We start from the raw sequence: 72089 nt of genomic DNA, 5'->3' as shown, positions 1-72089 counted from the left end.
GGTCCTTCTTTTTATTACATCTGTATCTTTGGGGTAAATACCCAGTAGTGAAATTGCAGGGTCATAGGGAAGCTCTATTTTTAATTGCTTGAGGAATCTCCACACTGTTCTCCAAAGTGACTGCACCAACTTGCATTCCCCTTTCTCCACATCCTCTACAGCACACATTGTTTACTGTCTTGTTGACTTTGGCCATTCTAACTGGTGTTAGGTGGTATCTCAGTGTGGTTTTGATTTAAATCTCCCTGATGGCTAGTGATGATGAACATTTTTTCACGTGTCTGATAGCCATTTGAATGTCTTCATTGGACAAGTGTCTGTTCATATCTTCTGCCCATTTTTTTGATGTGATTATCTGTTTTGTGTGTGTTGAGTTTGAGGAGTTCTTTTTAGATTTTGGATATCAGCCCTTTGTCTATGCTGTCATTTGAAAATATTTTCTCCAATTCCATGGGTTGCCTCTTTGTTTCATTGACAGTTTCCTTTGCTGTGCAGAAGCTTTAGTCTTGATGACGTCCCCAAAATTCATTTTCACTTGTTTCTTCGCCTTTGCAGCTATATCTTGAAAGAAATTGCTGTGGCTGATGTCGAAGAGATTATTGCCTATGTTATCCTCTAGGATTTTGATAGATTCCTGTGTCAAGTTGAGGTCTTTTATCTATTTTGAGTTTATATTTGTGTACGGTGTAAGAGAATGGTCGAGTTTCATTCTTCTACTCATAGCTGTCCAATTTCCGCAGCAGTGTTTATTGAAGAGACTGTCTTTTTTCCAATGTATATTTTCCCCTGTTTTGTCAAGGATTATTTGACCATAGAGATGAGGATCCAATCCTGGGCTATCTATTTTGTTCGACTGGTCTATGCTTCTGTTTCTGTGCAGTACCATGATATCCCGGTAATCACAGCTCTGTAGTGAAGCTTGAAACCATGCAACATGATGCTCCCATCTTTGTTTTTATTTTTCAACATTTCCTTGGCAATTTGGCGTCCTTTCTGGTTCCATACAAATTTTAGGACTGTTTGTTCCAACACTTTGAAAAATGCTGTGGAATTATGATTGGGATGGTATTGAACATGTAGACTGTTCTGGGCAGTACAGACATTTTCACAATGTTTATTCTTCCAATCCATGTGCATGGAATGAAGAAGACACATCTTTTTGTGTCTTCTTCAATTTCTTTCTTGAGTTTTCTGTAGTTTCTCAAGTAGAGATCCTTTACCACTTTGGTTAGGTTTATTTCCAGGTATCTTATGGTTCTTGGTACTATAGTAAATGGAATCAATTCTCTAATTTCCCTTTCTGTATTTTCATTGTTAGTGTATAAGAAAGGACCTGATTTCTGTACATTGATTTCATTTCTTACCACATTATTGAATTGCTGTATGAGTTCTAGTAGTTTAGGGCTAGAGTCTTTCTAATTTTCCACATAAAGTATCATGTCTTCCATGAACAGAGAGAGTCTGATTTCTTCTTTGCTGATTTGAATACCTTTTCTTTCTTTTTTTGTTTTCTGATTGCTGTTTCTAGGACTTCTAATACTATATTGAACAACGTGGAGAGTGTGGGCATCCTTGCCATGTTCCTGATCTGAAATGGAAAGCTGTCAGGTTATCCCACTGAGAATGGTATGTGCTGTGCCTTTTTCATAGATAGATTTTATGAAGTTCAGGAATGTTCCCTCTATCTCTACACTTTGAAGCGTTTTAATCAGGAACAGATGCTGTATTTTGTCAATTTTTTTTCAGCCACAATTGAGAGGACCATGTGGTTCTTATCTCTTCTCTTATTGATTTGTTCTATCACATTAATTAATTTGCGAATGTTGAACCACTCTTGCATCCAGGGATGAATTCTACCTATAACCGTCCCTCAGAACAATGTATTACTTAAAATATAACCCGTGAGAAATTATGCTAGTTACCAAGTGTGTCTAGGTATACCCTTAAGAAAAACATACTGGCAACAGGCCTCTGGGAGAGAGGACAATATATGTCCTTGAAGCTGAGCAGTCAGGGATGCCAGGTTTGCTCAGGGTGGAATTTTGCTTGATTCATGGAGGCTGAGGTGCTGGGAAAGCCCAGCCCACTCAGGGCAGAACACCACCTGCTTCATTTTCCCATTATCTCCCCTTCCTTGAAGAGCACCTGTGGCTAATTAGATGATCCCTTTGAATGTGCTTGCTCAACTATAAACTATGTACTGCTTGATTAGATATATTTTGAGTTCCTTCTTGTTTATCTACAAAGCATATGAGTAATGTGTAGCCTTTTTTGGCTCCTTTGTTGATTACTGTCTATATCTAATAAAAATGGGACTGAGGAGGAGTTGTTCGGGGCAACAGTCTTTTCTACTGATGTCTCCTGCTCCCTCGCTCTTGCAGCTGACTTGTTTGTGTCTCATTCTTCTCCCATGCACTGTCAGGGAGCGGCACCTACCTGGTTGTATTGGATAATCTTTTTTTTTTAACCCATTATGATTTATTCTCTACAATACTTCGTTAAAGAGTTCAATGATTTGCACTCAGAAGTTATATAGCCAAGAGGCAACCAAGTGTAATACAAAGAATTGGTCTGAAGTCTTTTGCTGAAGGCCATACAAAGTCTCTTGCTTCAGGGAAGTAAGAATGAAAATAAACTTAATCTTTTTAATGCACTTTGGATCCTATCAGCGAGGATCAGGTTGAGAATCTTGGCATCCATATTCCACAGGGATATACTTCTGAAATTTTACTTTTTGGTGGGGTCTTTGCCTGGATTGGGGAACAGGGCAATGCTGGCTTCATAGAAAGAGTATGGAAGTTTTCATTCTGTTTTTATTTTTTGAAACCGCTTCAGGAGGATAGGTATTATTTCTTCCTTGAATCTGGTTACTAGATATTGCTCTATTCAGGTTATCAGTTTCTTCCTGTTTCAATTTTGGAAGTTTATAGGTTTCCATGAATGTATCCATTTCTTCTAGGTTGCTTTACCTATTGGTATATAGCTATTGATAATAATTTCTGATGATTGTTTCTATTTCCTTGGTTTTGGTCGTGATCTATCCCTTTTCATTCATAATTTTGTTACTTTGGGTCCTCTTTCTCTTCTTTTGGATTGGTTTGGCCAATGGTATACTGACCTTATTAATTTTTCGACAATCCAGCTTCTAGTTTCTTTGATGTATCCTACTGTATGTCTATTTTCTAACTCATTGATCGCTACTCTAATCTTGTGCATGGGATTGGCTTAATTTGTTGTTGATTCTCCAGTTCTTTAAGGTGTAAAGAGAGCTCGTGTATTCTGGATTTTTCTTTTTTTCTTTCTTTTCTTTTTTTTTTTTTTTTTTTTGAGTAAGGGTTTGATGGTTATGTATTTCTCTCTTAGGACTGCCTTTGCTGTATCCCATAGGTTTTGGACTGAAGTGTCTTCATTCTCATTGGTTTCTATGAATTATGTAAGTTCTTCTTTCATTTCCTGGATGATCCAAACATTCTTGAGCTGGATGGTCTTTAGCTTCCAAGTGTTTGAATTCCTTCCAAACATTTATCTTGTGGTTGAGCTCCAGTTTCAAGGCATAGTGTTGTGAGAATATACAGAGAATAATCTCAATCTTTTGGGTATTGGTTGAGTCCTAATTTGTGACACAGTATGTGGTCTATTCTGTAGAAGGTTCCATGTGCACTTGAGAAGAATGAGTATTCTGTTGTTTTAGGGTGGAATGTTCTGTATATATCTATTAGGTCCATTGGCTCTAATGTATCATTTAAATCTCTTGTTTCTTTATTGATTACCTGTTTGGATGATCTGTCTATTACTAAGAGTAGCTGTGTTAAGATTGTATGCAATCAATATATTCATATCAGTATGGCTCTTTATTTTTATTAACATATGGTTTATGTCGTTGACTGCTCCCATGTGGGTGGCATAAATATTTAAATTTGTTAGATCTCCTTGGTGGATAGACACTTTAAGAATTATGTAGTGTCCTTCTGTATTTGTAACTACAGTCTTTAGTTTAAAATCTAATTTATCTGATATGAGAGTCTCTAAACCAGCTTTCTTTTGAGGTCCATTGGCATGGAAGATGCTTCTCTATGCCCTTCATTTTCAGTCTTGATGTATCTTTAGGTTCCAAATAAGTTTATTGTACAAGCATATAGACGGGTCTGTTATTTTATCCAGTCTGCAACCCTGTGCCATTTTTATGGAGCATTTAGGCCTTTCAGATTGAGAGTGATTATTGAGAGGTATGATTTTATTGACATCATGTTGCCTGAGAAGTCCTTGTTTCTATATTGTCTCTGTAAATTTCTGGTCTATTTCATTCTTGGGTTCTTTCTTCTTTTATAGAACACCCCTTAATATTTCTTGTACTGCCAACTTGGTGGTCACATAGTTTTTTAAACATTGCCAGTATTGGAAGCTCTTTATCTCTCCATCCTTTTTGAATGTCAGCCTTGCTGGATAAAGTATTCTTGGCTGCATGTTCTTCTCATTTAGTGTCCTGAATACATCTTGCCAGCACTTTCTGGCTTGCTAGGTTTCTGTGGACAGGTCTGACTTTATTCTGATGGACCGTCCTCTGTACATAAAGAATTTCTTCCCCCTGTCTGCCCTTAAAAACTTCTGTCTAAAATTATGATTCATGAATCTCACAATTAACTATCTGGAGATCTTTCTAGACTTGTAGATGTTGAGAGGTATCCTTTCTGCCTCTAGGACATGAAAACGTGTCCTATTCCCTAGGTCAGGGAAATTTTCATCCAGAATTTGTTCAACTGTATATTCTAGTCTTTTCCCTTTCTCCACCCCCTCAGGGATCCCAAGAATTCTGATGTTGGAACATTTCATGGCATCATTTATTTCCCAAATTCTGTTTTCATGGCTTCTAAGCTGTTTGTTCCAGGCATTCTCCTGATCCTTCTTCTCCATAAGTTTGTCTTCTAGATCACTAATTCAATCTTCTGCCTCAGTTATGCTAGCTGTAGATTATTTAGATTAGATTAGATTTCATTGGTAGCATTTTTTAGTATTGCCAGCTCAGCCCTCACTTCTGTCCTTAGAGTTTCTATGCTGCCAATAATGGTCTTCTCCAACCTAGCCATTGCCTGGATAATTGTTATCCTGAATTCCAATTCTGACATTTGGTTATGTCCATATCCAATAGTTCTGTGGCAGAGGCACAGTCTATGAATTTTTCCTCTGTTGAGTATTCCTTCTCCTAGTCATTTTGGTGATAGGTGGTTGAGGAGATCTATTGATCTTGGCAAGGTACACTCTGGAAAGTTTCAGAGTAATGGAGGTCATGACCAAAAAGAAAGAAAAATAAAAGAGAGAGAGAAAAAGAGAAAGAGAAAAAAAAGAGAGAATATCCAGCCAAAATAGCCTGAAAAGTAAGATTTATAAGCTACATAAACAAAAACGAGCAAACAAAAAGACTGACAAAAGTAAAAGACAAGGAGAAAAAAGAAAAACCCGGACAAAATGAACCCCAAGAATAAGATTTAAGGAGTACAAAAACAAAAAACAAATACACCAAAACACTAACAGAAGAATAATTTGCTCTGGTGGTTTTAAACCCTCCATGTGGTCAAGGAAGTTTACTTTGGTTCTCCCTGGGTGAATATTATTATCTTTGTTAAAGGACTCAACTTTCCAGAGATACAAGGAAATTAAAAGTGGTTTATATAGAGATGTTGTATTTAATAGGGAAAAGAGATTACCTTGAAGATTATATCTATATGAATCAAAAATATAAGAAAAGAAAAAGAAACACAGGTATATGTATGATAAAGTTCAAATTAAAATGTTATTATGGAATATGTTATTTTTTTAAAGATCTTATTTATTTATTTGACAGAGAGAGATCACAAGTAGGTAAAGAGATGAGGAAGTGGGCTCCCTGCTGAGCAGAGAGCCCAATGCAGGACTTGATCCAAGGAACTTGATGTCATAACCTGAGCCAAAGGAAGAGGCTTAACCCACTGAGCCACCCAGGTGCCCTGAAATATGTTATATTACACATTTATTTGTAATGGCAAGTAGGCTGAAAAAAATTAAAAGAACAAGAATTGTGAGAATAAATTTTAAAATAGAAAGAAAGGATAAAGAAAGAAAAAAGAAAAGTTGTATCTATGAAATATACAGGTTTGGGGGCAATACCAGGAGCTTAATTATTGTTTTCCCCTAATGTTGGGGTTTTACAGTTTTATGAGGACCTTGTGGTGATTTTCCTCTTGTTCTTTTGTCTTGTCTTCTAGGGAAGGAGCCTGTTGCCTTGTTTATCATCAGTCCTGCTTGGGCTGAGTTGCGCTGCCCCCATGAAGGGGCTTGGCTCTGTGGAAACTGGTTTTTCAGGATTTTGTTCTCTGGAACAGAACTCCACTTCAGAGAAGCTTCAGTCTGTCCTGATTTTCGTGGTCCAGTACATACAGACTCTGCCTCTGCAATCTTCCCAACATTGCATCATACTACAGGTGGTGCACATGACCAGCTACAGTGCCATTGGTCGCCCAAGACCCCTGCTTATCTCTGCCCCCACCCTGTGCCACTAAAACTGTGAGTGATATATTGTCTGGGTGAGCCCAAACCCAGATGACTGCCATTGCTGAGACTGCTGTCTGGGGTCCACACCCACACGAGGTACTCGCACACCCAGCAGAGGCACAGGTCATGGAAGGCTATGGGTGGAGGGAACCTGACAAGAGTTCACCCCAGTAAAAGATAAAATAAAAGAGAAAGCACAACTCAAATGGGTCCAAAGGTAAGATTTATGAAGTATACAAACAAAAACAGACAAACAAAACGACCAACAAAAGTAGATGAAAGGTAGCTTCTACTTGGTGGCTCAGTGAGTTCGGCCTCTGCCTTTGGCTCTGGTCATGGTGTCAGGGTCGTGGGATTGAGACCCACATTGGGCTCTAAGCCCAGTGGGGAGCCTGCTCCCCACTCTCTCTGCCTCTCTGCCTGCTTGTGATCTCTCTCTCAAATAAAAAATTAAATTCCGAAAAAAAAGTAGATGACAAGAAAGAAAAACAAATTTAAAAGATCCTCATCAAAAAGAACCCCACAGACTGAGTCATGATGGCGGAGAAGTAGGAGGAGGCACCATTTCAACCTGTACCCTAAAGTGAGCTGATTATCTACCAAAGAACTCCGACCACACATGAAATCAGCCTGAGATCAGAATTATACACGTCTGGATCTCTACAGGATCAGAAGACGCCAGTGGCAGGTAAAGCGGACTGGGAGCTTCGGACTGATAACGGAAGAGAAACAAAAGGGGGAGGGAGCCACCAGAGGTGACCAACTGGAAAGAAATACCCCAATACCAGAGTGCTCTGCATCTGGGGACCAGCATTAACTTGGAGTCTGGTTGAAAGCACTCAAAAAACAAAGAGCAAAGGATTGCGGGGGGTAATAGTGGGAACCTGGGTGGTTAGGGTCAGAGACCTAAGTCCCCGGACCCAGGACAGCCTCCCCTGGTGCTGAGCCAGAGAGAGTGCGGCGGAGAAATCAGGTCTCCGTCCCTGAGCTGCAAGTGCACCTGAACGCCAGCGCGCCCCAGAATGAGTCGGGTCTGGCTCCCGTGAGGGGCTGGGAACCTGGCCAGACGGCAATCCTGAAACGCACGCTTCCCACACCCTCCCTTGAGATAGGTGCTCATAGGCGCTAGCCTGGAGCTCTGGCATCCGGAAAAACCAGACATTCCCAGCCCGGGACAGCGGGAAAATCTCAGTGTGCGATCTCTGCTCGGAACCTCTCTGGCGGTCTGGAGCTGCCTAGACAGCCAACACTGCCCTGGTTTTGGGTACAACGAGGAGCTCCTGCATCCCCAGGGACAGTGACTCAGAACCGACTCTGCAAGCAGCTTTTGCAAAACATTCTGAGGCTTCTCTCTGAGAGGGAGGTCGGGGTGCAGTTTGCTCTCCTCTAAACCTTCAAACACCATCAAAAGCTGTCAAGGCGAGAGAAAGCAGATGAAAGAACATAAAAACCCCCAGAGAACAAAAGGCTGAAAAAAAACAGTTTCCTTAGATCTCACCCCCTTGAGGGGAGCTGGAGGACTAAACTCAGGGAACATCATTGTCTGAAAATCCACATGGCAGGCCCCTCCCCCAGGAAACCAACCAGGAAGGAAGAAAAAAAAAATACAAGAGAACAACCACCACTACTTCATAAATACAACTTTTATTTTTAACTCTTTACCAATATTCTGGATCTTTTTTTTATACACACAGATAATTTTTAACCTATTTACCATCACACTGAGATGTTCAACACATCAAATTCTTTTTTTTTTTTTTTTGCTTTCTGAACTTTTTTTTAAATTTTTATTTGTTTATTTACAGCATAACAGTGTTCATTGTTTTGGCATCACACCCAGTGCTCCCTGCAGTACATGCCCTCCCTATTATCCACCACCTGGTTCCTCAACCTCCCACCCCCCCCACCCCCCTGCCGCCCCTTCATAACCCTCTGGTTCTTTTTCAGAGTCCATAGTCTCTCATGATTCATCTCCCCTTCCAGTTTCCCTCAACTCCCTCTCCTCTCCATCTCCCCATGTCCTCCATGTTATTTGTTATGCTCCACAAATAAGTGAGACCATATGATACTTGACTCTCTCTGCTTGACTCAAATTCTTTAATAACCTTCTAACCTGAACTTTTTGAAACATACACCCGTGTTTTTCTTTTGCTTTTCTATTTTTTAATTCTTTTTTAATTTTAACTTAGTTTAGTCTAGTTTATTCTTTTTTAAATTTTTATTTTCTACTATACATATAGAGATAAACTTCAAGGTAATCCCCTTTCCCCAATCAATGCTACCCCTATAGGCAAACCAGTTTCTAATTCCCCTGTAACTTAGGAAAGTTGAATCCCTTAACAAAAACATCAAGATACCTTCAGGGAGAATCAAAATAAACTTCCTCACCCACACTGAGAATCTATAACCATTCTCCCAATTTTTCCTTCTGTCAGTGTTTCTGTGAATTTGTGTTTGTCCTGATAATATATAAATCTTATACTTGGGGTTCGTTCTGGTGAGGTTCTTCCCTTTTTTTTTTTTTTGCTTATATATACATATTTTTTTCTCTTGTCATATACTTTTATCAGTCTTTTTGTTTGTCTGTTTTTGTTTGTATACTTCACAAATCTTACCTTGTAGCCTATTTGGGCTGAGCCTTCTCTTTTATCTTCCCTTTTTTTCCTGACACTCTCTCTCTTTTCTTTCTTTTTTCTTTCCCCCTTTTTTTCTTTCTTCTTCTCTATTTCTTTTTCTTTTATTTTTTCTCTCATTTGGGTGGGGAATCCTGATTGCACAGAAGCGTTCCAGGGTGCACATTGACTGCACCACAATCGATATGTCCAGCTGCATCTGTTCAGTCATCTCTTTCCAAAATGACTAGGAGGAGGAATACCCAACAGAAGAAAAATACAGAGGATGGGCCTTCTGCAACAGAGCTAATGGCTATCGACATAGACAATATGTCAGAAAAGGAATTCAGACTAACAATTATCCAGGCAATAGCTAGGTTGGAGAAAGCCATGGATGACCAAACAGAATTGATTAGGGCAGAACAGAAAGCTACCAGGGTTGATGTTCACAATGTTAGGGCAGAACTGAAAGCCACCAGGGATGATGTTCAAAATGCTCTCAATGAGTTCCAATCTAACCTAAATTCTCTAAAATCTAGGGTAACTGAGACAGAAGATAGAATTAGTGATCTGGAGGACAAACAGATAGAGAGAAAGGATCAGGAGGAAGCCTGGAACAAACAGCTCAGAAGCCACGAAAACAGAATCAGGGAAATAAACGATGCCATGAAACGTTCCAACATCAGAATTATTGGAATCCCTGAAGGGGAGGAAAAAGAAAGAAGTCTAGAAGATATAGTGGAAGAAGTTGTCTATGAAAATTTTCCCAATCTCACGAATGGAAACAACGTTCATGTCCTAGAGGCAGAGAGATTTCCTCCCAAGAATTTAAATTCTCGAAAATCCTCAGGACACCTTATAGTTAGAATGAGGAATTAAGTTTCAAGAGAGACCCTCTTAAAAGCAGCTAGGACAAAAAAGCTCCTTACCTACAGAGGAAAGCCCATTAGAATAACGCCAGACCTTTCCACAGAGACCTGGCAAGCCAGGAAGGGCTGGCAAAATATATTCAGAGTACTAAAGAGAAGAACATGCAATCAAGAATACTCTATCCAGCAAGACTGAAATTTAAAATGGATGGAGAGATAAAGAGTTTCCAAGACCGGCAAGGCTTAAAAGACTATGCAACCACCAAGCCGACACTGCAGGAAATATTAAGGGGGTTCCTATAAAAGAGGAAAAATCCTAAGAATATCATTGAATAGAAATATAGAAACAATCTACAGACAGAAAGACTTCAAAGGCAACACGATGTCAATAAAAACCTATCTCTCAATAATCACTCTCAATGTGAATGGCCGAAATGCGCCCATAAAACGACACAGGGTTGCAGATTGGATAAAACGACATGACCCATCCATGTGTTGTCTTCAAGAGACCCATTTTGAACCTAAGGATACACCCAGACTGAAAGTGAAGGGATGGAGAAACATCTTTCATGCCAATGGGCCTCAAAAGAAGGCTGGGGTAGCGATTCTCATATCAGATAAATTAGATTTTAAACTAAAGACTGTAGTCAGAGATACAGAAGGACACTACATAATTCTTAAAGGGACTATCCGCCAAGATGATCTAACAATTGTGAATATCTATGCCCCCAATATGGGAGCACCCAATTACATAAGAAAACTATTAATCAAGATAAAGAGTCATATTGATATGAATACAATAATAGTAGGAGATTTTAATACGCCTCTCTCAGAAATAGACAGATCATCAAAGCAGAAAATTAATAAAGAAATAAGAGCATTGAATGAAACATTGGACCAGATGGACCTCATAGACATATACAGAACATTCCATCCTAAAACAACAGAATATTCATTCTTCTCAAGTGCCCATGGAACCTTCTCCAGAATAGACCACATCCTGTGTCACAAAGCAGGGCTCAACCGATACCAAAAGACTGACATTATTCCCTGTATATTCTCTGATCACAATGCTTTGAAACTGGAACTCAATCACAAGGAAAAGTTCGGAAGGAACTCAAACACCTGGAAGCTAAAGACCACATTGCTTAAGAATGCTTGGATCAACTAGGAGATCAAAGATGAACTTAACAATTCATGGAAACCAATGAGAATGAAGACACTTTGGTCCAAAATCTGTGGGATACAGCAAAGGCGGTTCTAAGGGGGAAAATATATAGCCATCCAAGCCTCCCTCAAGAACATTGAAAAATCCAGAAGAGACCCTGAATTGTTAAGGAAATTTTGAAAAACAAAAACAAAACTGGCGGCATCACGTTACCCGATTTCAAGCTTTACTACAAAGCTGTGATCACCAAGACAGAGTGGTACTGGCATAAAAAACAGACACATAGACCAGTGGAACGGAGTGGAGAGCCCAGATATGAACCCTCAACTCTACGGTGAAATAATCTTTGACAAAACAGGAAAAAACATTCAATGGAAAAAAGACAGTCTCTTCAATAAATGGTGCTGGGCAACTGGACAGCGATATGTAGAAGATTGAAACTCAACCATTCTCTTACACTGTACACAAAGATATCAGCCACAGCAACTTCTTTCAAGATATGTCTCCAAAGGCCAACAAAACAGTCAACAAAACAAAAGGGCAACCCACGGAAATGGAGAAGATATTTGCAAATGACAGTACAGACAAAAGGTTGATATCCAGGATCTTAAAGAACTCCTCAAACTCAATACACAGAAAACAGATAATCCTATCAAAAAATGGGCAGAATTGCTGTATGAGTTCTAGTAGTTTGGGTGTGGAGTCTTTGGGGTTTTCCATATAAAGAATCATGTCATCTGTGAAGAGAGAGAGTTTGACTTCTTCCTGCCAATTTGGATACCTTTTATTTCTCTTTGTTGTCTGATTGCTGTTGCTAGAACTTCTTTTTTTTTTATTTGTTTATTTATAGCATAACAGTGTTCATTGTTTTGGCATCACACCCCGTGCTCCATGCAGTACGTGCCCTCCCTATTACCTACCACCTGGTTCCTCAACCTCCCCCGCCCCCGCCGCCCCTTCATAACCCTCTGGTTGTTTTTCAGAGTCCATAGTCTCTCATAGTCTCTCATAGACTCTCAGAGTCTCTTTCCACAGTTTGGCGACCGTAGCCATTGTTGCAATAAACATTGGGATACAGATGGCCCTTCTTTTCAGACAAAAGGTCTTTGTACAGACAAAAGGTTGATATCCAGGATCTATAAAGAACTTCTCAAACTCAACACACACAAAACAGATAACCATATCGAAAAATGGGCAGAAGATATGAACAGACACTTCTCCAACGAAGACATACAAATGGCTATCAGACACATGAAAAAATGTTCATCATCACTAGCCATCAGGGAGATTCAAATTAAAACCACATTGAGATACCACCTGACACCAGTTAGAATGGCCAAAATTAGCAAGACAGGAAACAACGTGTGTTGGAGAGGATGTGGAGAAAGGGGAACCCTCTTACACTATTGGTGGGAATGCAAGTTAGCGCAGCCACTTTGGAGAACAGTGTGGAGACTCCTGAAGAAATTAAGAATAGAGCTTCCCTATGACCCTGCAATTGCACTGCTGGGTATTTATCCCAAAGATACAGATGTAGTGAAAAGAAGGGCCTTCTGTAGCCCAATGTTTATTGCAGCAATGTCCACGGTCGCCAAACTTGGAAAGAACCAAGATGCCCTTCAATGGACGAATGGATAAGGAAGATGTGGTCCATATACACAATGGAGTATTGTGCCTCCATCAGAAAGGATGAATACCCAAATTTTGTAGCAACATGGACGGGACTGGAAGAGATTATGCTTCACAAAATAAGTCAAGCAGAGAGATTCAAGTATCATATGGTCTCACTTATTTGTGGAGCATAACAAATAACATGGAGGACATGGGGAGATGGAGAGGAGAGGGAGTTGAGGGAAACTGGAAGGGGAGATGAACCATGAGAGACTATGGACTCTGAAAAACAACCAGAGGGTTTTGAAGGGGCGGGGGGGGGAGGTTGAGTAACCAGGTGGTGGGTAATAGGGAGGGCATGTACTGCATGGAGCACTGGGTGTGATGCCAAAACAATGAACACTGTTATGCTGTAAATAAACAAATAAACAAGTAAAATAAAAAAAAACAAATAAAAGCAAAAACAAAAACAAAAACAAAAACAAAATAAAAAGAACCCCACGTATGAGATTTACATATTACCAGGACAAAAACAAATACACAGAAACACTGGCAGAAGAAAAGGATGGGATAGTGGTTATAAATTCTCAGTGTGGGTGATGAAGTTTATTTTGATTTTTCCTGGGTGTATCTTGATATCTTTGTTAAAGGACTCAACTTTCCTAAGATAAAGGGAGAGTAAAAACTGGTTTACCTATAGGGGTAGCTTTGGTTGGGGGATGGTGATTACCTTGAAGCTTATCTCTATATGAATTTTAGAAAAAAAAGAATAAACTAAACTAAAATTAAATTAAATTTTAAAAAGAAAAAATAAAAAGAAAAACAAGGCATATGTATCAAAGAGTTCAGGTTAAAAGGTTATTATAGAATTTGTTGTACTGCATATATCACTGTGATAGTAAATAGTTTAAAAAGTTATATATAAAAATATATAAAAAAGAAAAGAACCAGCATAGTGGGAATGAATTAAAAATAAATATTGTATCTATGAAGTAGTGTTGGTTGTCCTCTTGTATTTTCATTGTTGTTGTTGTTCTTGTTGTTATTTGGCTTTCTATAGGAGGGGTCTGCCTCTTAGGTTTTCAGGATGTCTTGTTGGAGTTAAGTCCTCCTGCCTCCATCAAGGGAGTGGGCTCCGAGGAAACCCGTTTTTCAGGGTTTTGTTCTCTGGAGGTTTTTTTTTTTCATTCCTTTGTTTTCACTCCCCTTAGCAGCTTTTGATGGTTTTTCGAGAGTTAGAGCAAAGTAAACTTCATCCAGACCTCCCTCTCAGAGAGAAGCTTCAGTATGTTCCCCTGTGGGTGCTCCAGAGCACATAAATTCCCCCTTGGCTGCTGGCAGAGCATGTTCCCAATCAGGGTCCCTAGGGTAAGAGGAACTCCTGCTTGTACCCAAAACTATGATAGCCTCGTCTGTCTGTGCAGATCCAGACCACCAGAGAGGTCCTAAGCAAAGTGAGTGCACTGAGATTTTCACGCTGGACCAGGCAGAGTGTGCTCATACTCTCTGGGGTCTGAGAGAGTGCCAGCTGGCACCTGCATGCACCTCTCTCAGGAAAGGGTGTGGGGTGCGACACAGACTCTGGTCTAGCAGCATACCCGTGGAGAGTGCAAAAGGCTGTCGTTCTGCCAGCTTGTGAGGCTCCCTCACCCTCAAGGGAGCTGCCACTCAGATGTTCTCAGGCACACCTGTGACTCATGGACCAAGAGCTGGCTACTTGACCACACTCTGTCTGGCACAGCATCAGCAGTGGCTTTCCTGGATCAGTGGACTTAAGTCCCTGTCTCTAAGCACCTGATTCCCACAATTTTCCCCCATGATCCTTTGCACTTTTTGAATGCTTTCAACCAGACTCCAAGTTAATGCTGGTCCCCAATCACAGGGCACTCTTGTATTGGGGCATTACTTCCCAATGGGTTGTTTCCAGTGGTTCCCTCCCCCTTTTGGTTATCTTCCAATATCAGTCCAATATTCCACTCCACTTTACATGCCCACTGGTGTTTTCTGCCCCGGTAGAGAGTCAGAAGTGTATAATTTTAATCTCAGGCTGATTTCAGGGTGATAAGAGTTCTTTGGTAGGTAATCAGCACACTTTACGGGACACTTCGGAATGAATTAAAAATAAATGTTGTATCTATGAAGTAGTGGTGGTTGTCCTCTAGTATTTTCGTTGTTGTTGTTGTTGTTGTTGTTGTTGAAATGGTGCCTCCTCCTACATCCCCGCCATCTAGTCTCCTCAGAAATAGACTGAGTTCTACCTAGTATCTGGGGTGGAGTCTGCTCACTCCCTAAGGTCAACAGCTGCTTTTGAAGGTCTTGTGTCCCCTGTGTGCACACAGAGACCAGAAATTTCAACTGGATCCATGAGAATCCTCAGGGTGAGATGCTGGATTGGAGGGGCCTTCCACCTGCAGGGAATAACTAATTGATCCTTTAGTTTTTGTTACCAGCTCAGTGTGTGTGACCTCTATCATCACAGGAGAATCCTAATGACAATGTGATGGGATGAGGAGGAGGGGTCTTAGGGAAGCACTTAGGTCAGGAGACAGCAAACTCATGATGGCATTAGTGCCTTTACACGCCAGGACTGGGAAATGTCCTTGCATCCTGGTCCCATGTGAGGTGACAGGGAAAGGACACTCTAAGATGTGTAGGCTCTCCAGACACCAAATCTGTCTACACCTTGACCTGGGACTTCCAAGACCACAGAACTGTGAGAAATTAGTGTGTGTTGTTTAAAGTCACTCAGTCTGTGTACCTTGTTACAGCAGCTGGAACAGATGAAGACATTAGTGACACATGAAACCAAACACTGATGCTCTGGTGTTTCTCTGCTGCTTTTGTCGTGGAAAGTACCTGATAAGTTCCTTCAATAAGGTTCAGAGCGACATTGTCACATGTTCCCTCCCACAGACAGGACTAACCAGTTGACTATCCCAGGGCTCTGTGAAATGAGGCAGTGGACACATACAAGGAGATCCTTGGTACAAGGGAGTCAGGGTTTCCTAGAGTTTATGGAACTTTAAGGGTGATGATTTTTCAAACTTTCCAGAAGATGTGGATGTGATGACTCTGTGGGATTTGATTTTGATCATCACATTACAGAGTTTTGTTGTACTGAAAGCCCTAAAGATTAAGCTCATTTTTTTCCCTAGTTCGATTCAGGATTCTTTCCTTCTCTGTGTTGTATTTTGTCAATTTGACTATGATATGCCTTAGAGATCTTCAGCTTTTGTTGAGTTTAATGTGAATTCCCTATACTTCCTTGATTTTGATATCTGTGTCCTTCTGCATATTAGGAAACTTTTCAGCTACTATCTTATGGAATAAATCTAATCCCCCCTTTTCTCTCTGATACAAATATTATGTTTTAAAAAGTTTCTGAGTTCCTTAAGTCTACCTTTGTGGTCCATTATCTTGGTTTCCTTCATCTTCTCAGTCATTATTTTCTATAATTTTATCTTGTATACCTCCGATTTCTCCTCTCCTTCATCCAATCTTATTTCTTATTGCCTCCACTTGGGATTGTGTCTTGGTTTTAGAGCTTGTTTGTTTGTTTTTAATTTGGGTCTGATTCAATTTTAGTTCATTTATCACTGCAGTAAGGAATTCTTAGTGTCTTCAGTCCCTTTTCAAGTGCAGGGAGTATACTTAAAATCATCGATTTAAATTCTAGTTCAGACAAAATATTTATATTTGTATTGATTAAAAACCTGGGAAAGAGATCTACATATTACTCATTCTTCTAGGGTGAATTTTTCCATCCTTTCATTTCTTTTTCAATATCTTCTTTTTTCAAATTTTATTTTCTTCTTTCAGTGTTCCAACTATTGTTGTTGATGAATCACACCAAGAGCTCCATGCAATATGTCCCTTCCAGAATACCCCCTCCGAGGCTCACCTAACCCCCTATGCCTCACGCACTCCCAAACGCTCAGTCTCAGAGTCCATAGTTTCTCAGGATTCATCTCACCCTAAATTTTCCCCAATTATCTTCTCCTCTTCTTCTCTCAAAATCCTCCGTGTTATTCTTTATACTCCACAAGTAAGTGAAACCATTAGATAATTCACTCTCTCTGCTTGACATTTTTCACTCAAGATAATCGCCTCTTGACGTTTCCATGTAGATCCATAAGACAGATATTTATCCTTTCTGATGGAGGCATAATACTCCATTGTATATATGAACCATATCTTCTTTATCCACTAGTTTGTTGAAGGGCATCTTGACTCTATCCACAATGTCCACAAATGTGGACATTGCTGCTATGAACATTGGGGTAAAGATGGCCCTTCTTTTCATTGCATCTGTATCTTTGTGGTAAATACCCAGTAGTACCATTGCAGGGTCAAAGGGAAGTTCTATTTTAAATTTCTTGAGTTATCTCTACACTGTTTTCCAAAGTGGCTGCACCAACTTGCATTCCCACCAACAGTGTAATAGGACTCCCCTTACTCCACATCCTCTCCAACACACGTGGTTTACTGTCTTGTTAATTTTGGTCATTCTAACTGGTGACTGGTGGTATCTCAATGTGGTTTTGATTTGAATCTCCCTGATGGATAATAATGATGAACATTTCTTCATATATCTGTTAGCCAATTGTATGTCTTCATTGCAGAAGTGTCTGTTCATCCTTTCCTTGTTTTTTTTCTGGAAAATAAAATAAGATGAGGGGAATAAATCAAGACATAAATTGAGGATTTGTCATTGTGAATGCTTCTTAAATAGAATATAGATCACAATAAATAAATATATATATTAATGAAAAAATTAAAAATAGAAAAAATAAGTGTATTTATAAAAATTAAATCTAAAAAATAAGAAGAAAGTAATATAAAACATAAAGAAAGATGAATCATTAAAAAATCATATCAAAAAATGGGCAGAAGATATAAACAGACACTTCTCCAATGAAGACATACAAATGGCTATCAGACACATGAAAAAATGCTCATCATCACTAGCCATCAGGGAGATTCAAATTAAAACCACATTGAGATAACACCTGACACCAGTTAGAATGATCTAAATTAGCAAGACAGGAAACAACGTGTGTCAGAGAGGATGTGGAGAAAGGGGAATCCTTTTACACTGTTGGTGGGAATGCAAGTGGGTGAAGCAACTCTGGAGTACAGTGTGAAGACTCCTCAAGAAATTAAAAATAGAGCTTCCCTATGACCCTACAATTGCACTGCTGGGTATTTACCCCAAAGTTACAGATGTAGTGAAAAGAAGGGCCATCTGTACCCCAATGTTTATAGCAGCAATGGCTACGGTCGCGAAACTGTGGAAAGAACCAAGAGGCCTTTCAATGGACGAATGGATAAGGAAGATATGGTCCATATACACTATGGAGTATTATGCCTCCATCAGAAAGGATGAATACCCAACTTTTGTAGCAACATGGACGGGATTGGAAGAGATTATGCGGAGCGAAATAAGTCAAGCAGAGAGAGTCAAGTATCATATGGTTTCACTTATTTGTGGAGAATAACAAATAACATGGAGGACATGGGGAGATGGAGAGGAGAAGGGAGTTGAGGGAAATTGGAAGGGGAAAGGAACCATGAGAGACTATGGACTCTGAAAAACAACCAGATGGTTTTGAAGGGGCGGGGGTTGGGAGGTTGGAGAACCAGGTGGAGGGTAGTAGAGAGGGCAGGTATTGCATAGAGCGCTCAGTGTGGTGCAAAAACAATGAATACTGTTATGCTGAAAAAAAATAAATAAAAAAAGAAATAAAAATATAAAACTGAAGAATAAAAGGAAAGAAAGCTAAGCCAACTTCCCCATGAACTGAAAGTGTGCCACACTCTATGGTCTTTAAACTTGATGATATGGGGGAGACAAGATGGCGGGCAAGTAGTAGGAGGCGCCATTTCAACCTGTACCCTATAGTGAGCTGATTACCTACCAAAGAACACTGATCACCCATGAAATCAGCCTGAGAGCAGAATTATACACATCTGGATCTCTACAGGGGCAGAAGACACCAGTGGACAGGTAAAGAGGAGTGGGAATGTCGGACTGATATCGGAAAACAAACAAAAGGGGGAGGGAGCCACCAGAGGCGGCCCGTTGGAAAGTAATACTCCAATATGAGAGTGTCCTGCGACTGGGGAACAGCATTAACTTGGAGTCTGGTTGAAAACACTCAAGGATCATGGGAGGACATTGTGGGAATTGGGGCAGCTAGGGACAGGAGCTTATGTCCCTGGACCCAGGACAGCCTCCACTGTCACTGAGACAGAGAGAGTGCGGGAGAGAAACCAGGTTTTGGTCCCTGAGCCGCCAGTGTGCCCAAGAACACGTGGGGTCCATCTCTTGTGAGGGGCTGGGACACTTGCCAGATGGCAGAAGCCTGAGCCCTGCGATCAGAGCCTGAGATGCACGTGCCCCACACCCTCCCTTGAGAGATGTATGGGCTTGCACCATCCCGGCACTCGCTCTTAGACCCACGCCAAGCCATCAGAGCCTGAAAAGCACGCGCCCAACACCCTCCCCTGGGAGAGTGTACACCAGTGCCAGCCGGGAGCTCTTGTATCGGGAAAGACCAGAAACTCCCAGCCCGGGCCAGTGGGAAAATCTCAGTGTGTGATTGTGCTTGGAACCTCTCTGGAGGTCTGGAGCTTCGCAGACAGCCACTGCTGCCATGGTTTTGGAAAAAAAGCAGAAGAACCTGCGTCCCCAGGGACCGCTAATCAGAACCCAATCTGCCAGCAGCCAAGAGGGAATTCATGCACTCTCCAACACCCGCAATGAAGCAGGCTGAGGCTTCTTTCTGAGAGGGAGGTCAGGGTATGTTTTGCTCTCCTCTAAACCTCTAAAAACCATCAAAAGCTGTCAAGGCGAGAGAAAACAGAGGAACAAACATAAAAACCACCAGAGAACAAAAGTCTGAAAAAACTGGTTTCCTCAGAGCCCACCCCCTTAAGGGTGGCAGGAGGACTTAACTCAGGGAACATCATTGACTGAAAACCCACCTGGCAGGCATTGAACAGAAATATAGAGATGATCTACAGAAAGAAAGACTTCAAAGGTAACACAATGTCAATAAAAACGTACCTACCAAGAATCACTCTCAGTGTGGATGGCCTAAATGCGCCCATAAAACGACACAGGGTTGCAGATTGGATAAAACGACAGGACCCATCCATATGTTGTTTACAAGAGACCCATTTTGAACCTAAATATGCACCCAGGCTGAAAGTGAAGGAATGGAGAAGCACCATTCATGTCAAGGGGCCTCAAAAGAAGGCCGGGGTAGCACATCTCATATCATATAAATTAGATTTTAAACTAAAGACTGTAGTCAGAGACACAGAAGGACACTACATCATTCTTAAAGGGACTATCCACCAAGATGATCTAACAATTGTAAATATCTACGGCCCCAGTATGGGAGCAGCCAATTACATAAGAAATCTAGTATTCAAGATAGAGTCGTATTGATATGAATACATTAATAGTAGGAGACCTTAACACTCCTCTCTCAGTAATAGACAGATCATTGAAGCAGAAAATCAATAAAGAAACAAGAGCATTGATTGAAACATTGGACCAGATGGACCTCATAGATATATACAGAGCATTCCACCCTAATACAACAAAATACTCATTCTTCTCAAGTGCACATGGAACCTTCTCGAGAATAGACCACATAATCTGTCACAAAGCAGGACTCAATCCATACCAAAAGACTGACATTATTCCCTGCATATTCTCAGATCACAATGCTTTGAAACTGGAACTCAATCACAAGGAAAAGTTTGGAAGGAACACAAAAACCTGGAAGCTAAAGACCACCTTGCTTAAGAATGCTTGGGTCAACCAGGATATCAAAGAAGATCTTAAACAATTCATGGAAACCAATGAGAATGAAGACACTTCGTTCCAAAACCTATGGGATACAGCAAAGGTAGTTCTAAGGGGAAAATACACAGCCATCCAATCCTCCCTGAAAAAAATTGAAAAAATCCAGAATACACCAGCTATCTCTACACCTTAAATAACTGGAGAATCATCAACAAGTCAAAGCAACTCCACACACAATAAGGAAAATAATCAAGATTAGAGCAGAGATCAATGAGGTAGAAACCAGAGATACAGTAGAATGTATCAATGAAACTAGAAGCTGGTTTTTTGAAAGAATCAATAAGATCAATAAAGCATTGGCCACACTAATCCAAAAGAAAAGAGAGAAAGCCCAAATTAATAAAATTATGAATGAAAAGGGAGAGATCACAACTAACACCAAGGAAGTAAAAACAATCATCAGAAGTTATTATCAACAGTTATATACCAATAATCTAAGCAACCTAGATGAAATGGATGCATTCCTGGAAAACTATAAACTCCCAAAATTGAACCAAGAAGAAATTTACAACCTGAATACACTGATATCTAGTAACGAGATTGAAGCAGTGATCAAAAACCTCCCAAAATACAAGAGCCCAGGACCTGACGGATTCCCTGGGGAATTCTACCAAACTTTCAAGGCAGAAATAAACCAATTCTTCTGAACCTGTTTCAAAAAACTGAAACAGAGTGAAAACTTCCAGACTCTTTTTATAAAGCCAGCATAACCCTGATCCCCAAATCAGGCAAAGACCCCACAAATAAAGGAGAATTTCAGACCAACATCTCTGATGAATACGGATGCTAAGATTCTCAACAAGATACTAGCAAACAGGATCCAGCAGCACATTAAAAAGATTATCCACCATGACCAGGTGGGATTCATCCCTGGGTACAAGGATGGTTCAACATTCTCAAATTAATCAATGTGATAGAATAAATCAATAAGAGAGGAGAGAAGAACCACATGGCCCTCTCAATTGATGCAGAAAAAGCATTTGACAAAATCCAGCATCCGTTCCTGATGAAAACGATTCAAAGTATAGGGATAGAGGGAACATTCCTGAACTTCATAAAATATATCTATGAAAGACTCACAGCAGATATCTTCCTCAATGGGAAAAAGCTTGCAGCCTTCCCACTGAGATCAGGAACACGACAAGGATGCCCACTCTCACCACTCTTGTTCAACACACTATTAGAAGTCCTAGCAACAGCAATCAGACAACAAAGAGGAATAAAAGTTATCCAAATTGGCAATGAAGAAGTCAAACTCTCTCTCTTTGCAAATGACATGATCCTTTATATGGAAAACCCAAAAGACGCTACCCCCAAACTACTAGAACTCATATGGCAATTCAGTAATGTGGCACGATGGAAAGTCAATGTACAGAAATCAGTGGCTTTCTTCTACACTAACAATGAAAATACAGAAAGGGAAATTAGAGAATTGATTCCATTTACTATATCACCAAGAACCATAAGATACCTGGGAATAAACCTAACCAAAGAGGTAAAGGATCTGAACTCAAGGAACTACAGAACACTCATGAAAGAACTTGAAGAAGACACAAAAAGATGGAATGCCATTCCACACACTTAGATCGGAAGAATAAACATTGTTAAAATGTCTATATTGCCTAGAGCAATCTATACTTTTAATGCCATTCCAATCAAAATCCCACCAGTATTTTTCAAAGAGCTGGAGCAAGGGGCGCCTGGGTGGCTCAGTGGGTTAAGCTGCTGCCTTCAGCTCAGGTCATCATCTCAGGGTCTCTGGGATTGAGTTCTGCATCAGGCTCTCTGCTCAGTAGGGAGCCTGCTTCCCTCTCTCTCTCTCTCTCTGCCTGCCTCTCTGCCTACTTGTGATCTATTTCTGTCAAATAAATATATAAAATCTTAAAAAAAAGTGCTGGAGCAAATAATCCTAAAATTTGTACGGAATCAGAAGAGACCCCAAATTGCTAAGGAAATGTTGAAAAACAAAGACAAAACTGGCGGCATCAGGTTACCCGATTTCAAGATTTACTACAAAACTGTGATCACCAAGACAGCATGGTACTGGCATAAAATCAGACACATAGACCAGTGAATCAGAGTAGAGAGTCCAGATATGGACCCTCAACTCTATGGTGAAATAATCTTCGACAAAACAGGAAAAAATATACAATGGAAAAAAAGACAGTCTCTTCAATAAATGGTGCTGGGAAAACTGGACAGCGATATGTAGAAGAATGAAACTCGACCATTCTCTTACACCGTACACAAAGGTAAACTCGAAATGTAAAAAAGACCTCAATGTGAGACAGGAATCCATCAGAATCCTAGAGGAGAACATAGGCAGTAACCTCTTCAATATCAGCCACAGCAACATCTTTCAAGATATGTCTCCAAAGGCCAAGGAAACAAAAGCGAAAATGAACTTTTGGGACTTCCTCAAGATCAAAACTTCTGCACAGCAAAGCAAACTGTCAACAAAACAAAAGGGCAACCCACGGAATGGGAGAAGATATTTGCAAATGACAAAAAAAAAAAAAATGACAAAAGATTGATATCCAAGATCTATAAAGAACTCCTCAAACTCAACACACACAAAACAGATAATCATATCAAAAAATGGGCAGAAGATATGAACAGACACTTCTCCAATGAGGACATACAAATGGCTATCAGACACATGAAAAAATGCTCATCATCACTAGCCATCAGGGAGATTCAAATTAAAACCTCATTGAGATATCATCTGTTAGAATGGCCAAAATTAGCATGACAGGAAACAATGTGTGTTGGAGAAGATGTGGAGAAAGGGGAACGCTCTTACACTGTTGGTTGGAATGCAAGTTGTTGCATCCACTTTGGAGAACAGTTTGGAGATTCCTCAAGAAATTAAAAATAGAGCTTCCCTATGACCCTGAAATTGCACGACTGGGCATTTACATCAATGATACAGATGTAATGAAAAGTACGGCCATCTGTACCCCAATGTTTATAGCAGCAATGGCCATGGTTGCCAAACTGTGGAAAGAACCAATATGCCCTTCAACGGACGAACGGATAAGGAAGATGTGGTCCATATATACGATGGAGTGATATGCCTCCATCAGAAAGGATGAATACCCAACTTTTGTAGCAACATGGATGGGACTGGAAAGGATTATGCTGAGTGAAATAAGTCAAGCAGAGAGAGTCAATTATCATATGGTTTCAGTTATTTGTGGAGCATCACAAAGAACATGGAGGACATGGGGAGATGGAGAGGAGAAGGGAGTTGTGGGACATTGGAAGGGGAGATGATCCATGAGAGACTATAGACTCTGAAAAACAACCTGAGAGTTTTGAAGTGGTGGGGGTTGAGAGGTCGGGGGATGCAGGTGGTGGGTAATAGAGAGGGCACATATTGCATGGAGCACTGGGTGTGGTGAAAAAACAATGAATACTGTTATGCTGATAAGAAATAAAAAAAAAACTTGATGAGATGGAATTGTTCAGTGGATCTTCTGGGGGTGGTGCCTGCTATGATTATTCTCAGGAATTTTGCCCTCATGGAAATCCACATCTTGGGAGCAGGAGACAGGGCTTGTTGTAAGCACGTCTTCCCTCTACTAGGTGGCACTCTTTTACTTCCTGATGGCACTGATGGGTACATTGAATATGGCATCTGCTCCCTAGGCAGGGATTGAAATTTCACATACACCCTACTCTTCAGTGAGCCCTCACAGAAAAGCAATCAACACCTTTCTCTCCAATGTTTCCATCTGAAACCCATGTTCACCCTACCTGTGTCTGAGCTGCCGTATCTTAGGCACATGATTGAGTTTCAAATCTTCTAGGGACTCCTGTGGTGTGAATCCATGCTATTCATCCAGGGGAGAGTTTCATACCATTTTTCTGTTTGCCCACAGGTCTCAGGAAAGAGATCATGTGACAAGATTGTGGTTCTCTGTTTATGACAAATCAGAGCAGAAAGCCCACACTTAGACTCATTGTTCAACCGGGTTCCAGGCTCTTTGCCTAGCATCTGTGCATCACAATGGTGCCACACATTCTTCTTGTGACTCTGGAATTCTGCCCCACTTTGCCACTTCAGCACCTTTATGCCAACCAATCCCCACAGTAGCACACTTCTAAAAGTTCAGGTTTTATGCTCTGCTGCTACAATACATTGTGGTAGCTTCCAGAAGCAGGCTCCATCCCTGATGTCACTCCACAGCTATATATGTTCCAAGACATGTCTCTGCACCTCGTACATAACAAAAGGAGGTAAGTTTTCTATTTGAAGACTTGCAGGTTTTGCTCTCTCAGATCTCTGATTGACTTCTTGGCTCCTCAGAATGACTTGATGACTACCTAGCTGTGTTCCAGAATTCCAACCTAGGACCACTTTTCCTCTGCCATCCTAACAACTCCAACCCAAATTTTCTTGTAGCAAAGAGGGTGTGATAAATTCCTTCTTCTGTATATGCTGAAGCTCAGAGTTGAAATCCAGTGTTTTATTTCAGAATATTTTATTTATTTCTCTCTGCTCTGATCCCATTGTCTTATGGTTCAATTGCTCTTTGCATGAGCAATTATATTAAATATTATGCAATTATTATATCATTTTGCAGTAATGTTTGACATATGTTTTTCACCTCCATAACCTCACTCACTAAGAGACTCAGAGAGGAATGCATCTCCTGGCAGTGAGCCCGGAGCGATGAGCAAGTACTGAGGGGTGCTCTCCAAGGACAAGAATTGCAGAAACATTACTAGCACCACTCCATGTCTCTCTGCAGTGAACACAGGTGCATTTTGGAAGGCATGGCAAGTTTGTAGTCCTCCTGATGCACGAGATCCATTCAGGGATGGAAACTGGGGGATGTGGAGACAGAAGAGAAGTCCTGTACTCATCAAGCAAGGTCAAAGAGTCTGAGCAGAGAAAACTAAAACAGTGGTAGATCAGAGCTGCTACCTGAAATTGAATTGGAATTGAATTTCCCTTCTGTGTTTGTTGTCAAAATTCTCTGTAAATCCTTCAAAGAGGTCAAAAGGTAGCTTGCTTTATTTATTTATTTATTTATTTATTTATTTATTTCTCTTCAATTAGACTGAATTTATGAATTGAAAGTCAAAGGGCTTGGAACACTGAAAAAATTTAAAAAAATTAAAAAGAAAGTCAAATGAATCCATCAAGAACCCAATGGACAGGCAGCTTGACTTCGTTAGTTTAGGAGGGATATGATGCATGAATCCTTTTTAAATGTTCCCACAGCGGAATGCAATAGGGCAGAGACTAGAATTGGAGGGAACATTTCTAAGTGTCTAGATTCACCAGGTCCCATGTCACAGGGAGATCAGGCATGTGCTCTTGAGTCTATTGACCACTAACCATCAGTTCCAGTGGGACTATCTTTGGACAATAGAGTCCATGCATCTCTGAGAGATTGTGTAAATTTACTTTAAGGATGACCTTTTCTCAACCTTTCCAGAGACTGTGGGTTTGATGATATTGTGGTATCTGACTCTGAACCACACCATGAGCCATTGTCCCACCATGACAGCTGTCAAGTGTGAACCTCAGCCACTGGATATGAAAGCAGGTATAACACAGAATGGAAAGACAAATCAAGAAGACATTCATCTGCAGCAAGGGATGGAGGCTTTGCTTCAGTAATGACTTCACAACGTGGGAAATTGCACAATCACGAAATAAAACATATGCATGTGCCATGGAGGGTGGACATGGTATTAAGTCCATCTACCTGTGTTCTATGGGCCCCTGAAGACTGTTTTATCACAGTGTCTCATCTGTCAGGCTCCCCAGAACTTTGCTGCTGAAAAGGACACAAGAGAAATAAACATTCTGACTCTCTTTCTGAGTTTCCTTTCAAGTACGAATCAAGGTCGTAACCAAATTGCCGTTACACTACACCATGTTACAACACAACATTTAACTAACAGGCTTTGATATCACCTGGTGACACCAAAGAAGTGAGAAACTGCAGATTATCCAAGGGAAGTGACAGCCAGACTGCCTCCAGTATCGTGATGTAAAATCAATTTTATGGCACATCCAAATGCCAGGTAACCCCCATCATAGGTGGACATAACAGCAGAATTCCCAAACGTGAAAGGCAGACCCAAACAGGGACTGGGAGAAGGGAGATATTCTTCTGAAAGTATCTTCTGGAGATTCAGGAATGTCCCAACAGACCTTCTCCTGTCTCCCTGACCAGAATTGTCTCATTGCCACAGAGACACAGAACCCAGATCAGAAATAACATTGTGTCCACAAGGTTGATGTCATTTCTACATAAAATTAGATTCACCATCTCCCTTAATGGACAGGGATTTGAATTATATGCTGATTCTTTAATCCATTGCTATAAATGATACCCTGGATTTTTGCTCCATGGTTAGCCCATAGTATAGTTACGGGTATAAAGCTTTTCCAAAAATGCCTTAAACTTATGACATAAACATATTACACATGTCCTTATAGCATCTTTACAGAAACTTGCTAATTTTAATTATGTTTTATTTATATTCCCAGGATTGACAACGAGCTTTCAAAAACACCTATGTAAAGTAGGAACTTAACAGGGCAGAGAAACTCGCATATTGATGCAAAATTTTTCCTCTGCATCTTCTTCAGGTTCATGGTTGTTGTGTAAACATATAAATAATAATTTTCTGAGCTCCTTAGCTACATATATAGGGTGGAAGCAACTTTATTGTATCATCAGACACTGGAAACAATTCGGCCCCCAAACAACTTCTTAAAAATGTAAAATCCTTCTATGTTCATTCTTTGGAAAGGTGATAATTAAAAACAGTGATTCTTTTTTAATGTCTGCATTAGAGTAATAGTTTCAAAACTACACTGTAATTCAGTAGTTTTTACTTAAAAAAGAAAGAAAGAACTGTAAGAACTGAAATCTCACCTCCAACAGGAATCCCAAACTCCCCCCAGTATTTTTCCTGTCTCACGTTAATCAGTCACATCTTATCTTGTGTTCCGATGAGTTGTCCAGGTCTCCTCTCCTTTAAACACTGAATCAGGTCCTGTCTATCAAGGAAAGCTCCACTTTTCAGGGACAAACTCTGGAGAATCTCTGGATAGAACTAAACAGCAGTCCAGTTTGCAACAAGCCATCACATAAGGAGAAAAGTACCAACCAATTAGAGGGCACAGTCATCTTACAAGGATGTTAATGAGCACAACCCCAACCCCTTGTTAATGAGCAAGGGAAAACCATGGCCATGTCAAAACGACATTGAAAACGGAGGGTCCTTCCAAGAAATTGTAGGAATTCTAACAATCTACATATGTGCATGATCTAGGAGCTTTGCAAAATGGATAAGCAAGAGCGACAGACATTTTTCTCAGGAAAAGTCAGTAAATTCCTATGAAAGGATGTGTTCATTCCTCAAGGAAAATTTCAGTTACCTCTGAGTGTGCCAAGACAAGCTCCCTCTAGGGTACAGCCTGAAGGAAAAAGACCCTAACAGTCTCTGATAGATAAAAATGCAGATTTTAAGCTTCAGAATGAAGGGGAGGCTACACCATAAATGAAGGTAATCCGATGTGGTCCTGAAAGAGAGAAATCAATTCTTGGCAGAACATGATGGGGAGTCATAGATTGTCACTCAGAAGCAAAAGGACTCTGGGAAGCAGGAGGCAACAGATACCTCTGTCTCAATTCTAAGCTGTTTGCTCTGATGTAAACCCTCTGGACTGTTACACATGACCACCTATTATGGTTGTGTCTATAAGTGGTAGTCTGGAATGGAGAAAATGGGGTAGAAGTATCTTCCCCATCCATACTTCTCAAGGACACTATTTCCAGAAACCTCAACATAAGGACTGCAGTTATTCTCCTACCCGAATCAACCAAAACCAAAAAAGTGCAAAATATATTACAAAAATTAAACCAGATGGAAACACATGAATGATAGTGATGCAACAGAGAACTGAATACAAGGTGCACTGTGGGGACGAGAATGCTACAGAGGATGGACAGACAGAAAGGACCAAAACATGGACAGAAGGAGAAACAGCAAAGCCAGAGATAATGAGACACAGTGAAAAAAACCTCCAGGAATACAAAAGAGATGTGAGGACTGGGGTGGAAATGGTCTTCTCACAGGATGAAGGATGGAGACCTCAAACTCTGGGGCTGATAGCTGGGTGCTCTCTTTAACTGCTGCTTTCTCTCACTCCATGGCCAATTAGTCAGCAAGTCTTGCCAGTTATGAGTACAAGACACAATCAGAATCCAACCATTTCTCACCCTTTCGCTGCTGCCAACCTGGACTGTGCTCCTATCAGTTTTCACTTGGACACCAGCAAGAATCTCTTCAACTTCCAGATTCCAAGCTCCCATGTCCCTGTCTCACTCCTAACTACTCTCCACACCAGAGTCAGTCAGAGAATCCTTTACCATGTAGAGAAAGAGAGGATTGTAACTGGCTTATGGTCTGTATTCCCTCCTCAAAGGTAAGCCCCATGAAGGCAAGTTCTTCTATTTCTATTCATTGCTGTATTCACAGAGACCAGACAAGGCTACACTTTGTGCAGTTAGAACCAAATAAATATTAGTTAATGAATTACACAGATATATGAATTACACAGATAATGAATTACATAGAACTTTGCACAGAAATCACATAAAGAATACAGAATCTGTATTTTTTATTCATTTATGGGTCTTCACAATGGTCGGGGTCTGGAAATCATTTTTTTTAATTTTCTTAAAAGATTTTATTTATTTAACAGAGAGAGAGATCACAAGTAGGCAGAGAGGCAGGCAGAGAGAGAGAGGAGGAAGCAGGCTCCCAGCGGAGCAGAGAGCCCGATGTGGGGTTCGATCCCAGGACCCTGAGATCATGACCTGAGCTGAAGGCAGCGGCTTAATCTACTGAGCCACCCAGGCGCCCCCTTTTTTTTTTTTTTTTTTTTGGTCTTCATCACTGAGACTACAATGGCCTCTTCATAACGATCACCACATGAACTAGTGGAAAGAATGTCTTATATGTTGACTACCTTATGCAGTGCCTAGAACTGGCCTGGGCAGAATATGGATGCTGTTCTGTCCCCATGCACAAGAGCAGGTACATCTAAAGAGTAGAGTTCATCATTAACGATCAGTCTGCGGGAAAACCACTACTCAACATGGGTTGAATGAATTCTTCACCAGTGACACATGATGCAGAGATGACGAAGATAACTCTTGTCTTTGAGGACTAAGAAAATTGTAGGCATCTCTGTTTCTACTAGCTTGTGAACAAGTGCAAGTACCATGGTGGTGTACATATTCTGAGGGAGATGAACACAGGGAACATTGAAAGCCATGAAGAATTAAATGACCGTCTTACCTGAGGAGTCCACATGGCCAAGGAAGGACTTATGACAAGTTTTTGCCTGAGCTGAACTAAAGCTTAGGAGGATGTTTAGCAGATGAGAAAATGTACATTGGCGGAAAAAGACACAGGCTGTGTGAAGGCCCAGCGCACAAGGTTGCCTTCCTGAGTGGATTCTGGGAGGAAGTTAACAAAACGGGGAAGGACAGGAAATCCTTATAGCACACATTCCTCTAAGAACAGAACCTGCACTTTCCAACCCTCATGGACACTCCCCCTCTCAAACTATCCTTTTACCACAGAAAGGTGAACAATAAAGGGGCTTAACAGAATTGAAAAAATTGTGATACAAAATCAGAGAAGGGAATCGACTATCTGGCTTCCACTCCAGTTTATGGGAGGACTGATGTATGTGTGTAGTGCACGGTATTCCCTGTTATTGTCAGCACTTACAAGCAAGAATGTGGCTTCACAGCAGCTCTGTCCCAAAGCATGACATGGCTGCCAGGAGGTTCCATATGGTACAACACAATATTCTTCCTGGTTGTGCATTTCCTGAGGCATTCCCATTGGAGTTCCACTCCTTTGTTCAAAGAAATGGACAGAATCTGAGGCAGAGATCATGTTTTCAGGAAAGCATAATGGTTCATATTTTCTGATTAAAATAGAAAACCAGAAGGGTGGCAGAGTGGCAATAAATTTTCACTATTTTGACAGAGAGACTACATTCTAGTCACAGTTTATACCCACAGTCAAGGTCCACAATGGCTCAATGTAAGTAAGTACTTGGAGTCAGTAGGAGACACAGATGTGTCGAGACTCTTAATGAGCCTCAGCAATGCAGGAAAACTATTCTAAACAAAAGGAGATTACACGCAAGTCCAGTACACTCTGTGGGAGTGTGGTCAGCTGTAGCGGCAGAAATGGGTCCTCTCCATGCACTGGTGGCAAGGAAAGAAGGCTCCTGGTTTGAGGCAAGGAGCAGCTGCTGTTCCCAGGTGGTGACTGCAGCTCACATCTGAGGTTATCAGTGGAACTGAGTGTAGAATATGGGAGTTATGGACATAGTCAGAGGCTGGCCACTTGACATAACATCCACAGCCTGGTGCCTGAGTGTCGGATTTGTTTGTGCACAGGTTTCTTCTGCAGCAGAACAGCTCCTTCCATGCTTTTCTTCCTCCTGGTGTCTCACATCTTCCATTGACATGTCTTTCTGAGCTTCTAACTCACCATTCTCTGGTCCACTTCTTGTTGCTTTTAGTTCTCTTCTCCACAGCCAGCAGAATCAGTTCCTGAACAACAAGGGAGTTCTTCTCTTTTTGGAACAAAGAACTCCTGGGTCAAGAGGGTATGTGGATGAGGCTTGAAGTAAGTGGCTTCTTTCTGCTCTTTCAGATCTTCTTCCAGCTGGTGCTTCTGACTGCTGCCTTTGGAGCTGTCAGTCATTAAAACCAGTGATTCCTGATACAGACAGCAACATGAATGTATGCACAAGGATTAATTATGGAGCAAAGATGCCCCACAAAGAAAGTACATAGAGTACAATGACCCATTTATGAATTCTACAAAATTAAAGCTACTATAATGTGACGTGAGAAAGAACAATAATTATGTGGGTACAGGGTGAACAAGGGAAAGAGAAGGAGGAATTCCTGGGGGGGGATGCTGGAAATTTTAGGGAGAATTGATACACTCACTGTGAATAAAGTTGATTGTGACACCTGTGTTTATCATATCACACACTCCATATGTGGGCCATTCATCTTGTGTCAAATATACACATTATACTTATTATAGGTAATAACAAAGGTGGTTCTGGAGGGATGCAGAGAGAGTGAAATGTTAAAAACATGAAAATACACCTACAAGATACTGATTTACTCTTTATTTATGGTAAAGTATAAAATAAGCAAAATCAATCCATCCCCATTACAGGATGGGTTCCACATTCCTCATAACCTGACATTCTGTCCTGCAGATGATTCAGGTGAGGGAGGCAGCAGTTCCTGTGGGGGAGCACTGACCTAAATCCTGGGGTCAATCTCACCCCATATGTTCATGGACAATTTACAATCCCAAGTATACACACTGGAAAGTTATATAATAAAAAATATTTTTTCAAAATTGGCCATTAGCACTAAATTAACAGTATTCACAACTGTGTGGGTCACTGACTATCTGTCAGAATAGATCCCCAAGCTGAATATATAGCCAGAGGACATGCAAATAGGGACTTCCCTCTGCTGATTTAACCAGGACTGCAAAGATCCTGCAGCTGGGAGAGGAGCCCCAGGCCCGGGATACCCAGATATTCATTCAGTGATCAGGAAAGAACACAGACAACATACCGTGAAATTTGTGCTGGATTGGGTTTTCCTTCTTGCTCTTTTAAGAGGTAATTTATGGAGAAAAAAACATAGAGTATATGAGTGGATATGAGTGAGAGAAACAGTGGGTGTGTGACAGTTTCCTGACCAGGATGTCTTGTGTCTGCAGGTGTGCAGTGTGAGGGGAAGCTGGTGGAGTCAGGGGGAGACTGCGGGAGTCTGGAGGTTCTCTGAGACTCTCCTGTGCAGCCTCTGGATTCACCTTCAGCAGCTACTCCATGAGTTGGGTCTGCCAGGCTCCAGGGAAGGGGCTACAGTGGGTCGCATGTATTAGCAATGATGGAAGTAGCACAAGCTATGCAGACTCTGTGAAGGGCTGATTCACCATCTCCAGAGACAACGGCAAGAACACGCTGTATCTGCAGATGAACAGCCTGAGAGCCAAGGACACAGCCGTGTATTATTGTGCAACAGACACAGTGAGGGGACATCAGTGTGAGCCCAGACACATACCTCACTGTAGGAGGGGCTCTGGACCAGCAGGGGGTGCACACCACTCACCAATTCTGTCTTTAAGCCCCAGGAGCAGGCACAGCTGGAGGATATGGGTAAATTTCCTGTCAGGGTCTTTGGCATTCATGCCTACAAGCTCTTTCCCCAAGGGAGCCTCTCTGCACACATGATTCTGTGCTTCCTCTTCAGTCTCTTACTTAGAAATTTGGGACAACAACTATACTAACAAGCAGAAAAGACAGTGTCACTTACACCTGCTTGTTCCTATACCTGAATACCAATGAATTACAAATATCTCCATGTATGTCATCTGAACCTTACAGAAGTCCCACATACTCTCTGTTCATTAGAGGACCACCCAGCTCAGTGTGCAAGCTTGTCAAAACCAGTGTAAAGTGCATGCTGGATGTGAGCCTACAGAGGGATCAACAATGTAAAGCAAGAGAATTAACAGCCCTGGTAGAGTCTCAATCTTGAACTATACTCACAGTATCAATATTAATGACTACGTGGGAAAGAAGAGGAAACCTGCACCAGGATGTTGTGTGGATATAGAGTTTGAATATCACATGCACACACACACACAAACACACACACACACACACACACACACACACATACACACACAGGAGAGAATATAAAACTATTTTTAAAATATATTTTATTTTTTCAGTATTCCAATATGTGTTGTTTATGCATCATACCCAATGCTCTATGCAATACATTCCCTCCTTAAGACGGCCCACCAGGCTCATCCATCACCCCCATTCCAAAATGCTCAGGTTGTTTCTCAAAGTCCACAGGCTCTCATGTTTCACCTCCCCCTCCGATTTCCACCATTCATTTTTCTTTCCTCCTCCTAACATCATCCATGTTATTCCTTATGTTCCACCATAAGTAAAACCATATGACAATTGACTCTCTGCTTGACTTATTTCACTCAGCATAATCTCTTACAGTCCCATCCATGTTGCTACAAAAGCTGGGTATTCATCCTTTCTGAGGGAGGCATAATACTCCATCATGTATATGGACCACATCTTCTTTATCCATTCGTTCATTAAAGGGCATCTTCGTTCTTTCCAGTTTGGCGACCATGGCCATTGCTGCTGTAAACGTTAGGATACAGATGGCCCTTCCTTTCACTACATCTGTATCCTTGACATTAATACCAAGTATGCAATTGAAAGGTCATAGGGAAGCTCTATTTTTAATTTATTGAGGAATCTCAACACTGTTCTCCAAAGTGGCTGCACCAACTTGCATTCCCACCAACAGTAAAAGAGGGTTCCCCTTTCTCCACACCCTCTCCAACACACGTTGTTTCCTGTCTTTCTAATTTTGACCATTATAATTGGTGTAAGGTGATAACTCAATGTGGTTTTAATTTGAATCTCCCTGATGGCTAGTGATGATGAGAATTTTTTCATGTGTCTGATAGCCATTTGTATGTCTTCATTGGAGAAGTGTCTGTTCATATCTTCTGCCCATTTCTTGATATGATTATCTGTTTTGTGTGTGTTGAGTTTGAGGAGTTTGTTATAGATCCTGGATATCAACCATTTGTCTGTAATGTTATTTGCAAATAGCTTCTCCCATTCCGTGGGTTGCCTTTTTGTTTTTTTGACTGTTTCCTTTGCTGTGCTGAAGCTTTTGATCTTGATGAAGTCTTAAAAGTTCATTTTCACTTTTTTTTTTCTTTTTCCTTTGGAGACATATCTTGAAAGTAGTTGTTGTGGCTGATTTGGAAGAAGTTACTGGTATGTTCTCCTCTAGGATTCTGATGGATTCCTGTCTCACATTGAGATCTTTTATCCATTTTAAGCTTACTTCTGTGTAAGGTATGAGAATGGTCGAGTTTCAATCTTCTATCCATAGCTGTCCAATTTCCCCAGCACAATTTATTGAAGAGACTATCTTTTTTCCAATGTATATTTTCTCCTGCCTTATTGAAGATGATTTGACCACAGAGTTGAGGGTCCATATCTGGGCTCTCTACTCTGTTCCACTTGTCTATGTGACTGTTTTTATGCCAGTACCATGCTGTGAGGTGATCACAATTTTGCAGTAATGCTTGAAATCAGGTAACGTGATGCCGCCAGTTTTGTTTTTGTTTTTCAACATTTCCTTTGCAATTCAAGGTCTCTTCTGATTCCATACAAATTTCAGGATTATTTGCTCGAGCTATTTGAAAAAATTAACCATGGAATTTTGATCGGGATGGCATTAAAAGTATAGATTGCTCTAGGCAGTATAGACATTTTAACAATGTTTATTCTTCCAATCCAAGAGCATGGAATGGTCTTCCACCTTTTGTTGTCTTCTTCAATTTCTTTCATGAGTGTTCTGTAGTTCCTTGAATACAGATCCTTTAACCTCTTTGGTTAGGTTTATTCCCAGATATCTCATGGTTCTTGGTGCTATAGTAAATGGAATTGATTCACTAATTTCCCTTTCTGTGTTTTCATTGCTAGTGTATAAGAAAGCCACTGATTTTGTACATTCACTTTGTATCCTGCCACGTTACTGAATTGCTGTATAATCTCTAGTAGTTGGGGGTGGAGTCTTTTGGGTTTTCCATATAAAGAATCATGTCATCTGCGAAGAGAGAGAGTGTGACTTCTTCACTGCCAGTTTGGATACCTTTTATTTCTCTTTGTTTTCTGATTGCCGTTGCTAGGACTTCTAATACTATGTTGAACAAGAGTGGTGAGAGTGGGCATCCTTGTTGTGTTCCTGATCTCAACGGGAAGGCTGCAAGCTTTTTCCCATTGAGGATGATATTTGCTGTGGGTCTTTCATAGACAGATTTTATGAAGTTCAGGAATGTTCTCTCTATCCCTATAATTTGAAATGTTTTAATGAGGAATGGAGGCTGGATTTTGTCAAATGTTTTTTTCTGCATCGATTGAGAGGACCATGTGGTTCTCTCTTCTCTTGTTGATTTGTTCTATCACATTGACTGATTTGTGAATGTTGAACCATCCTTGTAACCCAGGGATGAATCCCATCTGGTCATGGTGGATAATCTTTTTAATGTGCTGATAGATCCTGTTTTCTAGGACTTTGTTGAGAATCTTAGCATCCATATTCATCAGTGATATTGGTCTGAAATTCTCCTTTTTTGTTTGTTCTTTGCCTGGCTTGGGGATCAGGGTAATGCTGGCTTCATGAAAAGAGTCTGGAAGACTTCCTTCTGCTTCAATTTTTTGGAACAGCTTCAGGAGAATTGGTGTTATTTCTTCTTTGAAAGGTTGGTAGAATTCCCCAGGGAATCCGTCATGTCCTGGGCTCTTGTTTTTTGGGAGGTTTTTGATCACTGCTTCAATCTCATTACTAGATATCGGTCTATTCAGGTTGTCAATTTCTTCCTGGTTCAATTTTGTGAGTTTGTAGTTCAAAGTTTCTGCACAGCAAAGGAAACAGTCAACAAAACAAAAAGGCAACCCTCGAAATGGGAGAAGATATTTGCAAATGACAGTACAGACAAAAGGTTGATATCCAGGATCTTAAAGAACTCCTCAAATTCAATACACAGAAAACAGATAATCATATCAAAAAATGGGCAGAAGATATGAACAGACCCTTCTCCAATGAGGACCTACAAATGGCTATCAGACACATGAAAAAATGTTCATCATCACTAGCCATCAGGGAGATTCAAATTAAAACTACATTGAGATACCACTGATACCAGTTAGAATGGCCAAAATTAGCAAGACAGGAAACAACGTGTGTTGGAGAGGATGTGGAGAAAGGGTAACTCTCTTACACTGTTGGTGGGAATGTAAGTTGGTGAAGCCACTTTGGAGAACAGTGTGGAGATTCCTGAAGAAATTAAGAATAGAGCTTCCCCATGACCCTGCAATTGCACTGCTGGGTATTTACCCCAAAGATACAGATGTAGTGAAAAGAAGGGCCATCTGTACCCCAATGTTTATTGCAGCAATGGCCACAGTCGCCAAATCTTGGAAAGAACCAGATGCCCTTCAACAGATGAATGGATAAGGAAGATGTGGTCCATATACATGATGGAGTATTATGCCTCCATCAGAAAGGTTGAATACCCAACTTTTGTAGCAACATGGATGGGTCTGGAAGAGATTATGCTGAATGAAATAAGTCAAGCAGAGAGAGTCAAGTATCATATGGTCTCACTTATTTGTGGAGCATAACAAATAACATGGAGGACATGGGGAGATGGAGAGGAGAAGGGAGTTGAGGGAAACTGGAAGGGGAGATGAACCATGAGAGACTATGGACTCTGAAAAACAACCAGAAGGTTTGAAGGGGCGGAGGTTGAGGGACCAGGTGGTGGGTAGTAGGGAGGGCATGTACTGCATGGAGCACTGGGTGTGGTGCAAAAACAATGAACACTGTTATGCTGAAAATAAACAAAGAAAAAAAAAGATTAAAAAAAGAAATTTTTAAAACACGTGAAAAAAAATCTATACTCTTAACGTTCACTTAGCCAACATATAGTACATCATTAGTTTTTGGTGAAGTGTTCAAAGATTCATTAGTTGTGTGTAACACCCAGTGCTCATTACATAACCTGCTCTCCTTAATACCCATCACCTGGCTTCCCCATCCCCCACCACCCTCAATTCTGTAATCCTTGTAGTTTTCCCAGAATCCAGAGTCTCCCATGGTTTGTCTCCCTCCCTGATTTTTTTTTTTATTTTTCAGTGTTCCAAGATACACTGTTTATGCACCACACCCAGTGTTCCATGCAATACGTGTCCTCCTTAATTCCCACCACCAGGCTCACCCATCCCTCCACCCCCTCCACTCCAGTTTATTTCTCAGAATCCACAGTCACCCGTGCTTCATATCCCCCTCCAATTTACCACAATTCAGTTTCCCTTTAATCTCCTAATGTCCTCTGTGTTATTCCTTATCCTCCACAAGTAAAACCGTATGATAATTGACTTTCTCTGTGGTCCTCCTCACTATTCCTTATGTTCCACTCAGAAGTGAAACCATAGGATAATTATCTTTTTCTGCTTGACTTATTCTACTTGACATAAAACCCATCAGGTCCATCCAAGTCGATGAAAGGGTAGGTATTCATCCTTTCTCCCATGGACCAGGATGCTGTGGATGTTTCTTCCTGTCTGCAGTGCCCAAGCTGATTGGCCCACTCTTCTAGGCCCTAACACAGGGTCCAGACATGTCCTCATAACTGGATCTGCCAACTTCTCATGGTCTTCAGTCCCTCTATCAGGAAGGTAGTGAATTTATTATTCAATTCACATTAACAATCTACAGGGGAGCCAGGGGACAACATTCTGCATCCACAGCTCTCTTCATTAAGATACCAAGAGAAGGGATTTCACAGAGCACTGATCTAAATCACTGAGTGCACTGATGACACAGGTTATAACGGGGGTGACCTGCCCCTGTCACACAGGTGTGAAGTGTCATTGCAGGACCAGAGAAGGCGTTACTTGTGTAAATGTGTAACTGAGAGGTGAGGGTTCACCCAGGAAGTTCCCAGGGAGGTGACACTGATTGGAGCAATGACAAAATCTGACAACTCTGCCATCCTATTATGTCCTTTACACATGAACATATCTGGTAGTGAAGGTGTTTCAAGGAAGTTAAATCCACTCATGATGAGTGGAGCAGCTCGAATTACCAAATACAGTGGAGTGAACCAGCTTTGACAAATTTCCACAGGATTTGTACATGGAGCTGCTGTCCCCAAACTTGCACATCCAGGACTTGAACCACAAGAGAATAGAGGGGCAGTGGAACAGAGTGGTTTGCCAACAGTACGGAGCCACTGGAATTATGGTAGGGTTTCATGAATGTCTACCATGCACATGGGCACTTGGTATTATACTGTTATGTTTTATGCTTCCTGTAGATTATCACACCCTCTCTTTGTGAGGCCTGTGCTGTGGAGTGTGTGACTCTCTTCCTGGCTCCACTGGGAAGCTGGGGCTGTCTGGGTAGCAGCAGTGAAATGTGTCTCTGCTGTAGCCACACAAGAGTTCAGATTACTACAGATATCTCCTGTTTCTTTTCCAGGATCAGTATTGTGATCTCCTTGAGCTCCCCCATGTAGAATCTATTTCCATTCTCCAGTACACTCCTCTATTTTACTCAGGTGACAGTCGTTAATGTGGTGGAAGGCTTCAAACTACAAGGACTCTGACTTGATGATGTAGTCTTAGCCTCAGGTTAAGTTTTGGTGAAGTTCCCAGGAACCTGGGTCGGGGGAGGCCTGCACGTGTCACTGCCCCTCCTCCACCAGTGGACCAAGTCCATGTATTCTTGCCTGTCTCTGGGTACACGGTCATTCTGTTCTTCCTGGTTGTCCCCTCCCACAGCTCCAGTGGTCTCTGGGTGTCCTCAGCTTCCTGTTTCCCTACATTTCCCTAAAGACTAAATATTTAATTCAATGTGAAAATTGTGTGTGGTTCTCAACAGAACTGAGACAGTGATGTCTGTTCCTGTCCCAGATCCTATGGGGCTCCACCTGTGACACCAGGATGCTTCTTCTGATGGCTTCCTCTGCAGATAAATTCTTTATTTCTGTGGTGGACACAGGATGCATGGATCTCCATGCATTCCTGCTCTGAGTCATCTTCCTCCCATCCTTCCAGGACCACCGGGGTGTGGGGAGGCTTTTCATAATTTGTCAACATCCTACATGATAGGAATGCATGAGGACAGGTTTGATTTAATGATATGGTCCTGGGTCACCTCATGCTATAACATCTTTAGCTCACATGATGACAAGAAATCCATTAAATATTCTATCTAAACCTTGTGATAGTTTATTTGTCATCAGGAATCTGCATTCACAATATGCCAAGATGCTGGTTTTAGCCCCTGTAAGTACTTGCCACTCCTGAGAGTTTAAGTTAATTTTTTATCTCATGACCACAATTAGAAGGTATATTTACACGAATTTGTTGATCTTAAGTTTGTTCTATTTATTTCTTTAGCTCTTGCAACTCCAATGTGAGTAGTGAATTCATTGAAATGCAGGAACACTGCATCAAAACTAATGATGCATGTATGGTAATTAAAATAAATAGATAAATGAATAAATAAATAATACAGAAACATAGGAACAATCCCAAGCCCAATCATCGGCTTAAAATTGGACATATTGTGCTCTATGTCATCTTTGGAAAGCTGCCCAACATTGAAAAAATTATGATAAATATGTGGGTATCATCAAGTATTTGGCTCAGAAATAGAATCCCTAGAAACAAAGGTACATTTAATACAATTACAAAATTATATATTCTAGAAAATTTAAGCTAGTGTAAGGTAACATGAAGATCAATAGTAATGCAGGGACAGAGTGAAGAAGGTATGAGGGATGAAAAATTGCAAAGAAAATACAGGAAATTTCGTGGAAAATTTGTTTGTTTGTTCTGGATACTCTTGATGCTGACAGCTGTGTTTCTCATATCACACTCTCTGCCTGTGTGCAGTTCATCCTGATCAAGCACATTCATCAAAACTATTACAAATACTCCCAGAGATGTCTTGGGATTAACACAGTGACAATGAAATCTTAGAGACTTGGAAGAACACCTGCATGCACCCTGATTCTGTATTTCAGATAAATTCTAGAACAGAGACAATTTGTCCTCACTACAGCCAGGATCCCACATTCCCCATGAGCCTGTGCTATCTGCCCTGCAGGGACTCAGGGTGGGTAGTAGGTCCTATGGGAGGAGCACAGGTCCAAATTCTGGGGCTCACTCTCCCCCAGAGTGTTCGTGGACACCTCACAAACCCTCTGCAATTCTAGGTGTAAGATCATATCACTTTAAGGGGAAACATTATACCTACACCCCAATATGCGTTACTATGTGAAATCAAACTGGTAAATGGAAACCAAGTGGGTACTCTGAAAATCATGTAATGAAATTTCATCTTTTCCCAAATGCTGTCACTATCATGAAATCAAAGGCAGTCAAACCTTCTCTGGTTACTGTCCTCTCAGTCAGTATAGATATCATGCTGGCCATATAATCAAGGGACACGCTAATAGGGCACATTTTTCCTGATTAAACCAGTCCAGCCCTGAGCCTTCAGCTGGGATGGGAGCCCCAGTTTCAGGATTCCCAGGATTTCCATTCAGTGCTCAGGACAGAACAGAGAGAGCTCATGATGGAGCTTATTCTTGACTGGGTTTTCCTTGTGACTGTTTTAAAAGGTTAAGTTACAGAGAACAAGAGACATTGAATAAGAAAGTAGGTATGAGTAAGAAAAACAGTAAGTGAAGGACAGTTTCCTGACTAGGATGTCTTGCGTCTGCAGGTGTCCAGTGGTATGTGTAGCTAGTGGAGTTCGGGGGAGACCTGGTGAAGGCTGGGGGGTTCCTGAGTCTCTCTTGTGAAGCCTCTGGGTTCATTTTCAGTGACTATGGCATGAGTTGGGCTTGCCAGGCTCTAGGGAAGGGGCTGCAGCGGTTCTCAACCATTGTGAGTGGTGGTAGTTACATATAATATGAAGACAATGTGAAGGGCCAATTCACCATCTTCTGAGACAATGGCAAGAACATGCGGATTCGGCAGGTGAACAGCCTGGGAGCTGAGGACACCAGGGTGTTACTGTAATGTGTGTATGCAGTTTGTGCACTCTTGCAGTGAGCCCAGACACAAACTTTCCTGCAGGGACACAGGAGTAGTTGGGCTGCAGGGGTGCTCAACGCTCCAGGAGGCCCTCTGGTCACCAGAGGGAACTCAGGTACCCAACACGTGCTTAAGTGACAGGAGTCCCTCAGAACACCAGTGCACTTTCAGGGCACAGGGGCTCTCAGGACACCAGGGAGTTCTTAGGACAGACAGATCAGATAGTTCAGTGCTCTTGAGGTGCTCAGGCACCAGGACTACATCAGCATGGTGTACTCAAGATCCACAGACACAAATCAGACCCAGGAGCAGGGGAAGTTGTGTGTGTGGGGGCTTTCTATTGAGATAAGTGTTTTCCCCTCTAGCATCTCTAGATTCACTCAGGGATATATATGGTTATTCATTAATTCTCTAATTTCTCATATTCTATATGCAGCCAACCAGAAAGAGATAACATTGTCTACATGTAGATGAGATCTCACCAGTCCCTAGGGAACTTTCCTTCATCAACCTCATCCATATCCTGTCTTTCTTTATCCAAACAGGACCTGCAGGAATTCTCATAATCCCTGAGAAGCACGTGCACATCCCAGGCTTTCTGAGAGCTTAGTGCCTGTTCTCTGCCCTCAGCAGGCACACACTGCCTCCACATGGTTATGACAAACCCCCCAGGACATCTACCCAAACTGGGTCCTTGTCCTCCTAACTACAGTTTATCCTATGGCTCATTATCCAAGTGGGTGGACACTGGTGATCAGGAACTGTCCCTCTAGAGGCACCACTCTATCTCTTGGTTGGAAAGTCAGCCCACGTGATGGGATACACTCTCTGATTTCCCCCAATGAACCAGGCAGGGTGACCTGCAGGATGACTACCAGAGACAAAAACCTATCGCAGTACTGCTGGATCCTGTTCTGGAGTCTATGAGAGCAGCCTTGAGTGATGTGTCTGAAACGTATTTCCTGGCTTCCACACAGGAAACCCACATGAATGATCAGATCTGGCTGGTAGAGACTGGATCCTTGCCCATCCGGTGCTATCCTCCAATTATCCCACAGAAAGTCACCATGTCCTCACTCTACCCACTTGTAACTTCTCCTTCAACTTGTCCTAGACCCTGAGCCCCATGGGACTAGAGTCCTTTCACTCTTTCCTGATCCCCACCAGGTGTCAGTTGTAGAGTGAGGCTCAATAACGAATGTCTACCATGATGACAGAACCCTAAAGTGAGCTAACCTGGGAACTGTAGCCCAAAATATGATTCAGAAGAAAAATAATGAACCAACCACTGATGAGACAACACTGAAATTTCCTCTCATGTCCGTGCTTTTGTCTCATTTTGAGCTGGATTCCATATATAATTCAAAATAACTTCTGGCTTTCTAGCTCTCTTTGCTTTTCCTTCTGTTATTATTATAGATGATCCCTATGGTAGGGGAATAAGCTGTGCGTATAGACAGGTGTTTACAGTCTATTGTTGGTCTTTCTATCCCTGACCTGAGACACTTGATGTCATCCTCACAAGAGGATCTCAGATTACACCTCACTGAGGTGACACAGGAAGGCCTAAGGGAAGGAGAGAGGAGGGCGTGCTTCCCTTACCCCATGCAAAATCTAGAATGAACTGGATTTTGGCATTTACCTTCCCCCAGGTATTGAATTATCTGGCAAGTTTCTCAATAGGATCTTTCCCCACCTCAGAAGCACAGCAAATGTTCATCCTTTTTTCCCTGGGGGAATGAGGTGGAGCTTCTGGACTGAAAACACAAACTTGTAGGACACCCCTAAGTTTGTCACCAATTCCACAGGAGCCTCAACTCAGACATCTCCACACTCAACCTTCATCAATTCACCATCTACAGTTCAATTTTCCTATTTTCTGGTGGGTCATGTAGATATTTCTCTACTTTCTTGGGGGTCCTGTGGATATATCTGTGTGTGGCTTTTGTGATTCCTTGTGTATGCCCATTTGTAAACTCAATTTTTGGGTCACAGTTTTCCCTGAACTATAATCTGAATATATGTGTCTCCTGCAAATTCAAGTCATCTAACGTAATGCTCAATGATATGGCAAAGGATACGGGCTGTGGGGGAATGTTATGTTATGAATGGAATCAGAGCTGTTATGATCCCACAGGATCCTCAAAACCTTCCATTTGCCATATGAAGATACAGTTTAAAGACATGCCCAATGATCCAGATGGAGGCAGTCACTACACAGCAAATAGGCCAATACATTGATCTTGCACATCGAAGGCTCCAGAAATGTGAAAAATTTATTTCTAAGCTACCTGGTTTATGCTCTCTGTTATACCATCCTGAGAAGTGTGGAGCTGCTGTAACAAAGACTTAAATCATGGAAGCAGTTTGGATCTGAGTAATGGGTAAGGGCTGGCCGCCTTCTGTGATGTGTGCAGAAGAACCCTATCTTGTCAGGAAGGGGTCTAAAAGCGTGATTCATGGGAGACACCAGAAGGAAAGGAGAGACCTACAGAGAAAGCCCCAATCTTTCTAGAGAGTATCAAAATGATTGTGAACTGTACGTGGTAAGACATGAACAGTACAGACCACTCTGATGATGTCACAGACAAGGTGAGGAATGTGCCTTTGAGAAATGGAAGGGATGTGATCTGTGCTGTAGACAGGTAGAGAGCTTGCTTGCATTGAGATCTGAAAGGTAGAACTTGGGACAGTTCCCACTCGATAATAGGCTGAGGGAATTTCTGAGCAAAGGCTTAAAGTATCAGAAGGTTTCTCTTGAAATCTTATGGTAAAGTGTGGGAAGAACAAATGATATGAAGACATAATTATTAATTAGTATGAAGCTGAACTGAAAATTTTGGAAAATTCCCAGCCTGTTCCTACTGGAAGGAAGGAGAGATCTTGTTTCAGAGAAATCAGGGAGGATGTGGAAATATTTGACGAGGGGGTGTTTATGGTTTGACCATCTCAGCATAACCCCAGAGCTCCTCGTCAAGACCGTGAGAGCAATATGAGACTCTAAAGAGAAGCCTGGACCTACTGTCCACAACATTTTGGAGATCACTGGGACTGACACCCTCCCAGCACAGGCTGAGTGAGGAAGCCTGGATGTGCTGCATGACTTGACCTTGGATTTACAGCTTTCATGACCCTGATGGAATTCATTTCTACAGTTTATATGCTACCTAGGCAGTGGTATTTGTCATAGCTGCCCAAACAGACAAAGATCCTATCACAACATCTCTGGTGGATCTGAGAAGAGCTGGTGAGTTCCCGTTGTTCAGCTCATGGGCAAACTACAGACTTTCAGGCTTTGACAGATCTGACCAGAGACCAGATTCCTCATGTCACACATTAATAATGGGGATTTGGTTTCTTGTTACATATTTAGTACTTATTACATTATTTCTCCAACTGAAAAGGTTTTTGTTTTTAATTTAGTTTAAATTCACTTAATTAACATATAGTGTACCATTAGTTTTGGAGGTAAAGTTCAGTTACTCATCGGTTGAATATAAAACTCAGTGCTCATTACATCACATATCCTGCTTAATGTCCATTACCCACTTACTGCAGAACTCAGCCCCTCCCCTCTACCAACCCTCAGTTTGTTTCCTAGTCTTAAGAGTCTGTCATGGTTTGTCTCACTCTCTGATTTCATCTTATTTTATTTTCCCTCCCTTCCCCCACAATCCTGTTTTGTTTCTTAAATTCCACATATGAGAGAAATTATATGATAATTGTCTCTCCCTTGTTGACTTATTTCACTGAAGTATAATACCTTTTAGTTCCATCAATGTCTTTGCAAACTCTTTTATGGCAAAGTAAATTCCATTGTATATCTATATACCACCCCTTCTTTATCCATGAAAATGTTGATACCTGGTATCACGGAGCCTTGTCTGCCTTGTTCACGGCTTCCAAGGAAATAGTGTAGTCATTTACCATTAAATGAGACATCTTTTATTAAAAGCATTTTTAGTTTGATGATCATGACTTTTTATCTTAAATATGGGGATGACTTCTTGAAGTTTACATTTGAACACATCACCTGCTTAGAAGAGACTCTATAGGAATATGTAATTTTGGGGGAATATATAATTTTTATATACATAGTTATGTTAGGCTTACCAGCATTTCATCACAATATGTGCATTTGAATCTATCAGACACATATCCAGGTGACCTGACTCAGGTTCAGGTGTTTTTCTACCTTGACCCCACTTCTCCACCTGAGAAGGGAGGTGCACAGGGCATCACAGACACAGGTTCACAGGGATTGACACATCAAGTTTGCCTTTCCTGGTCCCCTGTTCACAGATCAGCAATCACTTCTGCTCCCAAGGAAGCTGCCTTAACCAGTAGCCTCCAAAGCTCTGTACTCGGGCTCATTCTCAGAGGAAAGAGCTCTGGTAACACAGAATCGGGGATGTGGCAAAGGTGTATATCCTCCAACAAAGGTTCAAATGTGGGACCTCAGCATCCCAGGAATGTGTTTCCCCTCTGATGTGTCTTCTCTCTGAATAAGCCATTTCCTGCTATTAAATATTCTGCTTTGTGGATATGTAAATGAGCCAAAGTATACTAGGTTAAATATGCACATGTTTGTGCCCTGAGAACATCACCCAACAGCTGCACACAATCCTTTGTAGAAACCGTGACAGCACAGCACCTCACCATGGACTGGAGCTGGAGAATCCTCTTCCTGGTGGTGTTGGGTACAGGTAAGGGATTCCCCCAGTCCTTTGGCGGAGGAGGGGACCAGGGTCAGTCGGTATGACTTCACCCTCTCCTATTCCCTCTCCACAGATGTCCACTCCCAGGTGCAGCTGGTGCAGTCTGAGGCTGAGGTGAGGAAACTGGGGGAATCCGTGAAGGTCTCCTGCAAGGGATCTGGGTACACCTTCACCAGCTATGCAGTGAACTGGGTGTGACAGGCACCAGGAAAGAGCATGCAGTCCATGGGATGGATCAACATGAACACTGGGAATCCAACATATGCCCAGGGCTTCTCTGGTCGATTTGTTTTCTCCATGGACACCTCTGTCAGCACAGCCTATCTACAGATCAGCAGCCTGAACTCTGAGGACACGGCCTTGTATTACTGTGCAAGAGACACAATGTGAGAACCTACACCCTGCCTGTGTCAGAAACACTGTAGAAGGCTCATCTGTGCTGGGATGAGGAGGTGACAGGGACCACAAAGCTAAAGACACTCTATGACTGAGGGCCAGACACTTACTTTTTATTTCTTATTGTTATGTTATTTTAGTCACCATACAGCACCTCATTAGTTTTTGATGTAGTGCTCCAAGATTCACTGTTTTCATATAACACTCAGGGCACCATGCAAGATGAGCCCTCCTCAATACCCATCCCAGGCTAACCCAACCCCCACCATCCTCCCCTCTAAAACCCTCTAAAACTTTATTTCTCAGTGTCCATAGTCTCTCGAGGTTCATTTCACCCTCTTATTCCCACTCCTTCATTTTTCCCTTCCTTCTCCTAATGTCCTCCATGCTATTCCTTGTCTTCCACAAATAAGGGAAACCTAAGATAATAGACTTTCTCTACTTAACTTATTTAAGTCAGTATAATTTCCTCTAGTCCCATACATGCTGATACAAAAGTTGGGTATTCATCCTTTGTGATGGATGAGTAATATTCTGCTGTATATATGAATGGCATCTTCCTTATCCATTCCTCCGTGGAAGGGCATTTCAACTGTTTTCACAATTTGGCAATTGTGGACATTGGTGTTATGAACACTGGGTCTCGTGTGGCCCTTCTTTTCAATTTGTACCTTTGGGGTAAATACCCACTAGTGAAATTGCTGGGTCATACGATAGTTCTGTTTTCATCTTTTTTTTTAAAGATTTTATTTGACAGACACAAGTAGGCAGAGAGGCAGGCAGAGAGAGAGGAGGAAGCAGGCTCCCTGCCAAGCAGAGAGTCTGATGCAGGGCTTGATCCTAGGACTCTGGGATCATGACCTGAGCCTAAGGCAGAGGCTTTAACCCGCTGAGCCACCCAGGCACCCCTGTTTTCATCTTTTTAGGAAATCTAACTTTTTCCAATGTGGATGTATCAACTTGCATTCCGACCAACTGTGTAAGAGGGTTCTCCTCTCTCCACAACTTCTCCAACATTTGTTGTTTCTTTCCTTCTCTTTTTTAAAATTTTATTTTATTTTTTTCAGGGTTCCAAGATTCACTATTTATGCATTGTCACTTTTGCCGTTCTAACTGGTATAAGGTAGTATCTCAATGTGGTTTTGATTTTAATTTCCCCAAAGGCTAATGATAACGAACACTTTTTCATGTGCCTCTTGGTTATTTGTATGTCTCCTTTGGAGAAGTGTCTATTCATGTCTTCTGCCCATTTCTTGACATGATTATCTGTTTTTTGAGTATTGAGTTTCAGGAGTTCTTTCTACATCTGGGATATTAGCCCTTTGTTTGTAGTGTCATTTGCAAATATCTTCTCCCATTTCTGCATTGTCTCTTTGTTTTTTTGACTGTTTCCTTTGCTGTGCAGAAGCTTTTGATCTTGATGAAGTCACAAAAGATCATTTTTGCTTTTGTCTCCTTTGCCTTTGGAGACATGTCTTGAAAGAAGTTGCTGGCCAATGTTGGAGAGGTTACTGCCTATGTTCTCCTCTAGGATTTGGATGATTCCTGTCTCACACTGAGGTCTTTAATCCATCTTGAGTTTATATTTGGGTATGGTGTAAGTGAATGGTTGAGTTTCATTCTTCTGTATATAGGTAATTTCCCCAGCACTACTTACTGAAGAGACTGTCTTTTTTCCATTGATATTTTTTCCTGCTTTGTCAATTACTTGATCATGGAGTTGAGGGTCCGTATCTGGACTGTCTACTCTGTTGCATTGGTATAAGTGTCTGTTTTTGTACCAGTACCATGCTGTCTTTTGCTTTTATTTCTTTTCAGTGTACCAGAATTCATTGTTTATGTACCACACCCAGTGTTTCATGCATTACATGCCGTCCATAATACCCACTACCATGCTCACACAACCTCCACCCCACCCCTTCAAAACCCTCAGGTTGCTGTCTTGGTGATCACTACTCTGTAATATGGCTTGAAATCAGGTAACATGATGCTCCCAGCTTTGTTATCCTTTTTCAACGTTTCCTTGTTGATTCGGAATCTTTTCTGGTTCTGTGCAAATTTTAGGACAGTTCGTTCCAGCACTTGATCAGGATGGCATTGACAGTATAGGTTGTTATTGGCAACATAGATATATTATCAATATTTATTCTTCCAAACCAAGAGCTTGAAATGTTTTTCCATCTTTTTGAGTCTTCCTCCATTTCTTTCATAAGTGTTCTGTAGTTTCTAGAGTATAGATCCTTTACCTCTTTGGTTAGGTTTATTCCAAGGTATCTTATTATTTTTGTGCTATTGTAAATGGAATGAATTCTCTATTTTCTCTTTCCACGGGTTCATTGTTAGTGTATACGAAAGCAACTGATTTCTGTGCATAGGTTTTGTATCCTGCCACATTACTGAATTGCTGCATGATTTCTAGTTGTTTGGGAGGTGAGGCCTTTTTGGTTTCTACATAAAGTATCATATCATCTGTGAAGAGAGAGAGAGTTTGACTACTTCTTTGCTCATTTGAATACCTTTTATTTATTTTTGTTGTCTTATTGCTATTGCTAGAACTTCTAGTACTATGCTAAACAATAGTGGCTACAGAGAGCAACCTTGTCATGTTCCTGATCTTAAAGGAATGATATTGGCTGTGGGATTTTCATAGATGGAATTTATGAAATTGAGGAATGTTCCCTCTATCCCACACTCTGAAGAGTTTTAATCAGGAAAGGATGCTGTATTTTATCGAATGCTATTTCTGCATCCGTTGAGAGGACCATGTTGTTCTCTATTCATTATTAATTTGTTCTATCCCACTGACTGATTTGCAAATGTTGAATGGACCTTGAAGCCCAGGGAAAATCCTACTTGGTTGTGATGGATAATCCTTTTAATGTACTATTGTATGCAATTATCTAGGATCTACTTGACACTTTTGGCATCCATATTTATGAGGGATATTGGTCTGGAGTTCTCCTACTTGATGGGATCTTCCCCTGGTTTGGGGTCAAGATAATGCTGGCCTCATAGAATGAGTCTGGAAGTTTTCCATCTGTTTCTACTTTTCAAAAAGTTTCAGGAAAATAGGTATTATTTCTTCTTTGAATATTTGGTAGAATTCCACACAGAGTCCAGCATGTCCTGGACTCCTGTTTTCAGGAGGTTTGTGATCACTGCTTCAATCTGTTACTGATTATTGGTCTATTCAGCTTGTCAATATCTTCCTGTTCCAGTCTTGGAAGCTTACAGGTTTGCAGGCATGCATCCATTTCTTCTAGGCTGTTTAGCTTATTGACATATAGCAGTTGATAACAATTTATGATGATTATTTCTATTTCTTTGTTGTTGTCATGATCTCTCCACTTTCATTCATAATATAATAATTTGATTTATAATAATTTAATAATTTGTGTTCTTTATCTTTACTTTTGGATAACTCTGGCCTGTGGATTATTTATCTTACTAATTCTTTCAAAGAACTAGCTTCTAGTTTCATTGATGTGATCTACTGTATTTCTGGTTTCTATTTCATTGATCTCTGCTCTGATCTTAATTGTTCCTCTTCTAATGAATAAGTTAGGCTTAATTTGCTTATATTCTCTTGTTCCTGGGCTGCTTCCCCAGGCCTAGCAAGAGAGCACGCTCCTGCAGATGCCATTCAGCCTGGGGAGGAAGTTGGTCCATAAGGAAGGCAAGACCATTTCCTCTGCGCTCTCTCCCATCATGCCAGCTACCTCACAGTCCACTTTCAGGATAATTCCTATTCTCTAGAATGTTTGAATAATTACTTTCACACCTGATAAACACCTTTGCTCAGGAGACAGGATGGCAGAGAAGAATGAGATGCTGTTCCAACCGGTCCCCTAATGGGAGCTGATTATCTACCAAAGATCTCTGATAACCCATGAAATCAGCCTGAGATTAGAATTATACACTTATGGATCTCTACAGGGGTAGAAGACAGGAAAAGCAGACTGGGAACATCAGACTGATATCAGAAGATAAATAAGATAAATAAGAGAAGGAGGAAGCCACCAGAAGCGACCTATTGGAAAATAATACCCCAATATGAGAGTGCTCTTTGATTGGAGACCAGCATTAACTTGGAGTCTGGTTGAAAGCACTTGAAAAGAGCAAAAGATCTTAAGGGGAAATTGTTTGAGTCGGGTGGTTAGGGACAGGGGATTAAGCACACAAACCCAGGACCTCTACCCCTGGTGCTGAGCCAGAGAGAGTGCAGCAGAGAACCAGGCCTTGGTCCCTGAGCCACCAACATGCATGAGAGCATCTGGGTAGCAGCTCGCATGAAAGAGTCTGGTGTGGATGCCAGCCGGCAATCTCTAGAACCACAGCCTTTTGTACTCTGCATGCACACTGTGTGAATGGGGTCTGAGTCACGCTCCACACCCTTCCCTGGGAGAGCTCTGTACATGTGCTAGCTGGTGCTCTCTAGGACCAGAAGTGTCTTTACACTCACAGCCTGGGCCAGCATGAAAATCTGCATGCTATCTCTATTTGGGACTTCTCTGGAAGTCTGGACCTGCCCAGACAACTGTGGTAGAGCCAGACGCTGGAAGCCAGTTCTCTGGACTAGTATTCCTCATGGCTTTGGGTAAAAGCAGGAGTTCTTGTGACCCCTGAGACAGTGAATGGGGACATGCTTTGCCAGTGGTGGTGGGGGGGGATTTACGTGCTCTGGAGCACCCAGAGGGGAACAGACCGAGGCTTCTCTGTGGGATGGAAGTCTGGGTGCAGTTTCCTTTCCTCTAGACCTCCAAAGAAATGCTAAAAGCCGCAAAGGGAGAAAAAAAAAAAACTCCAGAGAACAAAGGCATGAAAAACCGGTTTCTTCAGAGCCCAGCGTCTTTATAGGGGGCAGGAGGAATCAACTCTAGTAAGACTGCATGAAAAACCACGCAGCAGGCTGCTCCCCCTGAAATCCAGTAGAAACAAAACAAACAAACAAACAAAAACAAGATGACAACCACCACTACTTCATAGATACAACTTTTATTTTTAATTCGTTGCCACTATTCTTGTTTTTTTTCCAGTTTTTTAATCATTTATTCACCTATTTACCATCACAATGAGATGTTCAGTATAACAAAATCCATAATAACCTTTTAACTTGAACTTTATTGATACATATACATGTGTTTTCCTTTTGTTTTTTTTTCTTTTTTCTTTTTTTATTATTTTTTAATATTCATATAGATATGTTTCAAGGTAATCCCCTTCACCCAATCAGTCCTACCCCTATATATAAACCAGTTTTAATCCCCCATTATCTCAGGAAATTTGAGTCCTTTAACAAAGATATCAAGATACATCCAGGAAGAGTGAGAAGGAGTCAAGGTGGTGGAGAAGTAGCAGGCTGAGACGACATCAGGTAGCAGGAGAACAGCTAGATAGCTTATTAAACCATTGCAAACACTTACAAATCCAACAGGGGATCAAAGAGAAGAGCATCAATTCTAGAAACAGAAAATCAACCACTTTCTGAAAGGTAGGACCCACATAGAAGTGAATCCAAAGAGAAAGGAAGATAGACCACAGGGGAAGGGGGCCGGCTCCCAAAAAGTGGTGGAGCAACAGAGCCCAAAATCAGAGCTTTTAGAAGACTGCTCCACTGAGGGAAGTTGCTCCAGAGGCTAAGCCAGGGTGAAGCCCATGCAGGGACTGCATGGTCTCAGGTCCGGCGGGATCACACAGGAATCAGGGGTGTCTGAGTGTCACAGAGCTCACAGGTATTAGAGTGGGAAGCCAGCCACAGAGACGGAGCCAAGGAGGAAGCTTTCAACTCAGGGTAACCTTAAACTGTGATCTGTGGCACTCTTGGGCCACTGCTCTGTGTGCAGAGAGCACACAATATCTGGGAGACCCCCCTGGAAGAGTGCATGGATCTGCTGGTTTTGGATACTCCAGGTGGGGCTGTGTGCCAGATACAGAGATGCTTGGACACAGGCTGGGTGAGCTCAGAGTGTGGCTGGAGGCCAGAGAGTGAGGAGTGATTGAGCGCTCTTCTCTGAGGGTACACTGAGAAGTGGGGCCCCGAGCACTCGGCTACTCCCAGCTAGAGATTAGGAGGCCGCCATGTTCATTCCTATCCTCCAGACCTCCTCAGAAAGCATTCAGGGAATAAAAGCTCCTGAAAGCGAAACCTAGCGGATTACTTAGCCCAGCCCCTGGAACGGTGGTATATCCCGCCTCAGGCAAAGACACTTGAGAATCATTACATTATATATTATATATATATATTATTATTCTATATAGAATATATAATAATAATGAAACAAGATGGGATTGGGAGGGAGACAAACCAGAGGTACAGGTCTGCGAATCACCAGGTTTACACACTTTACAGCACTCAACCATAGCAAATACCCTCCCCAACGTCCATAACTGCACCCCCCCTCCGCCATCCCCCCCAGCAACAATCAGGCTGTTTTGTGAGATTAAGAGTCACTTATGGTTTGTTTCCCTCCCAATCCCATCCTGTTTCATTTATTCTTCTCCTATCCCCCTAACCACCCATGTTGCATCTCCACGTCCTCATATCAGGGAGATCATATGATAGTTGACTTTCTATGATTGACTTATTTCACTAAGCAAGATACCTGTTCCATCCATGTCATCTCAAATGGCAAGATTTCATTTCTTTTGATGGCTGCATAGTATTCCATTGTGTATATATACCACCTCTTCTTTATCCATTCATCTGTTGATGGACATCTAGGTTCTTTCCATAGTTTGGCTATTGTAGACATTGCTGCTATAAACATTCGGGTGCACGTGCCCCTTCAGATCACTACGTTGGTATCTTTAGGGTAAATACCCAGGAGTGCAATTGCTGGGTCATAGGGTAGTTCTATTTTCAACATTTTGAGGAACTTCCATGCTGTTTTCCAGAGTGGTTGCACCAGCTTGCACCAGTTTGCATTCCCACCAACAGTGTAGGAGGGTTCCCCTTTCTCCGCATCCTCGCCAGCATCTGTCATTTCCTGACTTGTTAATTTTAGCCATCCTGACTGGTGTGAGCTGATATCTCATTGTGGTTTTGATTTGTATTTTCCTGATGCTGAGTGAGGTGGAGCACTTTTTCATGTATCTGTTGGCCATCTGGATGTCTTCTTTGAAGAAATGTCTGTTCATGTCCTCTGCCCATTTCTTGATTGGATTGTTTGTTCTTTGGGTGTTGAGTTTGCTAAGTTCCTTATAGATTTTGGATACTAGCCCTTTATCTGATATGTCATTTGCAAATATCTTCTCCCACTTTGTCAGTTGTTTTTTGGTTTGTTAACTGTTTCCTTTGCTGTGCAAAAGCTTTTGATCTTGATGAAATCCCAGTAGTTCATTTTTGCCCTTGCTTCCCTTCCCTTTGCCAATGTTCCTAGGAAGATGTTGCTGTGGCTGAGGTCAAATGGGTTGCTGCCTGTGTTCCCTTCAAGGATTTGGATGGATTCCTTTCTCACATCGATTTCCTTCATCCATTTTGAGTCTATTTTCATGTCTGGTGTAAGGAAATGGTCCAATTTCATTTTTCTGTATGTGGCTATCCAATTTTCCCAGCGCCGTTTATTGAAAAGGCTGTCTTTTTTCCATTGGACATTCTTTCCTGCTTTGTCGAAGATTAGTTGACCATAGAGTTGAGGGTCTATTTCTGGGCTCTCAATTCTGTTCCATTGACCTATGTGTCTGTTTTTGTGCCAGTACCACGCTGTCTTGATGATGGCATCTTTGTATTAGAGCTTGAAGTCCAGAATTGTGATGCCATCAACTTTGATTTTGTTTTTCAATACTCCTTTGGCTATTCGAGGTCTTTTCTGGTTCCATATAAACCTTAGTATTATTTGTTCCATTTCTTTGAAAAAAAATGTATGGTATTTTGATAAGGATTACATTAAATGTGTAGATTGCTTTAGGTAGCATAGACATTTTCACAATATTTATTCTTCCAATCCAGGAGCATGGAACATTTTTCCATTTCTTTGTGTCTTCCTCAATTTCTTTCATGAGTACTTTATAGTTTTCTGCATATAGATTCTTAGCCTCTTTGGTCAGGTTTATTCCTAGGCATCTTATAGTTTTGGGTGCAATTGTAAATGGGATTGACTCCTTAATTTCTCTTTCTTCTGTCTTGTTGTTGGTGTACAGAAATGCAACTGATTTCTGTGCATTGATTTTATATCCTGACACTTTACTGAATTCCTGTACAAGTTCTAGCAGTTTTGGAGTGGAGTCTTTTGGGTTTTCCACATAGAGTATCATATCATCTGCAAAGAGTGATAGTTTGACTTCTTCTTTACCAATTTGGATGCCTTTAATTTCCTTTTGTTGTCTGATTGCTGAGGCTAGGACTTCTAGTACTATGTTGAATAGCAGTGGGGATAATGGACATCCCTGCCGTGTTCCTGACCTTAACGGAAAAGCTTTCAGTTTTTCACCATTGAGAATGATATTTGCAGTGGGTTTTTCTTAGATGGCTTTGATAATATTGGGGTATGTTCCCTCTATCCCTACACTTTGAAGAGTTTTGATCAGGAAGGGATGCTGTACTTTGTCAAATGCTTTTTCAGCATCTATTGAGCATATCATATGGTTCTTGTTCTTTCTTTTATTAATGTGTTGTATCACATTGATTGATTTGCGGATGTTGAACCAACCCTGCAGCCCTGGAATAATTCCCACTTGATCGTGGTGAATAATCCTTTTAATGTACTGTTGAATCCTATTGGCTAGTATTTTGGCAAGAATTTTTGCGTCTGTGTTCATCAAGGATATTGGTCTGTAGTTCTCTTTTTTGGTGGGATCCTTGTCTGGTTTTGGGATCAAGGTGATGCTGGCCTCATAAAATGAGTTTGGAAGTTTTCCTTCCATTTCATTTTTTGGAACAGTTTCAGGAGAGTAGAAATTAGTTCTTCTTTAAATGTTTGGTAGAATTCCCCTGGGAAGCCGTCTGGCCCTGGGCTTTTGTTTGTTTGGAGATTTTTGATGACTGTTTCAATCTCCTTACTGGTTATGGGCTGTTCAGGTTTTCTATTTCTTCATGGTTCAGTTCTGGTAGTTTATATGTCTCTAGGAATGCATCCATTTCTTCCAGTTGTCAAATTTGTTGGTGTAGAGTTGCTCATAGTATGTTCTTATAATTTTCTGTATTTCTTTGGTGTTAGTTGTGATCTCTCCTCTTTCATTCATGATTTTATTGATTTGGGTCCTTTCTCTTTTCTTTTTGATGAGTCTGGCCAGGGGTTTATCAATCTTATTGATTCTTCAAAGAACCAGCTCCTAGTTTCATTGATTTTTTCTATTGTTTTTTGGTTTCTATTTCATTGATTTCTGCTCTGATCTTTATGATTTCTCTTCTCCTGCTGGGTTTAGGGTTTCTTTCTTGTTCTTTCTCCAGCTCCTTTACGTGTAGTGTTAGGTTGTGTACTTGAGACCTTTCTTGTTTCTTGAGAAAGGCTTGTATGGCTATATATTTTCCTCTCAGGACTGTCTTTTCTGTGTCCCACAGATTTTGAACTGTTGTGTTTTCATTATCATTTGTTTCCATGAATTTTTTCAGTTCTTCTTTAATTTCCTGGTTGACCCATTCATTCTTTAGAAGGATGCTGTTTAGTCTCCATGTATTTGGGTTCTTTCCAGCTTTCCTCTTGTGATTGAGTTCTAGCTTCAGAGCATTGTGGTCTGAAAATATGCAGGGAATGATCCCAATCTTTTGATACTGGTTGAGACCTGATTTGTGACCCAGGATGTGATCTATTCTGGAGAAGGTTCCATGTGCACTAGAGAAGAATGTGTATTCTGTTGCTTTGGGATGAAATGTTCTGAATATATCTGTGATGTCCATCTGTTCCAGTGTGTCATTTAAGGCCTTTATTTCCTTGTTGATCTTTTGCTTGGGTGATCTGTCCATTTCAGTGAGGGGAGTGTTAAAGTCCCCTACTATTATTGTATTATTATTGATGTGTTTCTTTGATTTTGTTATTAATTGGTTGATATAGTTGGCTGCTCCCACGTTAGGGGCATAGATATTTAAAATTGTTAGATCTTCTTGTTGGACAGACCCTTTGAGTAGGATATAGTGCCCTTCCTCATCTCTTATTATAGTCTTTGGCTTAAAATCTAATTGATCTGATATAAGGATTGCCACCCCAGCTTTCTTCTGATGTCCATTAGCATGGTAAATCATTTTCCACCTCATCACTTTAAATCTGGAGGTGTCTTCGGGTCTAAAATGAGTTTCTTGTAGGCAACATATAGATGGGTTTTTTTTTTTTCTTATCCATTCTGATACCCTGTGTCTTTTGATTGGGGGCATTTAGCCATTAACATTCAGGGTAACTATTGAGAGATATGAATTTAGTGCCATTGTACTGCCTGTAATGTGACTGTTACTGTATATTGTCTCTGTTCCTTTCTGATCTACTACTTTTAGGCTCTGTCTTTGCTTATAGGAGCTCTTTCAATATTTCCTATAGAGCTGATTTGGTGTTTGCAAATTCTTTCAGTTTTTGTTTGTCCTTGAAGTTTTTTATCTCTCCTTCTATTTTCAATGACAGCTTAGCTGGATATAGTGTTCTTGGCTGCATGTTTTTTTTTTTTTTTTTTTTTTTTTCCGTTTAGTACTCTGAACATATCATGCCAGTTCTTTCTGGCCTGCCAGGTCTCTGTGGATAAGTCTGCTTCCAATCTAATATTTTTACCATTATATGTTACAGATTTCTTTTCCTGGGCTGCTTTTTGGATTTTCTCTTTGTCACTAAGACTTGTAAATTTTACTATTAGGTGACAGGGTGTGGACCTATTCTTGTTGATTTTAGGTGGGTTCTCTGCACCTCCTAGATTTTGATGCTTGTTCCCTTTGCCATATTAGGGAAATTCTCTCCAATAATTCTCTCCAATATACCTTCTTCTCCCCTCTCTCTTTCTTCCACTTCTGGAATCCCAATTATTCTAATGTTGTTTCATCTTATGGTGTCACTTATCTCTCGAATTCTCCCCTCATGGTTCAGTAGCTGTTTGTCCCTCTTTTGCTCAGCATCTTTATTCTCTGTCATTTGGTCTTCTATATCACTAATTCTCTCTTCTGCCTCATTTACCCTAGCAGTGAAAGCCTACATTTTTTAAATATCTACTTTAAATTTTATTTAGTTGAATATTTAGTAACACTTCATACGGGTTATAAAGTTATTTTCAAATAAAATAATAATAAATGTCTTCCTCTTTCTTAACATTACCCAGTTTATTTCAATATTTATTACAATTCTTTATATCTTTGATGGGAGATGATAAATTTTTATGATACTTACAAATAAGAGCTTTGAGGTTTATAATTATTACTGAATAGTAGAATAGAGTTGATACTTCAGAGTTACATAAATTTTAGAACAACTAAATTCCAGCAATACTCCCAGTATTCATTAAATCACAATTTTTTTTTTTTTTTCTGTTAGGTAATTTGGTCAGGCACACGGGCCATCTGCTGAACTGAATACAAGCTATGTAATCTGCTTGGCCCATCTTTTTCTTTTGTATATAGTTGATCAAACTTATTTAATTACTACATGCTTCCAGATTTTTGTCGTTTGCAATATGCTCCCTCCGTGAAGTTCTGTCCATATTGCATTCCTTATTCACTGAGAAACGACTAATATTTCTTGTTGATTAACAGTCTGTTTTGCTTATCATTTAGTGATAGAATAATAACACTGGATTATTTCTCTTTTTGGAAACCTTATGTGTTTATTGTTGACAAGAAATATGTGTATGCCATTAAAATTGTTCAATATTTTCTTTCTTCCCTTTCTCAGAAATTTTGAGCATCCTATTGATATTAGGATAGCTTCTCTTCACTTCTTTTTGGTCTTCGGAGACATTCTAAAATTGGAAGCATTAGAAAATGTGGAATTCTCGTCCCCTCTCAGATAACTATGACCACCCTAATATAAAACAAGCATTACAAACCATACCTGATTTTTCATTTTTCATCTCTTGTAGATTATTATTATAGCCATCATCTAGAGATCTTTCAGATGTTCCTTTTAATTTATATTGATTGCTGTGTCCTGGTTTTCCATAAAGAGTTGAAATTTGCTTTTCTCACATGAATACGTTTATGTAAGGTAGAAAATGATAATTTCCCTTATGTGGTATGAGCACTTTCTTTTTTTTATTTAAATTAATTAATTAATTAATTTATTTATTTATTTATTTTCAGCGTAGCAGTATTCATTGTTTTTGCACAATACCCACAGCTGCATGCAATACATGCCCTCCCTATTACCACCACCTGGTTCCCCAACCTCCCACCCCACACCCCTTCAAAACACTCAGGTTGTTTTTCAGAGTCCAAAGTCTCTCATGGTTCATCTCCCCTTCCAATTTCCATCAACTCCCTTCTCCTCTCCATCTCCCCATGTCCTCCATGCTCTTTGTTATGCTCCACAAATAAGTGAAACTGTATGATACTTTATGTATTTCGCTCAAAATAATCTCTTCCAGTCCCGTCTATGTTGCTACAAAAGTTGGGTGTTCATCATTTCTGATGGAGGCATCATACTCCATAGTGTATATGGACCACATCTGCCTTATCCATTCGTCCAGTGAAGGGCATCTTGGTTCTTTCCACAGTTTGGCGACTGTGGCCATTGCATCTATAAACATTGGGGTACAGATGGCCCTTCTTTTCACTACATCTGTATCTTTGGGGTAAATATCCAGTAGTGCAATTGCAGGGTCATAGGGAAGCGCTGTTCTTAATTTCTTGAGGAATCTCCACACTGTTCTCCAAAGTGGCTGCACCAACTTGCATTCCCACCAACAGTGGAAGATGGTTCCCCTTTCTCCACATCCTCTCCAACACACGTTGTTTCCTGTCTTGCTAATTTTGGCCATTCTAACTGGTGTTAGGTGGTATCTCAATGTGGTTTTAATTTGAATCTCCCTGATGGCTAGTGATGATGAGCACTTTTTCATGTGTCTGATAGCCATTTGTATGTCTTCATTGGAGAAGTGTCTGTTCATATCTTCTGGCCATTTTTTAATATGATTAACTGTTTTTTTAATTTTTTATTTTTATTTGTTTATTTACAGCAAAACAGTGTTCACTGTTTTGGCATCACACCCAGTGCTCCATTTTGTGTGGGTTGAGTTTGAGGAGTTCTTTATAGATCCTGGATATCAACCTTTTGTCTGTACTGTCATTTGCAAATATCTTCTCCCATTCTGTGGGTTGCCTCTTTGTTTTGTTGACTGCTTCCTTTGCTGTGCAGAAGCTTTTGATCTTGATGAAGTCCCAAAAGTTCATTTTCGCTTTTGTTTCCCTTGCCTTTGGAGACATATCTTGAGAGAATTTGCTGTGGTTGGTATCGAAGAGATTACTGCCTATGTTCTCCTCTAGTATTATGATGGATTCCTGTCTCATTTTGAAGTCTTTTATCCATTTCGAGTTTATCTTTGTGTATGGTGTAAGAGAATGGTCAAGTTTCATTCTTCTACATATAGCTGTCTAATTTTCCCTGCACCATTTATTGAAGAGACTGTCTTTTTTCCACTGTATATTTTTTCCTGTTTTGTTGAGGATTATTTGACCATAGAGTTGAGGGTCCATATCTGGGCTCTCTACTCTGTTCCACTGGTCTATATGTCTGGTTTTATGCCACTTACATGCTGTCTTGGTGATCACAGCTTTGTAGTAAATCTTGAAATAGAGGTAACGTGATGCCACAAGTTTTGTTGTTGTTGTTGTTTTTCAACATTCCCTTAGCAATTCGGGGTCTCTTCTGATTCTATACAAATTTTACAATTATTTGCTCCAGCTCTTTGAAAAATACCGTTGGAATTTTGATCGGAATGGCATTAAAAGTATAGATTTCTCTAGGCAGTATAGACATTTTAATAATGTTTATTCTTCTGACCCAAGAGCATGGAATGTTCTTCCATTTTTTTTGTGTGTCTTCTTCAATTTCTTTCATGAGTGCTCTGTAGTTCCTCAAGTACAGATCCTTTACCTCTTTGATTAGTTTTATTCTCAGTTATCTTATGGTTTTTGGTGCCATAGTAAATGGAATCGATTCTCTAATTTCCCTTTCTGTATTTTCATTGTTAGTGTATAAGAAAGCCATTGATTTCTGTACATTGACTTTGTATCCTACCACATTACTCAATTGCTGTATGAGTTCTAGTAGATTGGGGGTGGATTCTTTGGGTTTTCCATATAAAGAGTCATTATCATCTGTGAAAAGAGAGAGTTTGACTTCTTCATTGCCAATTTAGATACCTTTTAATTCTCTTTGTTTTCCGATTGCTGTTGCTAGGATTTCTAATACTATGTTGAACAAGAGTGGTGAGCGTGGGCTTCCTTGTCTTGTTCCTGATCTCAACGGTAAGGCTGCAAGCTTTTTCCCATTGAGGTTGATATTTGCTGTGGTTCTTCATAGATAGATTTTATGACGTTCAGGAATGTTCCCTTTATCACTATGCTTTGAAGCGTTTTCATCAGGAACGGATGCTGGATTTTGTCCAATGCTTTCTCTGCATCAATTGAGTGGACCATCTGGTTCTTCTCTCTTCTCTTATTGATTTGTTCTATCACATTGATTGATTTGCAAATGTTGAACCATCATTGTAACCCAGGAATGAATCCCACCTGGTCATGGTGGATAATCTTTTTAATGTGCTGCTTAATCGTGTTTGCTAGGATCTATATAAATGAAAAAAGGAAAAATAGATAAAATAAGTATGTGTATTTATAAAAATTAAACCTACAAAAATGTAAGGAGCAAGTATATAAAAGTAAAGAAAGATGAATCAGAAAATAAATAAAAAATAAAAATAAAAAACTTAAGAATCAAAAGAAAGAAAGGTAAGCATACTTCCCTGGGAACTGAAAGAGTTCCACATTTTATGATCATTAGACTTGGTGAGATGGAATTCTTCTGTGGATCTTCTGGAGGAGGTGCCTGCTATGATTATTCTCAGGGATTTTGTCCTCATGGAAAGGCACATCTTGGAAGCAGGGGACAGGGCTTGGTGTAAGCAGGTCTTCCCTCCACTAGGTGCCACTGTTTTCCTTCCCGATGGCACTGATGGGTACATTGAATATGGCATCTGCACTCTAGGCGGAGGTTGAAATTTCACATACAACCCACTCTTCAGTGAGTCCTCACAGAAGGGCAATCAACCCCTTTTTCTCCAGTGTTTCAATCTGAAACCCATGTTCACCCTACCTATGTCTGAGCTGCTGTATCTCAAGCACATGATTGAGTTTCAAAATTTCTAGGGACTCTTATGATGTGGACCCATGTTTTTCCTCCAGGGGAAAGTCTCATTCCTTTTTCCATTTGCCCACAGGTCTCAGGAAAGAGGTCACATCTTCAGATTGTGGTTCACTGGTTATGACAAATCAGAGGAGAATAACTGCACTTAGACTCACTGTTCAACCAGGTTTCAGGCTCTTTGCCTAGCATCTGTGTGTCTTAATGGTGCCACAAATCTTTCTTGTGACTCAGCAGATCTCAAACCCTGGAATTCTGCCACGCTTTGCCACTTCAGCCCTTTTTTCCGGCCACATCCCCCAGTAGCACACTTCTAAAAGTTCAGATTTTGTGCTCTGTTGCTACAATGTATCGTGGTAGCTTCCAGAAGCAGACTCCATCCCTGATGTCACCCCCACAGCTATAGATGTCCCAAGACAACTCTCTGCACCTCCTACATTCCAAAAGGAGATCAATTTCCTATTTGAAGACTTGTAGGTTTTGTTCTATCAGACCTCTGATTGACTTCATGGCTGGTCAGAATGACTTTATGATTACCTAGATGTGTTCCAGAAATCCAAGCCTAGGGACCCCATCTCCTCTGTCATCCTAACTACCCCATCCCACATTTTCTTGTAGCAATGAGGGTGTGATAAATTCCTTCTTCTGTATATGCTAAAGCTCAAACTTGAAATCTGGTGTTTTATTTCAGAATATCCTAATTTATTTCTCTCTTTGATCTGATCCAGTGGTCTTGTGGTTCAATTGATCTTGCAATGTGCAATCCCATTAAATATTATGCAATTATAATATTATTTTGCAATAATGGTGGACATATGATGTCCACCTACATAACCTCACTCACTCAGAGACTTAGAGAGAATGAACCTCCTGGCAGTGAGCCAGGGGCTATGAGCAAGTTGTGAGGGGTGCTTTCCAAGGACAAGAATTACAGTAACATTACTAACACCACTCCATGTCTCCAAGCAATGAACACAGGTGCATTTTGGATGGCACAGCCAGTTTTCACTCTTCTTGATGCACAAGATCCATTCAGGGATGGAAATTGGTGGATGTGGAGACAGAACAGAAGTCTTGTACTCATCTAGCAGGGTCAAAGGGTCTGAACTGAGAAAACATAAACAGGGGTAGATCAGAACTGCAACCTGAAATTGAGTTGGAATTGAAATTCCCTGCTGCGTTTATTGTCAAAAGTCCCTGTAAATCCTTCAAAGAGGTTGAAGGGTAGCATTTATTATTTATTTATTTATTTATTTATTTATTTATTTACTGCTCTATAATTAGGTTGAATTTACTAATTGAAAATCAAAGGACTTAGAACACTGAAAAAAAAAACATTTTTAAAAAGAAAGTAAAAGAATCCATCAAAAACTCACAGTGGACAGGAAGACAGATCGTGTTAGTTTAGTAGGGATGTGATGCATGAATCCTTTTTATATGTCCCCACAGAAGAATTCAATGGGGCAGAGATTATAATTGGAGGAAATATTCCTAAATGTGTTTCCTCACAAGGACCTATGTCACAGGGAGATCAGACATGTGATCTTGAATCCATTGACCACTAACCATCAGTGCCAGTGGGAGTATCTTTGGACAACAGTACATGCATCTCTGAGACATTGTATAAATTTACTTTAAGGATGCTCTTTTCTCAACCTTTCCAGAGACTGTGGATATGATGATCATGTAGTATCTGACTCTGAACCACACCATGCACCATTACCCCATCATGAGAGCTGACAGATGTGAACCTCAGCCATTGGATATAAAGCTGATATCACCCAGGATGGAAAGACAAATCAAGAAGACTTTCATCTGCAGGAAGGGATGGAGGCTTTGCTTCAGGAATGACTTCACAACGTGGGAAAATGCACATACAAGAAATAAAACATATGCACATGCCATGGAAGGTGGACATGGGATTAAGTCCATCTACCTGTGTTCTATGGGCCCCTGAAGACTGGTTTCTCACAATGTACCACCTCCCGGGTTCCCCAGGACTTTGTTGCTGATGATGATACATGGGAAGGAAATATTCTGACCCTCTCCCTGAGTTTCTTTCCAAGTACTGAATCAAGGTTGTAATTAATTTGTCTCTACATTGCACCATGCTACAAAAGAACATTTAACTAACAGGCTTTGATAACTCCTGGTGACACCAAAGAGGTGAGAGACTGCAGATGATCTGAAGGAAATGACAGCCAGACTGCTTCCAGTACCTTGATGTAAAATCAATTGTATGGCACTTCCAAATGCCAGGTAACTCCCATCATGGGTGGACATAGTGGCAGCATTCCCAAAGGTGACAGGCAGACCCAAACAGGGACTGGGAGAAGGGAGAGATTCTTCTGAAGGTAACTTTGGGAGAGGAAGGAATGTCCCAACATCCCTTCTCCTGTCTCCCTGACAAGAATCTTCTCATTGCCACAGAGACACAGATCCCACATCAGAAATAAGATTCTGTCCACAGGCTGATATTGCCACATAAAATTAGACTCACCAACTCCTTTAATGGACAGGGATTTGAATTATATGCTGATTCTTTAATCCATTGCTATAAATGATACCCTGGATTTCTGCTCCATGGTTAGCCCCTAGTATAGTTATGGGCATCAAGCTTTTCAAAAAATGCCTTAAACTTATGATATAAACATATTACACATGTCCTTATAGCATCTTCACAGAAACTTCCTAATATTAATTATGTTTTATTTATATTCCCATGATTGAAATTGAGTGTTCAAAAACACCTATGTAAAGTAGAAACCAAACAGAGCAGAGAAACTCGCATATGATGCAAAATTATTCCTCTGCATCTTGTTCAGGTTCATGGTTGTTGTGGAAAGCATATAAATAATACGTTTTCTCAGCTCCTCAGCTACTTATCTAGTGGGAGAAGCAACTTTATTGTAATATCAGACACTGGAAACAATTCGACCCCCAAACAACTTCTTAAAAAAATAAAATCCTGCTATGTCCATTCTTTGGAAAGGTGCTAATCATTAAAACCAGTGATTCTTTTTTAAGGTCTATATTATATTAATTGTTTCAAACATATTGTATTTTGGCAGTTTTTACTTTAAAAAGAAAGAAACATCTTTAAGAACTGAAATCTCAACTCCAACAGGAATTTCTACACTCCCACAGTACTTTTCCTGTCTGACATTAATCAGTCACATCTTATCTTGTGTTCCAACGAGGTGTCCAGGTCTCCTCTCCATTAAACACTGGAGCAGCTCCAGTGGAGAACTGTTTATCAAGCAAAGCTCCACTTTGCAGGGACACACTGTGGAGAACTTCTCGATAGAACAAAACAGACGTCAAGTTTGGAACAACAGAGGGTCCTTCCAAGAAATTGTGGGAATTCTAACTATATATATATATATATATATATATATATATATATATATATATATATGCATGAGCTAGGCTTTGCAAAATGGATAAGCTAGAGTGACAGATGTATTTCTCAGGAAAAGTCAGTAAATTCCTATCAGGTGATATGTTCATTGTTCAGGAAAATTCCAGAATGTCTTCTGAGTGTGCCAGGACAAGCTCCCTCGAGGATATGGCCTAAAAGGAGAAGACTGACATTCTCTGGTAGATAAAAGTGCAGATTTTGAGCTTCAGAATGAAGGGGAGGCTGCACCATACAGGAAGGTAATCCGACGTGGTCCTGAGAGAGAGAACCCAATTCTAGGCAGACCATCATGAGGAGACATAGATGGTCACTCAGAAGCAGAGGGACTCTGGGAAGCAGGAGGCAGTGGATACCCATGTCTCAATTCTAAGCTGCTTGCACTGAAGTAATGTAAATCCTCTGGACAGTCACACATGACCATGTCATCATGGTTGTGTCTGGAAGGGGTAGTTTGCAGTCAAATGCTCTACCACTGAGCTATACCCCCTGGAAGGGGTAGTTTGGAATGGAGAAAAAGAGGTTGAAATATCCTCCCCATCCATACTTCTCAAGGAACTATTTCCAGAAACCTCAACATAAGGGCTGCATTTGTTCTCCTACCTGAATGAAGCAAAAATAAAAAGTGGGCAAATTATATTACAAAAATCAAACCAGATGGAAATACATGAATGATAGTGATGCAAGAGAGAACTGTTAATACAAGGTGCAGGGTGGGGATAAGAAAGTTAGAGAGGATAGACAGACAGAAAGGACCAAAACATGGACAGAAGGAGAAACAGCAAAGCCAGAGATCATGAAGCACAGTGAACAAACCCTCCAGGAATCCAAAAGAGATACGAGGACTGAGGTGGAACTGCCCTTCTCACAGGATGAAGGATGGAGACCTCAAATTCTGGGGCTGATAGCTGAGTGCCCTCCTTAACTATCTCTTTCTCTCACTCTGTGGCCAATTAGTCAGCTAGTCTTGCCAGTTACAAGTTCAAGACACACTCAGAATCCAACCATTTCTCACCCCTTCACTGCTGCCACCCTGGACTGAGCTCCTATCAGTTTTCACTTGGACACCAGCAAAAATCTCCTCACCTTCCAGATTCCAAGCTCTCATGTCCCTATCCCACTCCTAACTACTCTGCACACCAGAGTCAGACAGAAAATCCTTTACCATGTGGAGAAAGTGAGGATTGTTACTGGCTTATGGTCTGTCTTCCCTCCTCCAAGGTTAAGACCCATGAAGGCAAGTTCTTCTATTTCTATTCATTGCTGTATTCACAGAGACCAGGCAGGGCTATAGTTTGTGCAGTTAGAACGAAATAAATATTCATTAATGAATTACACAAACAGTTATAGAACTGTACACTAGACTTCTGGGTAAAGAATAAATGATATACATTTTGTTTTCATTTGTGGGTCTTCAGAGTGGTCAGGATCTGGAAATCATGGTTTTTTTGTGTTTTGTTTTGCTTTGTTTTGTTTTGTCATCATCACTGAGACTACAATGGCCTCTTCATAACGTTCACTGCATGGACTAGTGGAAAGAATGTCTGATAGGTTGACTAACTTATATGGTGACTAGAGCTGGCCTGGGCAGAATAGGGTGCTGTTCTGTCCCCATACACAAGAGCAGGTACATGTAAAGAGTAGAGTTCATAAGTAATGGCCAGTCTCCGGGCACTGCAGACAAGGAAAGAAGGCTCCTGGTTTGAGGCAAAAAGCAGCTGCTGTTCCCAAGTGGTGACTGCAGCTCACAGCTGAGGTTAGCAGTGGAACTGAGTGGAGCATGTGGGAGTTATGAGCATAGTCAGAGTCTGGCCACTTGACATAACATCCACAGCCTGGTGCCTGAGTGTTGGATTTGTTTGTGCACAGGTTTCTTCTGCAGCAGGACAGCTCCTCCCTTGCTGTTCTCCCTCCTGGTTCCTCGCATCTTCCATGGACAGGTCTTTCTGAGCTTCTAACTCAACCTTCTCTGGTCCACCTCTTTCTGTCTTTAGTTCTCTTCTCCCCAGCCAGCAGAATCGGTTCTCGAACAACAAGGGAGTTTTTCTCTTTTTTTGGAACAAAGAACTCCTGCGTCAAAAGGGTTTGTGGATGAGGCTTGAAGCAAGTGGCTTCTTTCTGCTCTTTCAGATCCTCTTCCAGCTGGTCCTTCCAACTACTGCCTTCAGAGCTGTGCGTCATTAAAACCAGTGATTCCTGATACAGACAACAACACGACTGTATCCACAAGGATTGATTCTGGGGCAAAGATGCCCCACAAAATAGTACATAGATTACAATGACCATTTATGAATTCTACAAAATTAAAGCTAATATAAAGTGACCTGAGAAGGAACAATAGTTATGTGGGGTTATGGTAAACAAGGGAAAGAGAAGAAGGAATTCCAGGGGGAAATGCTGGAAATTTTAGGGAGAATTGATGCACTCATTGTCAATAATGTTGATGGTGACACCTGTGTTTATATATCACACACTCTGTATGTGGGCCATTGACCTCGTGTCAAATATACACATCGAACTTATGATAGGTAATAACAAAGGTGATTCTGGAGGGATGCAGAGAGAGTGAATGTTAAAGACATGAAAATACATCTACACCATGTTGATTTTCTCTGTATTTATGGTAAAGTATACAATAAGCAAAATCAATCCATCCCCATTACAAGATGGGTTCCACATTCCTCATAGCCTGACACTCTGTCCTGCAGATGATTCAGGGTGGAGGGCAATAGCTCTTGTGGGGGAAGCACTGACCTAGATCCTGGAGTCAATCTCACCCCATATATGTTCATGAATACCTTACAAACCCAAGCATATCCCCAGGAAGATTATATAACAAAAAAAAACATTTTTTTTTTTTCAAAATTGGTCATTAGCACTAAATTGAAGGCATTCACAACGGCTTGGGTCACTGCCTCTTTGTCAGAATAGATCCCCATGCTGAATATATAGCCAGAGGACATGCAAATAGGGCCTTCCCTCTGATGTTTTAATCAGCACAGCCAAGACTCTGCAGCTGGGAGAGGAGCCCCAGGCCAGGGATACCCAGGTGTTCACTCAGTGATCAGGACAGAACATAGACAACTCACCATGGAATTTGTGCTTGGCTGGGTTTTCCTTGTTGCTCTTTTAAAAGGTAATTCATGGTGAACAAGAGACATTGAGGACGTGAGTGGATATGAGTGAAAGAAAGGGTGGATGTGTGACAGTTTCCTGATCATGATATCTTGTATCTGCAGGTGTCCAGTGTGAGGTGCAGCTGGTGGAGTCTGGGGGAGACCTGGTGAAGCCTGGGGGGACCCTGAGACTCTCCTGTGCAGCCTCTGGATTCACCTTCAGTAGCTACTGGATGAGCTGGGTCCGCCAGGCTCCAGGGAAGGGGCTGCAGTGGGTCGCAGATATTAATACTGGTGGAAGTAGCACATACTACGCAGACTCTGTGAAGGGCCGATTCACCATCTCCAGAGACAATGGCAAGAACACGCTGTATCTGCAGATGAACAGCCTGAGAGCTGAGGACACGGCCGTGTATTACTGTGCAACAGACACAGTGGGTGACCTTCAGTGTGAACCAGGACAGAAACCACCTTGTTGACACAGGATGTGCTGAGCTGCAGGGGCACTCAGGGCACCAGACAGTGCTCAGGATCCACAGGGTAGAGATCAGACCCAGGAGCAGGTGCAGTGGGGTAGGGCTTCCTTTTGAGATCAGGGATTTCCTCTCTGGACTCTCAGCTGTCCACAGGGATTTTTTTTTCTTCCATCTCTAATAACTAATATTCTCCGTGCAGCCAGCAACAAGAATATGACTTTGCCTCCACACAGCTGAGATCTCATCAGTCTCTGGGGAACTTCCTTCATCAACCTCTTCCATGTCCCATTTTCGTTCTCTAAAGAAGCACATGCTGCAAATTCCCATCGTCCTTGAGAAGCACCTGCACAGCCCAGGCTTTCTGCATGCTGAGTGCTGGTTCTCTGCCCTCAGGGGGCACACACTGTCCCCATGTTTATGAGCTTCCCCTAAGATGACTGCCCGGCTCTGTTCTTGTCCTCCTGGCTTCATTGTATCCTATGGCTCATACATGTGGGTGGACACATGTCCACCCTGATCACCTATGTCCACCAACATGTACAGAGGAACTGCCCCTCTGTAGGCACTGCTCCATTTCCTGGATGGAAAAGCAACCCACCTGCTATGAGGGGCTCTCAGACTTCCCCAAGAAAGTGGTAGGATGACAATTCAGAGAAGGAAACCCACCCCTGTCCTGCTGGGTCCTGTTCTGGTGGGGAGAGTCCATGAAAGCATCCTTGGTGACTGTGTTTGAGACGTGTTTCCTGTCTTCCACACAGGGAATCCGTGTGAATCCTGAGATACAGTAGGCAGGCCCCAGATCCCTGCCCGCCTTGTGCTGTCCCTTGAATATCCATCAGAAACCAACTCCAACCTCACTCTCTCCTTCTTCTGACTTCTCCCTCAACCTGACCTGGACCCTGAGCCCCACGGAGCCCTTTTATACTGCCCAAATTTCCACCAAGTTCCAGATGGAGAGAGGCTCATAATGAATGTCTACCATGATGGCAGAGCCCTAAAGTGGGGCTGAAATGGGGATCTATGGATCAAACCATGATCCAGAAGTAAAATAACGTATCAAATAATGTATCAGCTACTGTATGAGACAATACTGTCACTTCCTCTCATGTCCCTGCTTTTGTCCCATCAACTGGCCAGGATTTCCCATAGAGAATTCATAAATAACTTCTGGGCAGTTTGTTCTCTTTTTTTAATTTTTTTTTCATTTTATTTATTTTTTCAGTGTAACATTATTCATTCTTTTTGCACAACACCCAGTGCTCCATGCAAAACGTGCCCTCCCCATTACCCACAACCTGTTCCCCCAACCTCCCACCCCTGACCCTTCAAAACCCTCAGGTTGCCCCAACCTCCCACCCCTGACCCTTCAAAACCCTCAGGTTGTTTTTCAGAGTCCATAGTCTCTTATGGTTCGCCTCCCCTCCCCAATGTCCATAGCCCGCTCCCCCTCTCCCAATCCCACCTCCCCCCAGCAACCCCCAGTTTATTTGTGAGATTAAGAGTCATTCATGGTTTGTCTCCTTCCCAATCCCATCTTGTTTGAAAATAGAACTACCCTATGACCCAGCAATTGCACTACTGGGTATTTACCCTAAAGATACAAACATAGTGATCCGAAGGGGCACGTGTACCCGAATGTTTATAGCAGCAATGTCTACAATAGCCAGACTATGGAAAGAACCTAGATGTCCATCAACAGATGAATGGATAAAGAAGATGTGGTATATATACACAATGGAATACTATGCAGCCATCAAAAGAAATGAAATCAGGGGGAGCAAGATGGCGGGGAAGTAGGAGGAGGCACCATTTCAACCTGTACCCTAAAGTGAGCTGATTACCTACCAAAGAACTCCGACCACCCATGAAATCAGCCTGAGATCAGAATTATACACGTCTGGATCTCTACTGGAGCAGAAGACGCCAGTGGCAGGTAAAGCAGACTGGGAGCATCGGACTGATATCGGAAGATAAACAAAAGGGGGAGGGAGCCACGAGAGGTGACCGATTGGAAAGTAACACCCCAACACGAGAGTGCTCTGCGTCTGGGGACCAGCATTAACTTGGAGTCTGGTTGAAAGCACTCAAAAAGCAAACAGCAAAGGATCGCGGTGGGGGGGGTAATAGTGGGAACCTGGGCGGTTAGGGTCAGGGACCTAAGTGCCCGGACCCAGGACAGCCTCCCCTGGCGCGGAGCCAGAGAGAGTGCGGCGGAGAAATCAGGTCTCGGTCCCTGAGCCACGAGCGCACCTGAACGCCAGCGCGCCTGAGAACGAGTGGGGTCTGTCTCCCGTGAGGGGCTGGGAGCCTGGCCTGACGGCAATCCTGAAACGCGAGCGTCCCACACACTCCCTTGGGATAGGTGCTCATAGGCGCTAGCCTGGAGCTCTGGCAGCAGGAAAAACCAGACATTCCCAGCCCGGGACAGCGGGAAAATCTCAGTGCGCGATCTCTGCTCTGAACCTCTCTGGTGGTCTGGAGCTGCCTAGACAGCCACAGCTGCCCTGGTTTTGGGCACAACGAGGAGCTCCTGCATCCCCAGGGACAGTGACCCAGAACCAACTCTGCCAGCAGCTTTTGCAAAAACAGTCTGAGGCTTCTCTCTGAGAGGGAGGTTGGGGTGCTGTTTGCTCTCCTCTAAACCTCCAAAAACCATCAAAAGCTGTCAAGGCGAGAGAAAGCAGATGAAAGAACATAAAAACCCCCAGAGAACAAAAGACTGAAAAAAAAAAAAACAGTTTCCTGAAAAAAAAAGAGCTCACCCCCTTGAGGGGAGTGGGAGGACCTAACTCAGGGAACATCATTGTCTGAAAACCCACGTGGCAGGCCCCTCCCCCAGAAAACCAACCAGGAAGGAAGGAAAAAAAAAAAAAAGACTACAAGAGAACAACCACCACTACTTCATAAATACAACTTTTATTTTTAACTCTTTACCAATATTCTGGTTCTTTTTTTTTATACATACAGATAATTTTTTAACCTATTTACCATCACACTGAGATGTCCAGTACATCAAATTCTTTAATAACCTTCTAACCTGAACTTTTTGATACATACACCCGTGTTTTTCTTTTGTTTTTCTATTTTTTTTTAATTTTAACTTAGTTTAGTCTAGTTTATTCCTTTTTTAATTTTTATTTTCTACTATACATATAGAGTTAAACTTCAAGGTAACCCCCTTTCCCCAATCAATGCTACCCCTATAGGCAAACCAGTTTCTAATCCCCCTGTAACTTAGGAAAGTTGAGTCCCTTAACAAAAACATCAA

The 72089-nt window shown here is 41.3% G+C and overlaps 2 long non-coding RNA genes and 2 gene segments (V, D, J or C); all 4 read left to right on the top strand.

The window, feature by feature from the left end:
* The window catches only part of LOC123943800, a 16505-nt gene extending 2000 nt beyond the window's left edge, over nucleotides 1–14505 (top strand). The window contains 2 exon segments of the V gene segment in view: nucleotides 1015–1022; nucleotides 14495–14505. Coding sequence covers nucleotides 1015–1016 — 2 coding nt within the window.
* A 17863-nt stretch (nucleotides 14506–32368) lies between these two features.
* LOC123943815 lies at nucleotides 32369–49045 on the top strand. The gene is made up of 4 exons (XR_006818680.1): nucleotides 32369–32383; nucleotides 32485–32794; nucleotides 34799–34806; nucleotides 49036–49045. It is a non-coding gene; the product is annotated as an uncharacterized LOC123943815 (long non-coding RNA).
* On the top strand, nucleotides 46034–46393 carry LOC123943816. Its single transcript, XR_006818681.1, has 2 exons — nucleotides 46034–46140; nucleotides 46226–46393. It is a non-coding gene; the product is annotated as an uncharacterized LOC123943816 (long non-coding RNA).
* Nucleotides 49046–68224: 19179 nt separating the features above from the next.
* The window catches only part of LOC123943794, a 16078-nt gene continuing 12213 nt past the window's right edge, over nucleotides 68225–72089 (top strand). The window contains 2 exon segments of the V gene segment in view: nucleotides 68225–68365; nucleotides 68469–68779. Of these exon segments, the coding sequence occupies nucleotides 68320–68365; nucleotides 68469–68779 (357 nt within the window).

The sequence above is a fragment of the Meles meles genome, chromosome 6 (assembly GCF_922984935.1).
Source record: "Meles meles chromosome 6, mMelMel3.1 paternal haplotype, whole genome shotgun sequence".
Taxonomy (NCBI): Eukaryota; Metazoa; Chordata; class Mammalia; order Carnivora; family Mustelidae; genus Meles; species Meles meles.
Note: the sequence above shows the minus strand (reverse complement) of the source record. Positions and strands in the feature narration are given on the sequence as shown.